Genomic DNA, 72,089 nt, shown 5'->3' with positions numbered 1-72,089 from the left:
AGGCCACCGGTGTTCAGGAGCGGTCGCCTCTAGTCCAATCAACTCACCACTCGCCTCCTCCTCTGGCAACCGCCTGTGGCCCTGATGCAGTCACCCCCAGACCAAGCGTCCCACCGCTCTCCTCCTCCAGGCAGGCCACCAGTGTTCTGGAGCAGTTGTTCTGAGTTCGAACAGTTCACCACGAAGCTCCTCCCCTGCAACCGCCCAGGGCTCTGATGCAGTCACTCCCAGACCAAGTGACCCGCCGGGCTTCTCCTCCTCTTCCGGGCAACCCCCCGGTGTTCAGAAGCGGTCGCTCTGGGTCCAAACAGCTCGCCACGCAGCCCCTCCTCAGGCAGCCGCCCGGAGCCCCAGTGGTTGCTCCGAGTCCAAGCGCTGTGCTGAGCCGCCTCCTCTACGATGATCCCAGTTGTCCGTGTTTACCGCTCCAGTGGGGGGGAGGGGCGTCTCACCGAGCAACTCCACTTCACAAATTCCCTGCGTTCCGGGGCTACTGCCCCATCCGGGACGCCTCCCCAATGGGAGAGACTCACCCAGCAGCTTTGAGTTGGTCCCAAGTCTCTCACTATCTCCTCTTTTGAATCTTTCGTCCTGGAGCAGCGTGAAATGCAGCCGCCCTCTAGTCCACCATCTTGGCCCTCAAATTCTGTTTCTTGATGGAATAAAAAAATATTTATAATCTTTCCATTCCTTCCTCCATGTGATTCAATCTCTCATATTTTCTATCCCCTTATCTTATACTGTATTTGGAGAAATTTCTCTATGTCTGTTTTCCAGTTTACTAATTCTCTCTTCAACTGCTTATCCATTTATTTTAATTCCAACTATCAGTTTCAGTTTTAAGGTGTTTTAAATATATTTCAGTGTTTTGAACTGGGGCTTTAATTCAGTGGTAGAGCACTTACCTAGCCTGTATGAGGCCAGGTTTTGATCCTCAGTGCCACAAACCAAAAAAAAAAATGTATATAATATATATATAATACATATAATGTATATTACACTTATTTTTAAACCTATAATTTTATTATAGTTTTGTAGGATTATTTCATAATCTGTTTGGTTATTTTTGATAGTCTTCTCTTCCTATTTGGTTTACTCTTTCCATTTTATATTCATTTGACAGCCATGATTCTATTTTTTCCTAGAAACTATAACGGTAAGTATAGGTTTCCGCAAAAGTGTATCATGGAGGCTGGACCTCACACAGGGTGCAGAAAAGACCTCCCTGACAAAGATATTTAATTTGAGAATGAAGGGATGCCTAGCCATTTGTAGCTGCATCTGAACTGCTGGACCCCAGGCCTCTCTGGACCCACTTATGGTTTCACAGTCTCTTCTGTCATCCTTGGAAATAGAGCGATGTCTGGTTGTTGCCTGTACCATTCTGGAATCTCTGTGTGGGGTCTCTGTGAAGCTACCTCCAGAGTTTCTCAGGCATGTCTACCCCACTGCTCACACTCTGCACTAGGACTTGGGGGTATCCTAGGATTTTTCTGTTCTCTACCACTGTATTTAGAAAATAAGAGCTATATTGTCTCTGATCTTAGAACTTTCATGAATCACCCTTATCCCCATCACCCAGAGAGGAGGACCCCTTCTCAAAAGCACTCGCAGCAAGAAACTGTCCTGATCCTTCTGTTGACTCTGATTCTTCTCTAAATCTTCTCTTTTCCTGAGGTAGGACAAAAATGGATGTTATATTTTTCCAGTATCTGTTTTTTATATAAGCAACTGATTTTGAAGCTCAAAAGTGACCAATTTGACACGGTTGTTTGTTGATTCTGCCCCTCAGGTGGAGGAGGATACTTGGTCTAGATTCTTAGGATAGACAAGGAGCTATGTGTGGGTGGACAAATAGTCTGTTGGCATACTTCATGTCAAAAACTGGACTTGTCACTCTCTGCCAAGCCATCTTCTCTGTCCCCCGCACCGAGTATTGAATACTCAGGCCAGCATGCAACCTGGCACATGGTAGGCACAAAATAAACACTTAATAAGTGGAAAAGTGAATGAATGAGTGGGGAATCAGTAATGTTATGAGATGCTATACAACATGCATATGCATACATGCAAGCATACATGCAACCAATGTACATAGGTTGGTGATGACATATGTATGTCATTATAAATAATACATACTCGGTAAAATACGAAGAAACCCTAGAAAATACAAGTAAAATGTAAAAGCGATTTAAAGTGACTTCTAATATGCTGCCAAACCAATAAATCTCAGTTACTATGTATGATTTTTGCAGTACCAGGGAGTGAACCCAGGGCCAGTCTACCACCCGGTTGCATGCACAGCTCTTTTTACTTTTTTATTTTGAGACAGGGTTACACTAAGTTGTCCGGGCTGGTCCCCAAACTTGAACTCTTCCTGTCTCAGCCTCCCAAGCCACTGGGAGGTGCCATGTTCCCGGTCTCAGTACTATTTCAACAAATGATCAAATTTATCGTAGTTCTATATTTAAATTATTTCCAGCTGTTGAACATCTTTGTGCATAAAGCTTTATTTAAAATTTCTTTTGTTGCCAACGGATCTTTTATTTTATTTATTTATTTATAGATGACGCTGAGAATCAAACCCAGGGTCTCACATGTGCCAGACAAGGGCTCTACCACTGAGCCACAACTCTAGCCCCTACATAAAGCTTTTTAAAAAAAATTTTCCTCAGAAGAGGAAATTTTTAAAAAGTGAGCATTTTAAAGCTAGTGATAGACAATCCAAAGATGTTTCACCAGTGTTCATTCTTACTACCAGTGTGTGATTTTTATTTCATTTGTTTTTACTTTATTACTAGCAAATGTACAGCTTAGAGCTTTTTGAGGCTGAAATTCTTAGGAGTCAATTATGTCTTTTCTTCTTCAAAATATGCCTTGATTCTAAATTTTGATTCATGGTTTTGATCCAGGTTGGAGATGATTTATTCAGCCCTCTGATGTGTGAATGAGAACTTGATAAAGTGAGTAAGCAAGGGAACAATTTGAAAAGGGAAGTAGATCTTCAAACACTTGATGAAGCTATAAAGAGCGACACCAAGAGAAATGGTTCTGATAATAGTCTGGAGAATTGTACATAAAGAAGCTCATCAATTTCAAAGGAATGTGCTCTGAAAATCCAGGAAGCTGTTGCTTCCTACACACAGGTAGGCATGAGGATAATTTCTTTTTATTCTGTTTTTGTGACTTCGCTGCTTTATAAGCAATGAAATAAAATGGAGCCAGGGTGCCGTGATGTTCCTCCTTGCGGATGCCGGGGTTAGTGCTTTGCAGCAGAAGGGGGTGCTCCGAGCCATTTCTGGGAGCCTGCGATGCTCACCCTCAGCCTCATGCCCCCTTACAAGAACGTTATGAGGGGCAAGTGTACATGTCACGTGGTCCACATGCACTCATGATGGTGTAGAGGGGGAACGAAAAGGTCTTGTCTGGGGCTGGGGTTGTGGCTCAGTGGTAGAGCCCTTGCCTAGCATGTGTGAGGCACTGGGTTTGATCCTCAGCACCACATAAAGATAAATCAATAAAATAAAGTATCATGTCCTTCAGCTTAAAAAGAAAAAAGAAAAGAGGTCTTGTCTGGCATCCTGGTTCCAATGACAGGTCTGCCTTTGCTAACGCTCATCCTGAGCAGGTCGCACACACTCCCGGGGGTTAGTTTTGCCATTCATTAGATAGACATGATAATAATCGCCACCAACCTCCCCTTGAATTTATGTGAGGAGCAGAGCGAGAGGTACTCTGCAGGTGATAACGTCAACTATTCTTGCAATGCTCCAAGGGTAGCAGGGTCCTCCATAGTGCTCAGGGCTTAATCACTGGGAAGACTGTCAGGCAAACATCTGAAGCACCCCTCTAAGGATGGATCCCACCTCTGTCTCTTTTCCTTTCTCCCCTCCTCTGACTTGGAATACCCCTGCCCCTTGTCCCTGAGGCATTTCTGTATCCCAGGGGCCTATTCTAAGACATTACTAAGGGAAGTTGTGGCTCCGGAATGTGGAACTTTAGACATTTTTTTTATTTGTTGTTTTTAAATATACATGACAGTACAGTGTATTTTGACATATTATATATGCATGGAGTACATCCCATTCCAATTAGAATCCCATTCTTGTGTTTGTACATGATGTGGAGTTACCCTGGTTATATATTCAAACATGAGCATAGGAAAGTTATGTCCAATTCTTTCTACCATCTTTCCTATTCCCATCCCTGTCCTTTATCTTCATTTCCCTTTGTCTAATCCAATGAACTTCTATTCTTCCCCTTCCTACCCTCCCTTGTTGTGGGTTAGCATCCATATCTCAGAGAGAACATTTAGCCTTTGGTTTTCCTGGGACTGGCTTATTCCACTTAATGTGATATTCTCCAGTTCCACCCATTTACCAGCAAATGCCATAATTTCATTCATAATGACTGAGTAATATTCCATTGTATATATATATATACCACATTTTCTTTATCTGAATTTCAGACATTTGTCACAGATAGTAGGGAAGCTTCACCACTGTGTACACCTTCAGAGCACTAGTAATAGGATATGGTGCAATATTCTCAAACCAGAGCCTATGGGCAACTTTTTAAAATGGTGTTTTTGTTTCATTATACTCTTAAAATTATATTACTGCGTATTCTGGATCATTAATGTGACTGTCTTATAGATTCCACCCTCCTGTTTGTGCACACAGACTATTTTAGTTTAGCTACTAAAAAAGAGCAGGGCTGTTTTAATAAGTACAAGATATGTGTAAGTCAATAAAAAGCAAAGTGATGGTCTACTGAGAGAAGGCTTCCTGGCAATGCATGTGACTGGGGTGCTGAGCACGTTGCTGGGGAAACCCAAACACAGTGAGCCTCAAAGCAGCCGTGTGGCAGTCGTCCATACCGCAGTGATCTAGTGTCCAGCAGAACAATACCTGCCATCTCACTGACGGGCTGATTTGAATGTTTGGGGCCGCCCCTTGTTGTGTGTTATACTTCTGTTGGCCTACAACTTGTAATTCTATTTTGGCATATACATACAAAGCTTATGCCAAGAGTTGTTGCCCATACTTAAGCATCATAATACAATTATGTACATCAACATCGGAGACCTGCAGATTTTTTTAAAGGGCTTTATATATCACTCAGAGAAACTTCACAGTAGGGCAAAGTGCATCTGCCACGCCAGGATATCTAAGTTCCAGTCATGGTTTTGACATTGACCTGTGGGAGGTAGAGCGGATCATCTCACCTCCATAGATCTCAGTTTGCTCATCTGTAGACTGAAGAGGTTTGATACCATGATTTTTAAATTTTCTTCCGGCTCTAAATACTACTGGAAAAAAATATACACCTTATTTTACTTATTTATTTTTGTGTGGTGCCGAGGATCAAACCCAGTGCCTCATATGTGCTGGGCAAGCGCTCTGCCACTGAGCTGCAACCCCAGCCCCCTACCAACCGTCCTTAAGAGATCAGAACCCTTATCTGGGAAAGCGCCAGACACTGGTTTGTTCTATTTATACTCTGAGAATAAAGCTCAAAGTCACTTTTGCCTGATGACTCTCGAGCAGCTTGGGAGCTGCTTGTAGGTGCCCTGTCCTTCCAGGGGAGAAGGAAGAGGCTTCCCTCCTGCTGCTGGAAGGGTTGGCTGCCTGGTATCTGGAGGGCTGGCCCCCTGGCAAACCTTGCTGACCGCAGACCCCTGTTGCTGGTGGGGCTGAACCCCTGTGAGGTGCAGCTTGGAAAATGGGGGGAAAGCAGTTGGGGAGGTTGTCTTTGGGAATTGCTCAGTGCACCTCTGGAAGATGCCCACAGGCAGCTAGCTGAATGGGACCAACTCCTGGGAGTTTTGGAAGACCAGCCTGGAGAATTCCAGGGGGATTCAAATACAGACCACTTGGAAGTTTCTCCTTCATGCCTTTTTCCTTCCTTTCTCCTCCCTTCCCTTTTCTTTTGCTCTCCTTCTCTCTTCTTCAATAGCTGACATCTCGGTCACTTTACCTCACACACTTTACCCTGTTTTCCACACACCCCGAGGCAGGTCCTCTGTTTTATCTAGTGTGTGTTTTCACATCAGGCTCCCAGGGTGCATAGTAAGTTGCCCACGTGAGCAGATGGAGGGGCTCCAGGGACACTCCTGGTGGCGAGTTCTGTGATCGGACGCTGAAACACGGTTTAAACTTTCTCAGCACAGACTTGAGGACCTGGCTCAACCACCCACCCTGGTGGCTCCCAAGTCCAAAGGCATGACTCAGAAGAGCCCGGCTGCTGCTGACTGCCCTTCGTGTTCTCCAGCAGGGAGCTGGACTGGGGCTGGGTGGAAGCTGCCTCCCACTGCAGGGAAAGCAGTGACCGGCTACCCAGGCAATGGGACCTGGCACTGTGCTCCTCACGTGCAGCTGGTCAGGGTCGCACTAGGCCCCAGTCACAGCTCCCATCCGGGTTGGTGGCCATTGGCTGCCACCCATGAGTGCTTTCACCTGCCACTGTCTCTGGGCGCTGAGTGACAACCTGTACATGCCCAAAGTTGAAGCTTGGGAGAGGCAAGGGATGGGAAGCCAGGAACCTCCCCAGCTCATCCTGGGTCCCAGGCCCCACCCATAGTCGTTTGTAAAAGGATCTCCCATAAAGGAACTAAAACAATAAAAATGAGAAACTGAAAATATCTTTTCCCTTCCTCCTGCCTCTGTTGAGGGTTGCCAGTTGGCTTCAACAAAATACTAGCCACATGTGGTGACATTTGCAGATGCAAATTTAAAAATGCAGTGTAAGGGTGCTCAGATTATTCTGGGTCTCTGTCTGCTAGTCTATTCCACATTAAAGAGAGTTTCTTGGAAAAAGAAAAGATGTGCTTCATTTTCTTGTTTTCTTTTCACCCATGACAAACATACACACGGCAGGCTATTAGTTCTATAGCAGAAGGCTAGAAACAGGGTCCAATGCTCAGGGGTCCTGGGAAGATCCCCAACACCTCCCCTCCCAACTGGGAGCAGGAGGGACCTTCTTTTAATGTGCTGGGTTGCTCTCTGACCTGGTGTTATCTTAGACTAACCACCAGTGAATATGAATGAGTTTCACGTGTCTATGGATGTAACTCTGCTCCTTTGCAATGGGGATGCAAGCTGATGGCACTGCATGGGGAGCTGGTACCAGCACAGTCGCTTTGGCCTGCGTTCCCAGCTCCTACTCAACTCCCTGAAGTCCTAAGATGCCTCCAGTCTTACGTTCTTCCCTCTTAAGTTCACATAGTTCAGCTCAGTTCCCTGCCTAGACAGGATCTCACTAAGTTATCCAGGTTGGCCTGAAACTTGCAATCCTCTTGCTTCAAACTTCCCAGTAGCAGGGATTACAGGCATGGATGCTGATTTTTTTAATTTTAATTTTTTATTTGTTCTTTTTAGTTATACACGACAGTAGAATGTATTTTGACATTATATATACATGGAATATAACTTCCCATTCTTTTGGTTGTATGTGATGTGGAGTACACTAGTCGTGTATTCATATATGAGCAAAGAAAAGTAATGGCTGATTCATTCTGTCTTTTCTATTCCCATTCCCATCCCTTCCCTTCATTCCCCTTTGTCTAATCCAATGAACTTCCATTCTATTCCCGCCAACCCCCTTATTATGTGGTAGCATCCACATATCAGAGAGAACATTTGGCCTTTGGTTTTTTGGGATTAGTTTATTTTATTTAGCACGATAGTCTCCAGCTCCATCTATTTACTCGCAAATGTCATAATTTTATTTTTCTTTATGGCTCAGTAATTCCACTGTGTATATATACTACATTTTAATTATCCATTTATCTGTTGAAGGATACCCAGGTTGGTTCCATAGCTTAGTTATTGTGAATTGAACTGCTATAAACATTGATGTGACTGCACCACTATAATATGCTGATTTTAAGTCTTTTGGTGTCTGCCAATAGAGTGGGATAACTGGGTCAAATGGTGGTCCCATCCCAAGTGTTCTAAGGAATCTCCATATTGCTTTCCAGATTTGCAGTCCCACCAGCAATGTATGAGTGTACCTTTTTCCCCATAATGGATGCTGATGTTTAATATCAGAATTTTAAAAATCTCTAACAATCTCTAACCTGTCTTCATGACAGATCTGTCAACAAACAGTTGCACACATTTAGTAAAATAATCGCCCAGAACACAAGTTCAGTGGCTGGAGGAAAGCCCGTGTTGCCTAACCTGCTGTACTTGGGCTGGAGCAGAAGAAAGTTCCCTTGCTGTGCTTGACTGCTCGTGCCTCCTGGCCTTGCAGATTGTGATTACTGTCTAGGCCTCAACCAGCAGGGGACTTAGTGAACAGAGGGTGTATTGTATGAGTTCCGGTGTTGCTATAAACATGTACATTTTGTTTTAGGAAATAAATTTACAAGTTAGTAGGAGAACTGGAAATAAAATTCACTTTGCCTGATTCCAATCCAATATTCATCTTTTAAAAACAACCCCTTTTCGATACACAATCTTAAAAGAATGAAGACATTGACCCACTTTCTTCCACGTGCTCTACCAATCCTCTCCTGAGGGAAAATTACTAATAAAAATTTGCTGTGAAACCTTTTAGACTTTTTTTCTGTGGGAGGGTAATATTCGAACCAAAAATGAGATTGCATTCACACGTTCAACTTCCTTTCTTAATTCCACAATATATATTGCAGCGTCTTCCGTGTCAGTACTTACAGATCTTCTCGATTCTCTTCTCCCTTTCAGTTTTATTGACATGTAATTGAAGTGCACTGTAAGTGTAATGAATTTTATCCATATTTAAAATGTACACTTTAATCAAATTTTGGAATATGTGTACCCACATCAAAACCACACTTCCGGGGCTGGGGAGATAGCTCAATTGGTAGAGTGCTTGACTTGCAAGTACAAGGTCCTGAGTTCAATCCCCAGCACAACAAAAAAAAAAAAAAAAAAATCACATTTTCATTACTTCTGCAAGTTTCCTTATGCCCCTAAGTAATTTGCAGATTAGTAGAAGCAGAATCCACATCATACTTCTTCTTCTTCTTCTTTTTTTTATGGTTCTGTGGATGCAAATCAAAGCTTTGCGCCCCTTGCATCTTCATGCCTTTTAATGATTACAAAGTATGGAATCCGTGCAGATTGAAAGTACCATAAGTCCCTTGCTGCTCCTTTCATTGAGAGGTGGAGTGGATTTTCCTCCCTTGAATCTGGGCGGCCTTTGTGAGTCATTCGACAGAGAGCACAAGTGACCTCCTGTCAATGTCAAAAGAAACCTCTGAGGTCTTTTTGAGGTCTGAGCCATTTAAGTCCAAATACCTTGAGGTCGTCACGCTGGAAGGAGCAAGTGGAGGGAGGCCCAGAGACCACTTGCGGATGTGGTGGTCACTCCTCCGTGGTCAGGCCTGCAGCCGTCTCAGTCACTCTAGATACGGCTCTGGACACTGTGAGCACAGAGACCTCTTTTTTTTTTTTTTTTTTTTTTTTTTTTGCGGTACTGGAGATCAAACTCAGGGTCTTGTGCTTGCAAGGCAAGCACTCTACCAGCTGAGCTATCTCTCCCAAGCCCGAGCACAGAGACCTCTTGATGTGCCTTTTGAAGATTCCTGACCCACCAAATCATGAAGGGTGATCATAAAATGGTGTCTGTTTTAGGACATGATTTTTGGGCTTATTTTTATTTTTATTTTTGGTGGGACTGGGGGTTGAACTCGTGGGTGCTCTACTATTGAGCAACATCCCCAATCCTCTTTCTTTCCTTTCCCTTCCTTCCTTCCTTTTCTTTCTTTCCTTTTTCTAGGCAGGTTCTTGCTAAGTTTCCCAGCCTAACCTTGAACATGAAATCCTCCTGCCTCAGCCTCTGGAATAGCTAGGATTACAAGCATGTGCTACCATGCCTGGTTTGAGACTCCTCTGACTTCATTTTGACCTTTCCTGAAGATAGTCCATGAAATCTTGACTTCTCATTCTCTCTCCCACACATAATATGCATATATGTGTACTTTGTACTTATGTACATAAGCAATAGAAGTGTTTATTGTATCAATTTGAATTTATTGAAACAATTACCAACACTTGAATAAATACATTGTAAGACTTGTAGTGGGAAATTGAAACTTTAATTGTATCTGTTATATTGTCCACTGATTCAGGGGAAAGCTCATCACCATTTACGAAAATGACATAATAAGAAGAAATTTGATTTGTAAAACTGACTTGATAAATGTTGATGGATTTCCTTCTTGAAAGGACATCTCCACATCCACATGAAATAAAATAAGATAAAACAAAACAAAATAAGACAAAAATAAGATACTTTCCCCCTCCCCTTCCCCAGTATAATAGTGAATCCATTATAGGGAATTTTTCTTTGACGGGGGGGGTGGGAAAGACTAGACAATGTTTATCCATACAGAAAAGAATCTGGAGCAGAGGTATTCAGTATGTTGTAAACCACATTTCCCACTACATTTTGGACAATATCATATTTTTTAAATGTATGTACTTCTATGCTAGTGTTTTAAAAAATAAAATTACCCCATAAATCCTGGTGTTTCTCTGTTTCATTGTCTCCCCTTCTCCTCTCCACAGAGCCAGCAGGTGACTGATGGGTCCCCCAGACCCTGCTGCCCTTCCTTGGCTTCCTCAAGTCCTCAGTTCACAAATGGACCAGGCATCATTGTGCTGCATGTCCACCTTCCTCTCCTTTCAACTGACTGCACAGCAGCTGAGTGAAACTCCACCTAGCCTCAGCCCAAGTCTTTTCCTGGGTATCATGATCTGCATTGCCCACTTCTCATGAAACACCAGTTGATAAAAATATGTTATAGACATAAAAATAATGTTTAGATGGAAATACAGTGATCATGGATTTAGGAATCTGCAATTTGAAACACATTTGTGAGTCTGGGGCACAGTGGTGCATGCCTGAAATCCCAGCAACTAGGGAGGCTGAGACAGGAGGATCACAAGTTCAAGGCCAGCCTCAGCAATTTAGAGAGACCCTTAGCAACTTAGTGAGATCCTGTCTCAAAATAAAAGATAAAAAAGGACTGGGGATGTTGCTCAGTGGCTAAGCACTCCTGGGTTCCATCCCCAGTACCAAAATAAAAACAACATAAAACAAAAATCCCCGAAACAAAAACCAAGACCATATTGGGAGAGAAAATGCTTATGTTTGGTCCTTGAAGGATAAGGTTTGGGGAATTATCTGCACAGAATTCAATGTTATTTCTGAGATTTATAGAGATCAGCCTGATTGGAAGAAAAGAGAGTGAGTTCTAGGCACTTAGACAAATAGAGCCAAGTGTCTGTAAATATCTATAAGATGACTTTCTTTAGGAAGTGGTGGTAGATTAAAGTGATAGAGATATACTGCTCTGTGTAATGTACAAAGCTGCCCCCCCCCGCCCTTTCCGTGGCAGCCATTTCAGTCTGTGAACATCCTAGCTAGCTATTGGTTCATCGAGTCAGCTTGCAAGTATCCTTCTCCGTTATTGGTCCCCTGTTAGCCCCACGGAATTCAACTGCTTTAGAATAGCTACCCTGCCATCTTTTCTCATCCTTCTCTCTCTCCTACTCACTTTCCGTATCCTCCTTGCTTTCACACTCTTTCTTGAGCGCGCCATTTCTCCTTCCCTTTCTTTTCCTCTCTTACCCTGTAGGGAGACAATTTGTTTGTTTAATAAACTCCCTTATGTGATTTCCGGTGTCCGGCATGGTTTTTGTGGGATTCCTTACACTCTGAACCTGGGTTGTATAATTTAAAAAGAAACTTGGTGGCAAGCACCTGTAGTCCCAGCTACCTGGAAGTTTGAGGCAGGAAGATTAAAATCACCCCCACAACAAATAAAACAAAACTAATTTATTGCTATAGTTTGGATCTTCAGACCCAGAAGGTTTTAAAGGCTTGTTCCCAGGAAGGTGCTCTTGGCAAGTGTTATGGTTTGGATCTGAAATGTCCCCTGCCCCAGGCCATGTGCTAATGGCTTGATCACCAGCCTGTGGTGCTATTTGAAGGTGGTCCGACCTTTAGGAGGTGGAGCCTTGTGAAAGGAAGTGAGGTCTTTGAAGCAGCTCTTTCTTGAAGAAGGTAGCTGACCTGGGCGCTTTCATCTCTCTCTTCCTGCTCCCTTTCTGCCATTAAGTGAGCAGTTTGCAATCCCAGGAACTTCTGCCGTGGTGTGCGTGCTCCCTTGCAATAGGCCCAAGGGCAACATGGCCAAGAAATCATGGACTGAAATCTCAGAACCCATGAGCCAGAATAAATCATTTCTCATTTTAAATTGTTTATCTCAGATACTTTGTCCTTGCAATGGAAATCTGACTAAGGAGTTTGTGGAAACTTCAAGAGTTTGGGCATATGGGCAGATCTTTAGGTCACTGGGAGTGTGATCTTGAAGGGGATAGTGGGGTCCTGGCCTCTTCCTCTTCCTTCTTTTGCTTCCTAGCCATGAGGTGAGTGGTTTTTCTCTGTCATGTGCTCCCTCCATGATGTGTTGCCTCACTAAAGCAACCAGGCCACGTGATCATGGACTGAAATATCTGAAACTGTGAGTTGGAATAAACCTTTTCTCTTTATAAGTTAATTACCTCTGGAATTTATTATAGTAATAGAAAGTTGATTAACATACTTACTCTCAGGTATAAAAATCAACACACGAGTGCACGCACACACACACACACACACACACACAAGAAACAAAGAAGAAAGAACCATCCATTAATGCAAAAGTATTCACTTTGGGGAGTTTTCACTTTGGTTAATAGGACCACACTATTTCACTTGTCTTAATTATATCACAGTAATTTTCTCCAAGCAGATAAACATTTTCTACAACTTGAGGTTTTTAATTCCTTGAAGAGGATTTTAGACTTTAGAGAGGTTGCAAAAGTTGTAGGCAGTTCAGGTATTCCCTTCCCATTGTGTTATCACCTTACCTAACCATGTACATAAAGACATGAAAATAACACTGGTACAATACTATTATCTAACTACAGACCTTATTTGAATTTCTGTAATTTTATTATATAGTTTCTGCCCCAGGATCCAATCCAGGATCCCACATTGCACTGAGATGTCGCCCCAGTCTCCTCCAATATGTAACAGTTCCTTAGTCTTTTGTCTTTCATTACCTTTTGAAGAATACTGATCAATGTTTTGTAGGATGTTCCTCAATCTGAATTCATCTGATGTTTTTCATGATTAACATAAATTTTTCCCATTTTTGGTAAGAATGCCACAGAAGGTATATCATGCTTTCAAACCATCATGTCAAGAAGTTTCATGATGATGTTGACTTTGATCACATGGTTAAGGTGGTGTCTGCCAGGTTTCTTCTCCGTAAAGTTACTGCTCTCCTTGGTATTCATAAGTGTCTTGGTAGGATCATTTGGGTGTTTGCAAATTTCTGTTTCTCCTCTAACTTGCTGACTCACTTTAATATCCATTCTTCCATATTGTGATGTCCAAATGATGATTTTCTATTTCTCTAATTTTTCTATTTTTATTGATTTGGAATTCTTCTCTAAGTTAGAAGGTTGTCTCTTGCCAGTTTTTATATCACTATGGACAAAAGGGTATTTATTTTATTATATAGGTTATGATACAATACTATCATTATTTATTTTGTTGCTCGAATCTCTGAGATGATTTAATGGCAGCATAATATGCCCTTTACATTTCTTTCCATTACTATAATAAATTCCTGAGATAACTAACTTATAAAGAGAAAAAGGTTATTTGGGCTCACACTTTTAGAGATTTCTCTATGATCACTTGGCCTCTTTGTGGTGAGGCACCGTATATTGGAGGAAGCAAGTGGCAGAGAAAAGACGAATTGTTGATCTAATTCTTCAATGTTGAATATTCTGATTTATTTTCCAGTTATTTGATAAAAAATGTTTCTCTGTCTCTCCTTCCCTCTCTCTCTCTCACACACACATCTCTCTCTCTCTCTCTCACACACACACACACACACACATACACGTAAAAATATATTGAATTTTTTATGTGTTTCCATAAATTGGTTTTGTAACAGGGAAATTATTGGATGTTGGAAAAGTTGCTGTTCTTGGTTTTGATCTAAGTGGCAGAAACTGTCAACATGGAACTCATACTCCGACCCAGACTACTCAGCTGTGAGATGAAAGGCACTAGATACAGGGGTTCACCAAGATTCCCGAGGGCGAGGTGACTTAGTATAGTTGTCAATAATTTGAACAACAGGTAACAATAAAGTTACTGATGTTGAGGAAGAGACTTCCGGTAGGGGAATTTCTACTTCCGTCAGGACCTTTCGCCTTCACTCCTTTCTAGATCCAAACCGGAAATATTTGTTCCCTGTTTAAAGCCACGTCTGTCCAGATTTCGGTCCCGCCCACACGCTATGGAAGCACTTCCGGAGTCAGGGCATTCCGCCCCGCCCCGCCCCGCCCCGCCCCGCCACCGCTGCGGTGCTGGAAGCCCCGGTTCTCCCGGAAGTTGTCCTGGCCTCTCTCTTGGACTCCCTCCACGCCACTGCTGCTGAGGGCCGCTGGGGCCGCGGCGATGGCGGAGGCGGCGCTGTCGCTGCTGCCGGAGTCGGCGGCTGAGAGGGACGCTCGGGAGAAGTTGGCTCTGTGGGATCGGAGACCCGACACGACGGCGCCTCTGACCGACAGGCAGACGGACTCAGTGTTGGAGTTGAAGGCGGCGGCGGAGAACCTGCCGGTGCCGGCCGAGGTGAGGTGACGGGCGGAACGGGTAGGGCGGAGGGACTCCTCGGGCGCCCCGACGCCACCTCGGCCTCGCTAGCGTCTGCCCCGGGTGTCTGTCCACTCCTCCCGGGCCACGGTGGCGGATCCGGTGGGAGGATCCTCACTTGTCCCCGGGTTGTCAGCCTCGCACTTCGGACGACCCCGACTCTGCTCCTGCGGGAGTAGGACTGCGGGAGTGTCTGGGGGCTAGTGCAGGGCAGCTTCTCACCAGCCCCCAGAGGCGTGGGACGGTTGCACCGGAGCCTTGCCCCTGGACTCTTGCTCTAGGTGTCTCTAGTGTGAGCCCACCGTCTCCCAGGAGGTGCACTCCACCCGAGGTGCTTTACTGCTGGACGTTCTCCAGTTGATGCTTGTTTTCCACGGTAATAAATAATCTAGCTTCCTTTTTCCCTGGGAAGATTTGGCTAGACCGAAACTTGATCCTGAGGGGCAGTTTCATTCATAACACCTCATCTCCATCAAGTACAGGTTATGGGAGGTCAGATTTATTTGACCCATAGCAAAGCAATAAAAATGAATTTATTTTAAAATCTAAGCCAGTACATTACTAAATATTACTCTTCAGTTTTAATGTCAAAGTTTTTAATCCAGTTACCTTTGGGATATTGTGCTTGTTACTGCTTGTGTGGTTCTCCAACTGTTTATAAGGGCAGGAAGTACATTTTACGAATTGTTCATATTCAATCAACTTTTTTTAGTTCCGAGGGCCAGGTTTAGGATTATTTTATAAGAAGTGGTGGTTACTGTAGATGTAGAAAGCATTCTTTTTATACGATTTGGAATTGTGTCCAAATGCACATTGACTTTAGTGTCCTCAACTTTTTCTGCTCTGAGACTTTAGAGTTTTGATTTGAAAGGTTCTCTTCACATTTCCATTGTATGCTCAGTCATAAAATAGGTGTTCTTTCTTATGTTTCTCTGTCCACCTCTAGGATGTTGTACAAGAAGTGGATCTGAAATAAATGAGGAAGCAGGTGGAAATTTCTTTGACTTGGCTATCATTCTTTTATGTCCTGGATAATGGAAGTTGTTTGCTCTATAAATTTACCAGTCTGTTTATAATTGACTCGACTTGTCACTGAAGCAGAATGCTTTTGCAGCATAGTGCCAGAGGAGGGCAGAGGGCATATTCTACAGGAAAATTTGTTGTCATGGGTTATGAACTATTTAATTTTTTTATTGTTATTGATCTTGGAGAGGGTTTGGAGTAAAGTAAGTGGAATCTTGTCATTTCCACCTCATTCTTCCATGTCATGCAGTGATACCTATCATTAGCTGCAATGCAATTTATGTTAAATGATTACATGCGTACTCTGAACTAGAAATTGAGGATAGGAAGATAAATAGGAAAGAAGAGGTTCCTAATCTCACAGAGCTCACATAGTTGTGGGGATCATGAGCGTGTAATAAAAGGAACAAGAAGGTGAGTTCAGACAATGATAAGAAAAATAAATAAAATATGATACTATGACCAAAAGGGATGGGGTGTGCCCTTTTAGACAATGAGGAAGGCCTTTTAGAGAAAGTGACAGTCTAAGGTGAGAACTGAGTATGGAAAACAAGAAGCCAGCTTTGGAAAGACTAAAGATATAACATTTGAGCTGTAGGAAAAAGCAGTTCCAGGTCATGGGTAGGGGATGTGCTTTACAAATTCAGAAATTCAGTGAGGTTCCCTGGTAAATGCAGCCTTGGTATTGGCTTCCTGGGAGAAGGAAGCAGCCTATTATTTACCCATCCTGTAATCTTTAAGGGGGAGATATTCTCATTGCTTCTCAGTTCTCTGCATCCCTCCTTTCTTCTACTAAAGTGTTTGTCTGATGGGAAGTCTTTGTAATTAATTTTTTATCTCTTCTTACATCCTTTTAACATTGGTGTTGAAAAAAAAATGCCTCAATTTTCATTTTGTCCAACTAGTATATCCCTAAAGAATTTCCTGTAGTGTTTCATATTTTTCACAAGATAAATTACTTCCTGAACAGTTGGAACTGGGCAGGTTAGTAGAATAGCAAGAGGCCATCTCACTCTTAGTAAATATCATAAAGCCATTAAATTCTTGAGAAGATGACTTTCTCTTTTGTGTTATGGTTCCTTTACTTTCATTCAGAAAGGAGTTTTTTTTTTTTTTTTCCCAGTAGATAAAAAATTTTGCAGTAGACTAGTTTCTTGTATCCAGGGAAAAGATTTTAGTAGTTAGGGCCTTTTTCTTTCTGCTGAACTTAGTAATTCTTGGTAAAATGCTAAAATAATTTACCCTGAAACTTACCTGTAAATTACTGTTATAGTTGTTGTTTTCTTATAGAACGTGTGACTTAGATACACAGCCTCTGTTTTCTTTATAAAATGAAAACTTAAGGAGAATTAAGTGAGTTCAATGCAGTCAGCTATGTAAAGTACACATGGAAAACTTCTTGTTAATGTATTATTCATGTGCTTACTTTCAAATGATTTTGTGACTTAGAGAATAGTTTCGAAGCCTGAGATTGAGCTGGTATGTCACCCAGACCAAAGGTAAGAAGAGGAAGGTTCTGAGATTTCATCTGTAGCTCTTCAGTTATTTGCTCCAAAGAGAGAAAATAATATCAGGCTTCATTTAAGGAATCAATTAATATGATTGATTATTAAGGTGATTTTTCTCTAACCCAGAATTCCGGAAGAAGTAAAGCTTGGGGAAGGACGGTATGTGTTTGCTTTATTTTGTTTTGTTTTCCCCCTGGATTTACTGAGCTGGTCAAGCAAAGCTTGATAGTTTTTTGTAGTTATTTAATATGTTAGTGTCTCCATTTGCCTAAGCTATATGGTAGCTCTCTAGCAATATCAAGACCTGTGCTGTCCTGTCTCTGGCAGTATCTGTTCCATCTGGAAGTCAGGGCAGTGTGAGTGAGCTAGAGGCAGTGAGTTACCTCCTCCCCAGAACCAACGAGAGGTCAGAACAGGCAAGTTTGACATTACCACCTGATACCACATACCCCTTCTTGACTAGTCACTCTATCCCAACTATTTTGAGAAAAGTAGTTAGCTTGGCAAATGTATCTTTTGGGAGCGTTTTCTCTAATGTTAGAAAACAACTTGATTTAATACTTTAAAAGAATTACTTATTTGAAGTGGTTGTGGTTTCTCTCATGCTTGGTTGGAAATGGTTTTATATTAGGGAGAATAAGGGAATAGGAAGCTGCCTTCTCTTTCTGATATTGAAAGTCCTTATGATTGAAAAGTAGCATTTGTGTTTGAAGTAATCAAATAGAATGCTTTTTGATGAATTTAAGTTATCATGTTTACTTACAACATCTAGATACAGAATATTTCTGAAATATCCTGTGACAACTTCTCAAGTATCTAGAGTTTTCATGATTTTATTTTCTAAAGTAAATTAGAAGATAAATTTTTTTTTTTTTTTTTTTTTTTTTTTTTTTTTTTTTTGATTTACGATAACACTGAGCACATGTATATGACACCCCTGGGTCCTTTAGAAATGACAGTAATAAATGTGTGGCACACCGAAACCAAAGATGCTATCAGTGAACCTGAAATTCTGGCAGATTTATGGAAGGCAGAAAACATATAGTATAATTTAAAATATCATTCCAAAAAAAAAAAATAGTATATTAAAAAAAAAATGGGCTGGGGAGATAGCTCAGCTGATAGAGTGCTTGCCTCGCAAGCACAAGGCCCTGAGTTCAATCCCCAGTACCGCAAAAAAAAAAAAAAAAAAAAAAAAAAATCAGTCCAAAGACTTAATCAAAGAATAAGGTATAATTATTATAAATTTTGACAGTAAAAAAGAGTTGGTATAAATCCCCAAAAAACAAAGACCAAATGTTTTCTCTGATAGGTGGATGCTGATACATAACGGGGTGGGGTAAGTGAAGAAAGGAAGAATGTTGGATTGTGTAGAAAGAAATGAGGGGAAGGGTGGGGGCAGGGGGAAGGAAAGATGGTGGAATGTGACAAACATCATTACCCTATGTACATATACGATTACGTGAATGGTGTGACTCTACATGTGTACATCCAGAGAAATGAAAAATTGTACCCCATTTGTGTACAGTGAATCAGAATGCCTTCTGCTATCATGTATATCTAAATAGAACAAACAATAAAAAAAGAGATGGTATAGTTGATATAATTGGAAAGTAAATATGGAAGAAAATATAGGGGTGCTAATTTTATTATCTTATATAGGAGGAGTCAATAAATAGAACCTAAATTTGATGAATTCATACATAAAGCTGTCAATTTGTTTTTTAGACTTATAGAGTATCAAAAATATTGAAAATGGTTAAAATGGAGTGGGGAGAATGTTACTTTTCATTTTAACTCTACTATTTATTTGAATTTTAAAAGATTGTGTATTTTGAATAATATTCATGAAAGAAAGATTGATAAATGTTGGATGTTATCTCTGATTTCTTCTACTTTTGAAGTTCTTTATCCTGCTCTCAAATTCCTTAGAAATGTTTCTCGAATTTATAAACATTGGTATTGCCTCAGAAGAATTGGAGTGACAGGGAAGAGAGGAAGAATGGAGATTTACTTTTAACTTAAACATTTTGTACTTTTAAAATAATGAATATTTTATAGTTTAGTAACAGAGCTATGAATTTAAAGTAAGAGTAAATTCCATCTTTCTCTTATTCTTTATTGAAGAGACAATTGAAAATGCTTCATGTTAGATGAAAAAGGCAAGATAAAAAATAAATTTTTTTTGTTCTTTTAGTTATATGTGACATATTATACATATGTGGAGTATGTATAGTCAACTGTTATTTGGATTAAAAAAAAGAGGTTTTTTTTTTTTTTTAATTAAAGGAAAGATGCATAAGAAACTAATCACATTGATAGCCTGCCTCAAACTATGGAAGGGAATAGCTGGGAAATATGTCCAAGGAAAGGAAACTTTTTACTGATTTTCCTTTAATTTTATGTTATGAGAATTTATTACCTATTCAGATAAACACATTTAAAAGGTCTGTTTTGTATAGTCCAAATTATTCTGGAACAAGAATTTTACTTCTTGTCTGGAATTTTGAACTCAGAAGAATGTGATTAGTACATTACTCTTCTTAACTGAAGAAATTGGAACAATTGTAGATTGAATATAAAGAGATCCCCTATATATGTTAGCCAGTTTCCCTTTATGATAACATTTTGCAAAACTGTAGTATGTGGTATCACAACCAGGATTTTGATTTCGACATTGATTTATATTCTCTTTAACAATAGTTTTAGAATCTTTTCTCAGAAGAAATTGAATTAAAGATGGATACGGGTCTGGATGGTGTTGGAGAACTAGTTTTCTAGGTCCTCTGTGTGCCTTCAGTGATAGTCCTTGGGTTTGCAATACACAACTTCAATTAGGCACAGTCTACCTTTAGATATTATACTAACTCTTGTGTAGTATAAGAACCTTTTAAAGCTTTCATTTCTTCCTTTCTCTTTTTTGGTGCTATTGTTGCCAGACATTTTATTTTTACATATGTTATAAACCAACAATACATTGCTGCTAGTTTTCCTTTTCACATTTCTTTCTGAATTATTAAAAAATAAATACTGGGCTGGGGTTGTGGCTCAGAGGCAGAACACTTGGCACTGGGTTTGATTCTCAACACCACATACACATATATGAATAAAATAAAGGTCCATTGCCAATTAAAAAAATTTTTTAAAAAAATAAATACTGTCATATTTATCTTCATTTGGTTTCTGTCTAGTGTTATTTTATCTGCCCGAAGAACTTCCTTAACATTTCTTGTAGTATAGGTCTTTTGATAATATATTTTCTTGGCTTTTTTTTTTTGGTGCTGGGGATCGAACCCAGGGCCTTGTGCTTACAAGGCAAGCACTCTACCGACTGAGCTATCTCCCCAGCCCCTTTTCTTGGCTTTTGTTTGTTTGACCAGTCCTTATTTTTCCTTCATTTTAAAAGATATTCTTGGGTTGTGAGTATAGCTCAGTGGTAGAGTGCTTGCGTAATATGTGTAAGGCCCTGGGTTCAATTTCTTATGCCCTAAAGAAAACAAAACAAAATGAAAAGATATTCTCAGTAGGTGTAGAATTTTGGGGTGACAGTTTTTTCTTTTGGTACTTCATTTTTTATATATTTTATTTGTTCTTTTAGTTATATTTGACATATTATACATATGTGGAGTATAATTTTCCATTCTTGTGGTTGTACATGATGTGGAGTTACACTGGTTGTGTATATGTCTTTTGGCACTTTAAAGATGGCACTCTCTTGTCTGGTAACTCGCTTAATTTCTGGTAAGTCTGCTGTTATTTATGTCTTTGTTCTTCTCTATATAATGTGTTTTCCTCTGGCTGCCTTCAAAATTTTTATTTTTATTTTTCAGGAGTTTGAATATAATATATCTAGAAAGTGTGTGTGTGTGTGTGTGTGTGTGTGTGTGTGTCCGTGTGTCCGTGTGTGTGTCCGTGTGTGTGTCCGTGTGTGCTCATGGTATGTATATATGCATGTTTTGTTCTACTTGGGAGTCTCTGAGCTTCTTAGAGCTGTGATTTTATGTCTTTCATTAGTTTTGGAAAATTCTCCATTCTTCAAATATCTCTTCTATTCTGTTGTCTCTTCTCTTTCTTGCTCTTGCTTCCTCTTTCCTTCTTTTGGAATTCCAGTTACCTACATACCTGATCATTCAGTACCACCTTGTAGTTCTTAAATGTTGTATTCTGCTTTTCCTTTATGTTTCATTGGGTGGTTTTTATTGACCTACCTTCAAGTTTACTGATTCCTTCTTTAGCAATGTAAAACAGCCTTTCCCAGGATCGAGGTCATTTACTTTTTCTTTCTCCCACTGTAGTCCCTGACAGTTGACAGAATTTGCTGCCCTGTTTCTACCTCCCCCAGTGGCCTAAAGCTTTTGTTCCTCTGGAACAAAAGGGTGCCCTGCTTGCCCACATAGCAGCAGTCCCTGCTCTCTTCCAGTCTGGTACCAAGGGTTCACATTGGCACTCAGGAACATGTAGTGGAGGTCTGTAGAGGAGACCATGTGAGTGGGTGTGCATACCCCTTTTGTCAGTGACTTCCCAGTGTTTTCTACTCACATTCCAACCCTTATCAATTTGTGAAAAATATTAGTTGAATTCTGCTTATCTGCTTGCATGGTGCTTGTCATTCATTTTTCCAGTGATCTTGCACAGGTGAGCCAAAACGTGCAGTTCAAGTCTTCCTGGAGATGCCTCTTTGCTATGTAGTTTTTCTGTAACCTCAGCCCTGATGAATTTAAGAATACATAGGATTTTCTAGATTATTTTCCTTTTTCTATTGTTGAGTTGCAAGCAACATTCTTTGCATCTTTCTTCATTCTAGCTGCCCCTCCCTGTGTTTTCCAGTATATTTTTCTTTTTTTTTTTTTTTGGCGGTGCTGGGGATTGGACCCAGGGCCTTGTGCTTACGAGGCAAGCACTCTACCAACTGAGCTATCTCCCCAGCCCTCCAGTATATTTTTCAAATCTGGGCCTCATCCATGATTCCTCTACCCCTTCTGATATTATCTAAACTGCTGATGGAATTATATGATTGGATTTTTGTTATGGTCTGCTTATATAGACCTAAAATTTACTACTAATACAATATTGTAAAGATAGTTTAGTGACTATTCTGTTCCCAAGAAGCAGTATAGATTCAGACTCACCAATTTACTTACTGTGGTATTGCTGTTAATAAATAAGAAGAGTAAAAGACACTACTAATCATAGCAGTAGATCCAATTTATTGAGTATTTACTATGTGGCAGTCTTATACTAAGTGCTGTACATGCAGAATTATCTCTTGTGGATGAGGACCCCCTTCTTAGGAGATGGCTTCTTGTTGGTAATTAGGGTGATTCCACATAGAAAGTGTGCATGTCCATTTATCTCAGCACAGTTCTCTCTGTTCTCCAGAACCCCTAGTGGCAGCACACAGTTGCTGCCCACATGTTAGACTCAAGATAGATTCTCACTGGGGTGGTGAAATTTAATTCTTGCTGGGCCACAGTCCTTTTATACTTGGGGATTATTTTACTATTCAGGAAGAGTTTACATAAACAAGTGATGCCCTAGTAAGATATATTTACCTACATCCAGAATCCTCCTGGCTCTTGAGTCAGACTCATTTGTGGGGAAAAAGTAGATCAAGGACCTTCCTGATCACTTATCTGTAGCTTCCTAGCACTCCAAGAAGCCAGTTTTTCCACGTCTGTGTGCTGTCTTCTTTGCTCTTCACAATAGTCAGATAATACAAATACTGTATCTGAATCAGCTAAGAGAAGAAATTGAGGAAAAGAAGCAAGAAGTATTTTGCTCAGTATCACACAGTTTATAAGTGAATAGGCAGACATCATACTGGGCTGCACTACAGTATACTTTACCATGTCATTAAGTATAGCACCACTTGAACCCATCTACAAAAAACTCAATGTTAAAGGATTATGTTTCTAAATTAGGTAGCATGTAGCTTATTTTCACTTGGAAGAGAAATATTGTTCAGATAAAATGTATGTGTTTAGAAAAATGAACAAAGCAGTTTTCTAAGGCCTTGGATCATACCTTAAATTTTATGAATTAGGGGCTGAAAACTAGAATCGAACTTAAACAATTGGCCCTTTTGCTTTCCCCAGCTTCTACTTCCCCTTTTTTTTAGGTCTAAAAACAACTTGTCTGTACAACTACTGGTAAATTAATACCTGGGCTATCTTTAGTATGGGAGAACTAGAAAAATACTAGGTCTAATGGTGTTAAAGTGAGGCCTTCTTGGTGAGGCTACTATGAAATGATGGGAAACTCTGAATTTCTTCCTGTTCCATTGTAATTTCAAAATTTTTCAGCAGGAGAGGTAGGTGATATGTGCCAGTGGGGAAGTGATAGGAAGAGGTAGAGTTTGTTGGCTAGTCCTTGGGTGTGATTTGTTAATTCTGTTGTTTGGTCAGTTTTACTATGTTAGGACCTGGGAAGAGCAGTCTACTTTCAGCAGCCTGTGGGTTTCCCCTTTGCCTGGTGGAACACAAGAAATTCAGATGACAAAATGTGTGTGGATTAGCATGCATTCATATCTATTGCTAGAAAGCTAATTTGAAAATCATACCTTACTAATGTTGGGACATTGATGTCATTTTTACATTTTGAAAATAAAATTTTAGCAGAGCCTAGTGAAAAGTGTTAGTATTATATGGTCATATGGTATGAGTATTATAACCTCATATGGTTTAATGGAATTTTTTTTCTCTTTGAAAACAGCTGAAACAGAAGCCCAAACTTGAGTTAAATTTGGAGAATTTTTGAGTTAAATATTTTGTGATACTCTTTTTCAAGCTCCCAATTGAAGACTTGTGCAGCATAACATCCCATTTGTTGCCTGTTGAGCTGACTTCAGTAGTGCCTGAATCTACAGAAGACATTCTCTTGAAGGGCTTCACCTCTTTAGGAATGGAAGAAGAAAGAATTGAGACTGCACAGCAGGTGAATGGCATTATTTTTTCTAAGGGTGTTTAATTTTTTTTAACTGTCTCAGAATAGGCTAATGAAAAAGATTCTGATTAAAGGGTCTGAACATTTGGTACTTGTTGACATTGAATCTTTTTAGAGCATTTGTGATTTTCTGTTAGTTGTAGCTGTTTCTTAAGTGTTTTAAATGAATTGATGGTCAGATTATACTGGCAATACAGATAAAAATAGAATATTCCAAGTTTGGATGTTGATAGATTATTATGTTTATTAGAGTTAATATTTTATGAACTGTGAACTTGACTTCCCTTATATGTATTAACCTCTCTTTTCAGCATGTGCGTATTTACACACAAACATATATACCCGTTGGCTTATTGCTAGGTAATCCTTTTTTAAAAAAACCTAAATATATACCTTTGCTGCCACTTACTGAGCATTTATTGTGACAGAGGTTTATAGATATTTTTCAGCAATATAGCATGAGTAATCTTTTCTTGGTTTTTGTGTATTGCTGATACAAACATAAATGCATAGCAATTTCTTCTGCCACTTCCCTTTCCTTCTCTTTCTGTCAAGGGTTAAAGCTGAGGCATTTTCCAGGGAAGGCATAAAGACAGATGTACTGAATTGTGTGGATAGTAAGTCCAGAAAGGCAGCGATGCACAGCAGTTGGGATCTCTGACTCTTTAGTTATTCCCATCTGCATGTGAAAGCCACTTAACCATCTTTGTGAGCTTAGGCAAATCACTTAACCTTTTTTGGTTTTAGTTTCCTATCTAATCTGTAAAACAAAGATGATCCTATATCTGTCTTATAGGATTTTTATGAGAATTAATAATTACATGCATGTAAATGCAATGTGTGGCAGGCACATGATAAATGCTCAGTAACTGACAGCCAAGGTATATGACCAGACTACATGGCCTTGACATTGAATCCCCCTTGAGCATTGTAGAAAGCAGTCTTGTACCATATCTGTGAACTTCTTTCAGCTATTTGAAAGCAGAATTTTCTGTATTAAATTTGTACCTGCATATCTGTCTAAAAAGTTGAAAAAAATTCTAATATGTTGAGTTATAATTTACATACAATAAAATGTACTCATTTTAAGTAGAGCTGGATGAATTTTGACAATTGTATATGTTGGTATAACTACCACTACTATCAAGACCTAAAGTATTCTTATCACCCCAAAAAGTTCCTTCATGCTTGTTTAAGGTCAACTCCTATCCCTATACCCGTTTTTAAATGGGTATTTTCTTCAAGATTGTTAGTAGACAAGGATTCAAACTAAGGTTTGAATGGTGCCAAAGTCTGTCTTCTTAAACCACTCTAATATTTTTGAGTTTAAATTCTTACAGTTCTGATTAGGTAACATTAAGATTGATATTTACCCAATGCCCTGTGCTAACTATTTAAATTTGGCAAATAGAAAGTAGGCGTTAGCTTCTAAGGAAGAAATACTTATTTTGTACGTATTATGTTTTTAATATTCTCCCTTACTTTACTCTGGAAATGGTCATTGTTTTTAATATTCCTTGCTTTTCCTAGCATATAGATATTGCATATGTAATAATTATTTCTCTTGGCTTAAAGCTAATTAATTATCAGTGACTGAGTCCTAAACAGTAAGAGTTAGTATCTGACCTTTTGGCTTGCTGTTTAGCATCTAGTCACTTTTCATTTTATCTATTTTACTTTGGTTCACAGTATAATACTCTTTATTTTTCTAGTTTTTTTCATGGTTTGCAAAACTGCAAACTCAGATGGATCAGGATGAAGGAACTAAATATAGGTATGTGTGGCTTTCGTATTTGTTGGATATACTGATTTTTTAGACCATAGTCATCACAAGCATTCCATATTCTGTGTCTTTAAATAAACTAAGGTGCAAAGAAAACTCTGGCAACCACATTTTCTTTAAGAATAGCCAGAGAGAATTTGGGTCATTACATCTGGCATCAGAAGTTGTATGATTTAAAAAATAACAACAATTCCGGAGAAGACTGGATTCAAGTAGGAATTATATAGGATTTTTACGAGGCGTTGGTTGCTTTTCTATAGAAGGAGAAACATCTGCAAGAAGCTTTAAGGATGGCCATCTAGATTGAATGTAACTATGTAGTTCTGTTTATATATACCAGTAATATGGGGAAAAAGGACAGTGTACAATTTTCTAACTGATTTTGGAACTGTGGGTTGAACTCTCATATTCAGTTAACAATTATTTTATTATTTTATTTTATTTTTTTGGTACAGGAAATTTAACTCAGGATGCTGCACCACTGAGCTATAACCCTTGTCCTTTTTTATTTTTATTTTGAGACAAGTTCTCACTAAGTTGCTGAGCCTGGCCTGAAACTTGCAGTCCTCCTGCATCAACCTCCCAAGTCATGCCTGGGATTACAGGCATGAGCCACAGCACCTGGCTGTCAGTTAACATTCATTGATGACTGTTTGATGTATGATTCCATTTAATTTTCACAGCAGCTATGTGAGGGAAGATAATACTATTCTCATTTTACAAATGAGCAAACCAAGACCTGGGAATATTAAGTAACTTAGTGTCATGTAGACTGAAGCAGACTGGAACTTGGACCCAGGTCTCATAATTCCAAATCCAGAATTCTTTTCCCAATATCATATCATCTTTCAAAGGTAGCAGTGATCTGAAGGATCAACCCTGTTTGCTGCTTAAGGATGGCTTGGTGTCTCAGCTTTTAAATGTTGAGTCAGTGAGTTATTGCCTTACATGTAAAAAGCCAGGTTATGGCTTCAAGGCTAATTCCTTTCATTACTTATAATATCCGGATTTGCCTTATTAAGTAATGAAATAGTTTATGACACAGCTTTTGCTACATTTTTTAATGTAATCATCTTTTGTTAGCAGGTCAGACTTTCCTCCTAAAGTTCAAACATTTTGGGAAATTGTTTATTGACTGTGCTTATTGGGGGAAAATATTATTGCCAATCCCCTTTTGGTTCTGTTTTCTAGACAGATGAGGGATTACTTGTCTGGGTTTCAGGAGCAGTGTGATGCTATATTGAATGATGTAAACAGTGCTCTTCAGCATCTGGAGTCATTGCAGAAACAGTATCTTTTTGTGTCCAATAAGACAGGAACCCTACATGAAGCCTGTGAACAGCTCCTGAAAGAACAGGTAATATGGAGTAGGAGAAAGGGTCAATAATTATAGTAAATATTTTGTTTTTAATTCTTGGAGTAGATATTGAACACTGCTCTTTATGAGACCTTTTGCTAGACCTGCAGGTTCTTATGAAGACAACCTACATTCATTCCAAATAAGCTTGTGAACAGGGGCAAAGACAAACTTTGAGTCAGAGTATATTGGGTTTACTAGTTGGCTCTGTCTACTCTTTAGTAGTGACATTTTCTTAAACAGCAGAGTGATTGTACTAATGCTGGGGTTTTTGAAAAGTTTAGTTGATCAGGTTGCACTTAAACTCATAACTTAGAATACTGAAGTTAGTATACCTCAAAAGTTTCTCTAGGAGCTGAAGAAATAGCTCCTTTTGGAGAGCGCTCGCCTAGCATGCGCAAGGGCTGCGGTTCGAATCCCCGGCGCCTCAGAAGGGACCAAAAAAAAAAAAAAAGTTTCTCTATATGTGTTTTGTGACTTTTTTTTTTTTTAATTGGATTTAACCCAGAGGCACTTTACCACTGTGCTACATCCTACCCCTTTGAGACAGGCTCTCAATAAGTTGCTTAGGGCCTTGCCGAGTTGCTGAGACTGGCCTGGAACTCTGCATACTCCTGCTTTAATCTCCTGAGCTGCTGGAATAATAGGCATGTTTCACTGTGCCCAGCTTATGTGTTTTTAAAAAACAATTATTTTTTATTTTATAAAAATAGATGAAATTTATAGTAATTATTACCCTTTCAGTTCATGAATGCAGAAATATTTGAGCATTATTCTGAAATCTTATATCTGATATACACCTAAACGTCTAATATAATCTGTTGAAAGTAACTTTAAGACTGGAGAGTTGTCATATAATAATAATAATTGATTTTTCTCTTTTATAAAATGCAAGTCGGAACTTGTCAGTCTGGCTGAAAACATTCAACAAAAGCTTTCTTATTTTAATGAATTGGAAACTATTAACACAGTAAGTCTTTTTAACTTTTTAATGAAGTTAGCAATTTTTATATTTTCCTTTTTTAGTATAATCTTCAAACTTAAATTGGCTTGAGTGGTATTTTAATGTAATAGCTTACTCTGATACTCTTTTTGTTGCAAATGGAGATACTAGTTCAGAATTTTTCAAATGCTTTTTAAGCAGTATTTCTTAAATTGTGTTGTTATTAAAATCTTGTTGATTACCTCTTATAGTATCTTATCTGTAAATTGTGAGATTATAAAAAGAAATATTCAATTGTAAATAAATAAAATAAATAAATAAAATGTTCAGTTTTAATTCTTGCTATGTTGTGTTACTATAAAATGGTAGTCAAACAATTTTTAAACTATTTTTCATGTTTGGTTTGAAGAAATGTGTAGTTCTCATAATGAATACTGTATCCCAAATAATAGGCCCAATAAAGACTGCTGTGTAAATTATATTCTATATGTTTCTTAACCATAAGTTAATAATTATGTATAAATAATGTTATTCATTTACTAAAATAATCATAATTATTATAGTTTTATAAAGACACAATTAAAACTAAGAGCCAGTTAACCATGAAATGCAGTGGGAAGCAGTTCATTGCCAAGCTGTTTGTATTCAAGATAAGACATAATTGGCTGATAATATTTTACTTTCATAATATGATTGCTGAATTTAGTGTGACTGCTAGTTAAACCTTTATAAGAAAATTGTCAGTTTTCAAAAGTAGAAAAATTATATATTTGTGAAGTGCTAGAAAGTGGGAAATATGGGTATTTGATAAGTTATTTCAGTATAACATTGTACAGTGTTTAATAAAAATATTTTCTAATTTGTGCAGAGCCCCATTAAAGCTTATTAGGAATAAACAATCAATATTCTTTTCTATTTGTTTCTTCTTTATTCTTATACATGGAAAATACTTAAGGATATTTTGATGACTTTTAAAATGTAAAGACACTATCGTATCCTAAAGGAATATAACTCTAATTCATAATTTTCAGCTTTTACTTATGTATCTTTTTTTTTGTCAGTTGATTATTTGTGTTTTTTTAATTTTTTGTTTTTTCTCCTTGAAGAAATTGAATTCCCCTACATTGTCTGTGAATAGCGAAGGATTTATACCTATGTTGGCCAAATTAGATGATTGTATAACATACATCTCATCTCATGTAAGTCATGGCATTTTTCTGTCTTTTTAAAGAAATCTTAGCATTCCTATTATCATTTCTTGTGCTGTAAAATATTATTTCTCCTGAAGGGAAAAATACAGTCATCTCTCTTGTATCCAGGGTTCTACACCTGTGGATTCAGTCAACTGAGAATTGAAAAGATTCAGAAAAAATATTGTGTCTGTATTGAATATATACAAACTTTTTCTTGTCATTAGTTCTTAATACAATGTAACAATTGTTTATATAGGATTCATATTGTATTAGGTCTTATAAGTAATATAGAAATGATTTAAAGTTTATAGGAGGTTATGTGTAGGTTATATGCAAATTCCATACCATTTTATATCAAAGACTTAAACATCTGTGGATTTTAATATTCTTGGGGGTCCTGTAACCGATCTTCCTTGGATACTGAGGGATGGTTATATGTGTTGTAATATGTTGAAGAAAAACTAGTAAATTTGTGGGTATCAGAAGTGATATATAAAAAGTAATTTCAGTTCCCAAGGTGACCCCTCAAGTGAAATGGTCCTGACTGACTCAACTTTATCCTATGTAAAAGGATGAGCTATTTTTAAGTTATTAATATCCTGATGTGTGAGATCTTAATTTGAACACAGGAAGTGTTACTTGGGGGGACAAAGCTCTTTGATTTCCCTATCTCCCAAGGACTTACTGCTGTATTCATGTCTACTAACTCCTTTTTCTAGACGGGTTTTACATATTGCTCTCAAAGTTTGGGGTGATAAAAGTATATTTTGCTCACAAGTGCAAGTATTTATTGAACCTCTTCTTTGTATCAGACATAGGGTATTTGACTGAGGCCATGTCAGTCAGAGTGTCTTCGTGACACTTGTGGTCTACATAAATCCTTTTTTTGAGCTTCATGTATAACTTTACTTAGGAGACATCTTGGTTTTCATTAAAAGTTTACTTTCTGTCAGCATTTGTTTCCTTTTTGTAAATCTTTCCCTTTCTTTACAGCCTAATTTTAAAGATTACCCTGTATATTTACTGAAGTTTAAACAGTGTCTTTCTAAAGCTTTGCACCTTATGAAGACATATACTGTGAATACGCTACAGACCCTCACAAATCAGTTGCTAAAAAGGGTGAGTTAACTGATCCCATTATCAGCTTGTTTTTTTTTTTTTTTTTTTTTTTTTGGTTAGTGATTCATTTATTTTCCATAATCTTTGAAATTAGTGCTCAAAAATTTTTTACCTTTTATTAAATAAGAATTTGTACTGCTGTTTTATTTTTAACAGAGGAAAATTGTTATATTATAAAGGTCCATTTCAGTCTTATTTTCAAATAGTATTTAGCATTTACCAGTGTGAAAAGTATCTACTACTACATGATAAATAACAAAATGAGAAAAATATTAAAAATATTAAAACATTTCTTTCTCATGAAAATATTGGAAAATATATTAAAATAATAAAAGTGATTCAGTCTGTGTGGTGAATAATTTTACTTGTAATTTTTTTTGTGTGGTGCTGAGGGTTGAACCCAGTGCCTAGTGCATGCTAGGCAAGTGGCCTACCACTGAGCTCCATCCCCAGCCCCAAATTGTTTTCTTTATTATATATTTTTTTGGTAATTTTTATGTTCTTTTATATTCAGCAAACATTTTTATTGAGTATGTTCTAATGCTTGGCAGTATTAGGAGGTGTTTAGTAGCAAAAGGAACTTATATTCAGGAGAACTAATCAGTAAAAGAAGGAAACAAATTAGTTACAGATTACAGTAGTTGCTAAGTGGGAAGTTAACAGGTGTTAGGTTAGAAAACAAGAATAGTATTAACTAGGAGCATGGTCAGTGAGCATATTTCTTTCCTAAGAAGATAAAACCATAGGGTTATGTTTTATTTTTTAAGCTTATTTTCTAAAGAACATGGAGTGTTGTCTTCAACTTTGAATTCAAAGCCAGTGATTTGGGTTGTTTTATTGTTCACATTGCTCTTAGATGAGATGGAACACCCAGACTGTACTTTTCTATTTTCAGTTAATTTTGGAAATGAATATCTTAATAAGTACTAGTACCTACTATGCTAGTGCTTTACTGATGAACTGCACAAAACCTCTGTGTATTGTGGTAATTTTATGAATGCACTGAATCAGAATGAGGTAAAGTAATTTGGCCACCGTCTTATGCTGAATTAAGATCTGTTTACTGCTAAGACTCAAGTATTAAGGCAAATTTCAACTATAATAAGGGGGAGAGGTGACAGTTGCACTTAATTATTTCTCAATTATAACGATAATAATATGTAGTCATTGAGATTTTTCTTTCTGAGCTTTTGGTTGGTCTAGAGGCCTACCAGGACTCTTGTGAAATGGCTAATGTTATATATTCTGAATAATTATTTGTTGATTTTCTTTTTCCTTATCCTCCCCCATGTTTCTTTAGGATCCTTCATCTGTACCTAATGCAGACAATGCCTTCACTCTGTTTTATGTAAAATTTCGAGCTGCTGCCCCCAAAGTCCGAGTAAGTCTATTGTCATAAGTAGCATGTATTACTATGACATTTATTCAGCTATCCTTTTGGAAGTCCTATTGTATGTTAGGTCCTTTGCTTATCCAAAGGAAATGAACATGAATGAAAGATAGGCTTTGTCTTTTCACATTTCAGTGGTGTATCTTAGAGATGTGTCCTGGGTGCTCCAAGTCCAAAGAGCAAGGAGCACCTAACTCTTCTGTGATGCTTGGGGAAGGTTTCTAGATGAAGGTGATGGTTGAGCTTAAAAAGTTGGGATATTTAGTGAACTTGAGAGGATTGATAATGTTTTTTAATATAGAGAATAGCATTATAGAGACGGTTGTTAGAGACATGAAAGATTTGTATTTTGGGAGGACTCCTTATAATTTGTTATGATTGAAACACAGGACATTAGTGGTGTGTGATGGAAAGATGACAAAGACCATCTAACAAGGGGTATTACATGTCAGGCTAATTCAGGAAAAGTAGAGAACAAGTGAGATGTCTTAATCTGGAGAGTGATTTGGTCAAATTTTGCCATTTCATAAGATTAAGGATGCAGGATAAAAATGAATTATGATGAAAGATTTGAGATAGGGAGGCAGTAATTCAGTGAGAAGTTGTTGAATTAAGGTATTGACAGTATATTCCATGAGGTTTGGAATGTGCTTCTTTAGCAGTGTGTGGTTTGTAAAGGAATCCACAGTGTATTTATCTTGATAAAGTGATTGGAAATGGATGGGGCAAAGGTATCACACACACACACACACACACACATATATATATCTTCTGTGTGTGTTTTATGACATGAGATACAGTTAATTTTACTCATTGTGAGATTATTACAAAGAATAGTTTACTTTTGCTGACTTTTCACTTTATACTCTTCCTTGTTTCTCTCTTAGAAGTCAACCAATTAAAGGGAGGTTTTTTTTTTTTAAATTTAGTTTTTTTTTTTGATAGAAGACATAAAGAGTGGTTAATTGTTAGTATGACATATAGATTTTACCTGGTTGATTACTTTTATTTATTAGCCAAATACTAATGTTAAAAATCTGATTAGGAAAGACATGATATATATAAGATGGCTTAGTGTGGTGGGTGATTACAAAATGATTATCTAGTTATGAATGCCTTTCCTATGTACTATTAGAAATCAATTAGTGTGTGTGATGGGGGTCCCATTTATTTTAGTGATAGCATAGCATATTTATCTAGCAGTAACCTTAATGAAGTTATAAAGATGAAGAAAATGATAAAACTAGACTAAAAATCATGAAAGACTGAATGAAGAGTAAGACTATTTTGTTTCTGATTGGGGAGATTCAACTTTTAAATATCAGTTCTTTCCCATGGCAACTTATTGGTTGGAGGGTACTCCTAGTAAAAATTTCTTCTGCATGTTCCCAAATATGCCAAATCAAAAAGGAATGGAGTTTTCTACATGATACTGGGAAAATTTGCTAAGTATTTGAGGGGAAAAAATGAAATAGTTGAAACTCTATTATAAAAAGACCAGAGTACTCATAGGAAATGTGAAAAATGCATGCAAGTTAAAAGTTGGGCTTTTTTTTTTGTCTGTCATAAATTGGCACATTAAGGTATAATAGTGCTTTTGAGGATTTGGTGAGACAGGACTGTTGGTAGGCATATATATGGATTCCATATGGTTTTATGTGGTGGGGAGTGGAGTCTTAGGGTGTGAATCAGCTTGCCTGGGCTCAAATAGCTGAGATGGAGCAGACACTAAAACCCCCAAAGTTTCACTCCAGGCTCTTGACCAGTAGATTGTGATTCTTTGGAAACAACTTATATGTTGACAGTGGAGTAATTATTCCTGTAGATTCAGGATGCATCTACTCAGTAGCGTGGTATAGAATATTATGTACTCATTTAATATATTGTTTATTTATAATGATGGTTCATTTATTCAGTGTTTACTCAGTATCAGGTACTATGCTAAGACTTTCTGTACATTTTCATCTAATAACAGATTTACTTGATAGGAAAATACTTTTGAAATGGTGTTAATTAAAAAACAGATTATAAAGGTGAATATATGGTGTAATTCCAGTTTTGTTTAAAGAAAAATATAGTTATGGTGGCTACAAAGAACTGAGAAAATATACTGAAATATTAAGTGTGTTTTCTTTTTTAGTGTTATCCAGGAAATTTTTATGATTTTAAGTTGTAAGTACAGTTTTTTAAATGAGTGTGATGCTGCTATAATAAGAAAGTAATTGAAAATACAATTAAAAAGACGGATTTTCAATGTATTTTTCTTTATTCTACAGACTCTTATTGAACAAATAGAACATCGATCTGAAAAAATACCTGAGTGAGTACTCAGATGTTCCGTGATTTCCAGATTATCTTCTCCTGTGGTACTGTTTTTCCTAGATCTAGTTATGTCACTGAAATATTCTGAACACTTGCCTTCAGACTTGTTCTTGTGGTAAATAACCTACTTGGGGCAGCAAATTCTTAGACCTGATTTGGAAAGTTTAAATGGTAGCAGTTTTTCCCACAGCAGAATTTCCTTCTCGTTTCGGCAGACCTGAGATCTCTCTTCTTGGAAGAGAAATCCTTCTTTAAAAGTTAAAGCTTATGGCATCACTTTATTATGGGTTTTGTTTTATATCTGTATTTCTAAGTGTTTGAGAGGCAAATGAGAGGTGACTATTATGGCTTTAGAGGCTTGACAACCTACACTGGGATTTAAGACCAGATTTAGTTTTCATATTGGAAATTAAAGATTCAAACCCTAATCTTCCTTTCCAGATACCAGCAACTGCTTAATGATATCCACCAGTGTTACCTTGATCAGCGGGAGCTCCTTCTGGGCCCTAGTATTGCCTGTACTGTGACAGAGTTAACCAGCCAAAATAACAGAGATCATTGTGCCTTGGTAAGTTTCTCTTTGTTTTGGTTTAATGTTAATCCTTCCTTTGAGTTATTTTGATAACTTGCCTTATTCACTTGAGTTAATAAGTTTTGATTCCCATATCAGAAAACTAAATTTATTTTTTTTCAGTTATTATAAATCTAGTTTAGTAGTAAGCCTTATTCAGCTTTGCAGCATATTTTCATTTTTATTTAAAGTTGAGAAAATAAAAACTAAAAAAATTTTTAATAAAAAATTTAAAATCACCTGTAATTCCATTAGGCATTAATCCATGGACGTGAACCATTTTTTGTTTTTTGACAAGTTGTTTTATAAATATATGCATAATCTTTTTGCAGTAAAAGTGTTGGCTTTATTTTACAAATGCTGGAAGTGTTATGTTTCTAACTGCAGGTGGTGTGTGTGTTTACTGCAGGTTCGAAGTGGCTGTGCCTTTATGGTCCATGTATGCCAGGATGAGCACCAACTTTACAATGAATTTTTCACAAAACCGACATCAAAATTAGAGTAGGTAGTACATGGGATCTAACTCTTATTGATAAGACTTAATTTGCTAATGACCTTGATGGAGTAGTATATTATAGGAATAGTCTATACTTAACTGCAGTACATTAACTTTTTATGTTTATGAACAGAATATTGATGGGTGGGATAGATTATTTTCTTAAAACAAATGTGTGGTTTAAAGGTCAACATTATTTGTAGTATAATTATGGAGACTTTTTGGTACAACAGGAAGAATTGTATGCAAGGAACCTGATTTTTTTTCTTTTCAAATATTTAAAATTTCTGATAATATTGGGTATATGTCCACATTACTTTGAGTTTTGTTTATCTAAACCAATGCCTTTTAAAAAGTTTTGTGGAGAAAACAGACCATTTGATTCACAGTGAAGTGGAATATAAAAGGTAATCACATTCTACTGAAATAGTTTTGTTTGTAAAAGGACATACAGAAAATTATTGCTAAAGTAAATAAAAGTTATGATAGGTTGACTTTTGGTTTTAGACAGCTAATTTGAACTAACTTCTGTGAATTGCTTATTGATTCTGAGGTTTTAAAGAAAAAGTTTCACAAAATTACTTTCTGCCTTTCATTTCTCATTCTATAATAGTCCCAGATGCTATTTTCCAGTAGATATTTATTATTTTTATTGGCTTGAAGTAATCAATGAAGCTTTTAAGGTATTAGAAAATCCTGAAAAGATTACTGCTAATAACCATATTTTATTCTTTCATTTTAGTGAGCTTTTGGAGAAACTGTGTGTGTCATTGTATGATGTCTTCAGGCCACTGATAATTCATGTTATTCACTTAGAGACTTTGTCGGAACTTTGTGGGATTCTTAAAAATGAAGTGCTTGAAGATCATGTACAGAACAATGGTAAATAAGTAGAAGGGATCATTTTAAAGTTCTTTTTAATTACGTTTGTGATTTAGTGAATTTGAAAAAAGTTAGATCTTTCTCCTCCCATAATCCCATTACTTAAAATACTTTTATGCATTTTTGAAATTTTTAAGATTTTTTAATATTTTCAAAGCTTGGGTTGATGCTTTGCCCCTTTTTGAATCAAGATGCACCTTATTTTTTGACTAAAGCTACAAATTAAATCAGGAAAGAAACCTGGGCAAAAATAGTAACAAAATAATGAATCACTTTTCTTTATTTTTGTGTTGCTGGGGATTGAACCCAGGGCTTTGCACATGCCAAGTAAGCCATCTACCATAGAGCTGTGTTGCAATCCATTAGTTACTCTTATTCTAGCATCTGGAATCTAGAGAGAACCTACTGTTAGTTTTGGGTTAGGCATTTCTAGTACAGTGTTACCAGAATATAAAGCAATTGACTGTATTACATACTTTTGATTAAAAATTGGAATTATTTTAGCGTACTTATATAGTAGTAATTCATAATTTTTGAAATAAATAAAATAATGATTCATCATTTTTGAAATTATAACTAATTTCAAATAATTACATATAAAGAAAAGCAGTTGTCTGGAATAGCTCTGCTCCATCCATTTGATCACTTTGTTGATATTTGGTTTGATTGTCACAGAAAACATGATTTTCTTAATTATATATGTAGATACCTTTAGAAAAAAATATCCATGAAGTACTGGCAGAATTTATTTTCTTCACCTTGACTTTTGTTAGTAGACTCTTTGAGTTTGTTATTCTTCTAAAGTCATTCCTATTGCATATAGTTCATTCTAATATGTACATTTCTTCCCCTATTAATACTTCTGAATGTAAGATAATTTTTTAGTTAAAATGAATGTTTTATGTTATTACATAGTGCCTCAAGCCTTCTGCCCCTTGGAAAGATATTACTGAAATACTGTTGTCTAACATTGATGGCGTCTTAGAAATGAAGAAATATTTATAAACTCATATTTCATTTTATTTTTTACTTTTTGTCTTTGTGAAAATGTTAAGTGAATTAGTATCTGTGGGACTCAATTTATTTGTAAAATGGAGACGGTAACCCAATTAATAAATTGCCCTGTCTTTCTCTTAGGATTAGTCTAAAGCTTTATAAAATAAGTTTTTTTTTTCCCTTTATTTTTTTGGTACTGGGATTTAACCCAAGGCAATTTACCGCTGATCTACATCCCATCACCCCTCCACACCCTCCACCTTGTTTTGAGACAGGGTCTCATTAAGTTGCTTAGGACCTCACTAAAGTTGCTGAGGCTGGCCTGGAACTTGAGATCCTCTTGCCTCAGCCTCCCAAATCTCTGGGATAATAGGTGTATACCACTGTGCCTGGCCAGAAGAATTTTAAAGAGTCCAAATCCCTCTTAGAATTCATATTCATTATTCATATTAATAATAAAAATAATTTGCAGAGTCCCAGGAAGAAGGTATAAGGGCCAATTTATTTACCAGTTTTAAAACTGAGGAAATTGAAAGCATTTATTAAACTTTTTTTAGGTCATTGAGTCATTCTGAAACAGAATACAACCACAGTCTCTGAAGCAAAAATAGTTCATACTGTTTCTGAACCAAAGATACTAAAAGTAGTATCTTTGCTTGATGAGAAGAAAACAGTTTCCTGGGTCTAAAGGAGTAGATGATACGTTTCTTTTCTTTTCTTTTTTCTTTTCTTTTTTTTTTTTTAATTTATTTTTATTGTAAACAAATGGGATACATGTTGTTTCTGTACATGGAGTAACAGCATACCATTTGCATAATCTTACATTTACATAGGGTAATGATGTTTGATTCATTCCATTATTTTTTTTCCTTCCCCCCCATCCCTCCCACCTCTCTTTTCCCTCTATATAGTCCCTCCTTCCTCCATTCTTGCCCCCCTCCAACCCCCCATTATGTGTCATCCACTTATCAGTAAGATCATTCGTCTTTTGGATTTTTGAGATTGGCTTATCTCACTTAACATAATATTCTCCAATTTCATCCATTTGCCTGCAAATGTCATAATTTTATTATTCTTTATAGCTGAGTAATATTCCATTGTATATATATACCACAGTTTCTTTATCCATTCATCAATCGAGGGACATCTAGGTTGGTTCCACAGTCTGGCTACTGTGAATTGAGCAGCTATGAACATTGATGTGGCTCTGTCTCTGTAGTATGCTGATTTTAAGTCCTTTAGGTATAGGCCAAAGAGTGGGATACCTGGGTCAAATGGTGGGTCCATTCCAAGTTTTCTAAGGAATCTCCACACTGCTTTCCAGAGTGGCTGCACTAATTTGCAGCCCCACCAGCAATGTATGAGTGTACCTTTTTCCCCACATCCTCTCCAACACCTATTGTTGCTTGTATTCTTGATAATTGCCATTCTAATCAGGGTGAGATGGAATCTTAGTGTAGTTTTGATTTGCATTTCTCTTATTACTAAAGATGGTGAACATTTTTTTATATGTTTGTTGATTGCTTGTAGATCTTCTGTGAAGTGTCTGTTCATTTCCTTCGCCCATTTGTTGATTGGGTTATTTGTATTCTTCGTGTAGAGTTTTTTGAGTTCTTTATATATTCTGGAAATTAGTGTGCTATCTGAAGTATGAGTGGCAAAGATATTCTCCTACTCTGTAGGCTCTCTCTTTGCATTGCTGATAGTTTCTTTTGCTGAAAGAAAGCTATTTAGTTTGAATCTATCCCAGTTATTGATTTTTGCATTTATTTCTTGTGCTATGGGAGTCCTGTTAAGGAAGTCTGATCCTAAGCCAACAAGTTGAAGATTTGGACCTACTTTTTCTTCTATAAGATGCAGGGTCTCTGGTCTGATTTCAAGGTCCTTGATCCATTGTGAGTTGACTTTTGTGCAGGGTGAGAGATAGGTGTTTATTTTCATTCTGTTGCATATGGATTTCTAGTTTTCCCAGCACCATTTGTTGAAGAGGCTATCTTTTCTCCATTGCATATTTTGGCCCCTTTGTCTAGTATGAGAAAATTGTATTTATTTGGGTTTGTGTCCGTGTCCTCTATTCTGTACCATTGATCTACCTGTCTATTTTGGTACTAGTACCATGCCGTTTTTGTTATTATTGCTTTGTAGTATAGTTGAAGTTCTGGTATTGTGATACCCCCTGTTTCATTCTTCCTGCTAAGGATTGCTTTAGCTATTCTGGGTTTCTTATTCTTCCAGATGAATTTCATGATTGCTTGCTCTATTTTTGTAAGGTACGTCATTGGGATTTTAATTGGAATTGCATTGAATCTGTATAGCACTTTTGGTAGTATGGCCATTTTGACAACATAAATTCTGCCTATCCAAGAACATGGGAGATCTTTCCATCTTCTAAGGTCTTCCTCCATTTCTTTCTTCAATGTTTTGTAGTTTTCATTTTAGAGATCTTTTACGTCTTTGGTTAGATTGATTCCCAAGTATTTTATTTTTTTTGAGGCTATTGCAAATGGGGTTGCTTTCCTCATTTCCCTTTCAGCTGTTTTGTTGCTTGCGTATAAAAATGCTGTAGATTTATGTGTGTTGATTTTATAGCCTGCTATTTTGCTGAATTCATTGATGAGGTCTAGAAGTTTTCTGGAGGAGGTTTTTTGGATCCTCTAAATATAGAATCATGTCATCAGCAAATAGTGACAGCTTAAGTTCCTCTTTTCCTATTCGTATCCCTTTAATTTCTTTGGTCTGCCTAATTGCTCTGGCTAGAGTTTCGAGGACAATGTTGAATAGAAGTGGTGAAAGAGGACATCCCTGTCTTGTTCCTGTTTTTAAAGGGAATGGTTTCAGTTTTTCTCCATTAAGAATGATGTTGGCCATGGGCTTAGCATAAGTAGCCTTTACAATGTTCAGGTATGTTCCTACTATCCCTATATTTTCTAGTGTTTTGAGCATGAAGCGGTGTTGTATTTTGTCGAACGCTTTTTCTGTGTCAATTGAAATAACCATATGATTCTTATCCTTCAGTCTATTGACATGATGGATTACGTTTATTGATTTCCGAATGTTGAACCATCCTTGCATTCCAGGGATGAACCCCACTTGATCGTGGTGCACAATTTTCTTAATGTGTTTTTGGTCTTTTCTTTTTTTTTTTTTTATTTAAATTAGCTGAACAACTGGGGGCATTTGCAGCTGGAGTAAAGCAGATGTTGGAAGATGTACAAGAGAGACTTGTGTACCGAACTCACATCTACATTCAGACAGACATCACGGGCTACAAACCAGCTCCTGGAGACCTGGCGTATCCTGATAAATTAGTCATGATGGAGGTAGGGGTTCCCTACTTCAGCTCCTTCCTGCCCCTACATAGCTTTTGAATGTTTTATACTAGTTAAAGTAGGATTTTTCTTTTTAATTCTCACTTAAAATGTAAAATCAAAGTAAATTTGACATAAAAATCACAGGAATTACAACTATTAAAACCTTGAAGAGCTAAAAACTAAGTTCTGTTTTTTTAAACATTCTATTTAGTTTTTTCTCCTTCACCAGAACATATAAGCATTCTTAATTTTTAAATTGAATTAGTGCTTTCTGTGATTTTCCTATTTCCTTTATAAGTGACATAGTTGAGGGTTCATAATAGGAGCCCCTGTAGTTGGTGATGATGGTGTGGAACTGTGTCATGCTCTCATAAACTGTGGAGTCCCTCTCAGAATTAGAAAATATCTATGTCTTATTTATGGTTTGAAGGCCTAGGTTTATCTTGCTTGTCTTTCAGTTCCATATTGTACCTTCATTTTCTTTTAATTTTGGACAGAGTTTAAGGAATGCCTAGTGTATTATTTTTAGAATTAGAACCTAGAACATTTTCGTTTGTTATTTCTGCAATCTAATAGTGCTGGGGACTCGAACCCGGGTCTCCAGCATGCGAGGCAGGCACTCTACGTGATGGGCTATATTGCCAGCACAGAACCTAGAACATTTTTAATGGAAGTTTTCAAATACAAACAAAAGTATAGACAATAGTGTTATGAATTTTTACATATCATTACCCTACCCTCAACATGGCCAATCTCGTTTATTTACTTATACCTCCTTACTCCCCCTTGCTCCCTATTAATTATTTTAGAACTAGTTTTAAACATCATTTCAATATGTAAATTCTTCAGTAGATTACTGTAAAAGGAACTTTGATTTCTAACACAACCATAATACCATTTTCACATCTAAAATGTGTTTACATTTAGTTCCTTAATATTATCAAATATTCATTTGAATCTGTAATTTTTTTAAGATTCACTAGTTGTTAACATTTGTTACATTTACTTCATCTCTTTGTGTGTATACTTTGTTGCTGAATCATTTGAAAGTAAGTTGAAGACATCTTGGTAATTCATTCCTAAGTACTTTACTTTTTCTAAGAATAGAAACATTCACATATCCACAGTGCCATTTTTCACACTTAAAGAAATTTAACATTAATTCAACTGTATTATTTACATATAGTCCGTATTAAAATTTCCTCAGTTGTCCTTCAAATGTCTTTTATAACTGTGCCAAAAGCTTTTAGAAATGGAATCCATCAAGTGTATTGTGTTGCATTTGATTTTTATGTCTCCTTGATCTCTTTTAAACAAATTAAGACTCCTTTCCTTCTTCACCTCCTTTGTTTTTTTCGTTTTATAGAATGACTTTCTTAAAGAGTTCAGACTAACTTTGTTGTAGAATATGCCACATTATATAGATTTATCTGATTGTTTCCTCTTGCTTAGATTCAGGTTAATTTTTTTTATTTGTTTTGATAAGAATGCCAAATAGCTGATGTGTACTTTTTACTTCCTTACATCAAAGGCACATAATGACAGGTTGTACCATGAATGGTTAGGTGATGGTTATAAAAGTTTATTTCCCCCTTTATAATTAAGAAGTAGTTATAGGATGATGTTTTGATTTTATGTGAGTTCCCCAACCTCTTTTCAGCTAGTTCATGTTGCCAGATACTTCAGAAAACTATACTATAATGTTCCTTCTGATCTCTCCATACAGCAAATTGCTCAGAGTTTAAAAGATGAACAGAAGAAGTTACCTTCAGAATCTTCATTTTCAGATGTTCAGCTAGAAGAAGCAGAGTCTAACAGTCTCACAAAATCTGGTATGATATCATATCTTAACTTCCTTCATTTATTCATTCCAAAACCTTTATTGAGTACTTATTGTGTCCCAGGCATGAAATAACTTGTATCTTTGAGGAACCTACACTTTATGGGGAGAGATTGATAATTGACATAATTCAGTGCTGAGTGAGATGCTCACAGGATGCATGGGGATCTTTTGGTCATAGATAATCTTTGGGGCAAGGGAATTACAAAGGGAATGCACTGTGAGTATAAGCGGGGTGGAGTCAGTGTGAGGTTTGGCGTCTGAAAACTGTTTTTATGAAGAATGTGATAGTCAGGTGACTTCAGGTTGTCTAAGATAGGGGGAGCAGCATGTGGGGAGGCAAGCTAGAATGGAAGAATGGGGCTGCTCTGGAGAAGTCCAGTGGCTCATCGTGTTTGGGCACAGGTTGTATGTGGGGAAGAAGCAGGTAAGGCAGGCCAGATAGTGATAAGTGTTGTGGGATAGTCCCATGGCTTTTGTACTTACAGCTGTTAGTATAGTGTATCAGGGTTATTGTACTATCAGATTGGCATTTTGTAAAAGTATTAAGTGACTGGGATTGGAGTGAAATGTTTGTGATAGCTTGGAGGAGAGTATATGTAATCCAAGGAGAAAAATTGTTGAAGGAGTAACCTAGATAACAAGCTACATGGGAAGTAAGACACTCCCTCCCCAACTGTAAAGGTGACGCTCAAACTGAGCTTACCATGGGACTGGTTAGGAGAGGAGGAACTGTAACTCCATGGGCTTTAAAGAGCCCCAATCTCCCCAAGATCCCTAGTTTTAGGACATTATCAGGTATTTCAAGTTTGCTCTATAGATAGTTGGTACCCCAAATCCATATTGCCAGGCATCCTGGGCATTCCCCATCTGACAAAGACATTTTATCACACTTAACTTATAGAAGGGGAGACTCACTGTGGGGGAAATTTCCTCCTTTGAGCAGAACTCATGCCATATTGTAGTGTACCTTTGGGTCCAATATTCCTTGGTTCTAGTAAACCTCTGTAAGAGTTACTGGAGAAAATAGTACATCCCTGTCTTGCCAACCCTGGCTTTGTATGTTTTCTCTTCCCAGTAAAGCCTGTTCTTTAAAGCATGCCTGGCATTACAGTGAAGATATGTTGACAGAACTGTGAAGTCGGTTAGGAGACTGTTTTGCCATTTGAAAGACACAGTTGATTTGAATCAGGGTGTTGATGAGCCGATGAAGATAAGTGTAGGATAGAGGGATATGGTTACAAGTTTGAGTCCAAAGAATTTCATAACACCCTAGAAGTGAGGACTAAGAGAAGAGTTGAGGAGGTTTGTGTGGAACTACTGAGAATCTGTTTTATATGGATCTAGAGCTATGCTGGCCAATACAGTAACCACATGCCATTGAGTTTGTAGATATGGCTAGTTCTTTAAAATGTGCTGTAAGTGTAAAATTAGACCAGATTTCAAATAAAAAATAGAAAATGTCTTTTTAGTAATTTTTGTATAGTTTGCATGTTAAAATGGTATTTTCGATATATTGGATTAAAGAAAATATATCAGAATCATTTTCACTTTTTTTTCCCTTTTTCTTTTCTTTTCCTTTTCTTTTCTTTTCTTTTCTTTTCTTTTCTTTTCTTTTCTTTCTTTCTTTCTTTCTTTCTTTCTTTTTTTTTTAATTGTCATGCTGGAAACTGAACCTAGGGCCTTACTCATGCTCTACCATTGAGCTACATCCCCAACCCCCATATCCTTTTTTTAATGTGGCATTTTACTGTGTCACATTCATGACTCATGTTTTATTTCTATTGGATAGCACTGCTCTAGAGTTATAAATAGGACCAGTGTAGAAATAAAGATGGAGAAGCAGCTGATATTTTGGGCTTTTATATGATCATCCCAGTACAGAGAGTTGAGCGATTGATTGTAGCAGAAGTCTAGGGAGACAGCCAGTGCCAATGTTAAGGAGAAAATTGGGGCAGAGGAGTGAACTAAGCTGACTGAGAAAGAAAAGCCAGTGAGGTCAGAAAGCTGGCAAGTGTGAGGGTGTGATTCAAACTAGGGGAGGCAGGGTTGGCAGTGCCATTTGAGGAAACAGTTGAGACAGTTGAAATCATAAGGACATTTTGGATAGAGAGGGTTCCTCATAATATGAGTTAGAATAATTTGGAGTAAGAAGAGAGTATTGAGAATGTAATTATGAAAGTAAGTAATAAGAAAACTTGTCTCTGGGTAGGGGGTGCGATGGAAGTAAAAATCTTTGCAGTTAAGACAGTCAAGTCACGTGACCATGTGTTCATCCATATGCTCATTGGTGTTACCAGAATGGTGATAGAATTTGAGGTGGCAGGCAGAGCCCAAACCAAAAGCAACCTCCAAAAGACATAGCTACTTTTTCTGGTTTCCAGGTATGTCAGAAGTGAGAGAATGACATAATGAGGGCTTCTTCAGAATGAGGGTTTTCAGTGATATAGTTCATGTGGTAGAACAAGGTGTCATAGCACATTGATGGAGGAACCATTTTGGAAAGAGACTAATTATCAGTCTCTTCAAAAAGTGTGGCTTCTTAGAAAAATGAAGGGAGGTGAGGACCCAGAGGGTGATGGAGGAGGACCTGCAGAGAGTGGGGGTGATGGAGGAGGACCTGCGGGGGTGGGGATGGGCATAGGAAAAGCCCTGCTGCTGTGCTCTTCAGAAGAGGAAACCAGGAGACACTTGCCTTTTGATGGCTTGCTGTGGACGTAAACCAGCCCCCACTGCTTGTCAGCAGTTAAACAGGACAGTGAAAGAAATGAACATAAAAGTTGACTTCCAGCTTCAAAGTACTCAAACACTTTTATTTTACTAAACTTCTATTTGGGGTTACTTTTTGGCTCTTTATTTTGAAGGAGAGGTCCTATGGATAGCAAAATCCTTAGCAAAACTAATATTATTTTATATAATCTGTTTTAGTTTTATTTTTCGTGAAGAAATTTTATTTAAAGGTGATCTTTTTAAATTGAGGCCTTATGGAAGAGATTTAAAGTTATACAATATTGCTTACTTAGTTTTAAAAAAATCTTAAAACCATGAAGTAGGAAGTTGAAAGCACTAAACATCAGCACTGGTCATTTCATGCAGATCTGGATCTACATCTTTTTTTAATATAAGAATTTTGTTTACCCTATAAGTCATTACCAGTAATCACATACTTTTATTTTTTCTTATTGAAAATATTTCAAATACCTGGAAAAGTAAAAAGATAGATAAAATGAACAGTAAGCACTCATGCCCATCATGTGGAGTCAAGACCCCATATTTTAAGTATTCATATATATGCATACACAATCATTTTAAAGTAAATTATGATGTCATTGACACTTCACACTTGAACAATTTAGCCTCCCTCCAAAATTTTAATAAGGACATCTCATATAAAACCAGAAACCATTTTGCACTAAAAATTTAATGAAGTTTCTTAATATCCTCTAGTACCCAAATCATATTTCTTCCTTTCCTGTCCTTCTTTTTTTTAGACCGGGTTGAGATATGTTGCCCAAGCTGGGCCCATGCTCCTGAGCTCAAGTGACCCTCCTACTTTAGCCTCTCCCAAGTAGCTGGGACATAGGCACACCACTGCACTGGGCCTCAGTACATATTTCAGTATCATTTCTTTTTCCAAAGATTTATACCAGTATCCCTTTTGTGGCACATTTGAAATTTGGCCCTCCATGCTGTGCTTCCCCTACAAACTGTCTCTGTGCAGACACTCTCTGCATTTGCTTCTCTTCACCCTTTCCAGAGGCTGCCTTTTCTGGCCAGTCTAGTAGTGAAGGAATTGAATGTACTGGTGGCTCGGGAATTGAACACACAACTAGGTCTGTGATACATGGATGTGAGCCTGGATGCAAGCCAGCTTTGATTCATCTTCCTGTTTAAAATTGCTTTGTTTTCTTGCTGCTTTCCTACCTCCATTGACTCCCACTTGCTTCTGTGAGACCACATGTAGATCTGCCTCCTTTTTAATGACCATGTTCTGTAGTGTTTAAGTATGCCATTCAATTATTTCATAAAGATTATTGATCAGTTTGGGAAAAGCAGTTTGGGATGGGTATATATATGTGATACTGCAATATATGTATGTACTCCTGTATTCTCACTGACTGTGTTAAATCTCACCTGTCACTAGTTTAGATTTCTTAGGACATTCTTGATTAAAGGCTAGAAAAAATTGACACCTTCTAGTTATTGATAATTAACAAGAATAAATAGTTTATAGTTACCACATAAGTTATTGTAAGACAGACATCCACATGTGTGAAATGTGTTTTCTTTTTCCATTTGGGTTTTAGGTTCGACAGAATCCCTCAATCCTAGACCACATACCACGATTTCTCCAGCAGATCTTCATGGAATGTGGTATCCTACAGTTCGAAGAACTCTTGTCTGTCTCTCCAAATTATACCGATGCATAGATGTATGTGTGTAAATTATTGTATCTTTACTGTGAATTTACTTACTCTTTCACTTAGAATATTTTTAAATTCTTATTTTAAGATCTTGATGTAGTCTTTTATAGTCTTAGAATAAAATTCTTAGATATGGAGATTACTTTAAGGTCAATTGAGTGTTCTGTAGACCCTTAGGATCCACTAAAGGACTTTGGAAAGCCTATGAATACCTTGTAGTTGTGGTTAAATTTTGTATATATGTATTTGTGACTTTTTAAGGAGAAAAACTTTGGCTTCCATTGATTCTTAAAAGTGTCTGGGATTCCCAGTAAGTTTAAAACCACTGTTCATTTTGTCCACCTTAGTTTGTAGATGAAGAAAAAGATATGCAGAAAGGTTAAGTGATATATTCAATATTACATCATTATAGTCTGCATTTAGTATTAAATGCAATTGTTGGAATTGAGTTCTGTGCTCAGTTTGATGGTATCCTTAACAAATAATTATGATTGCATGTGCTTTTGCCATGGACTAAGTTTAGTTATTTGCTGAAGTTAGCAGTAATTTTTTTTTTAAGCACCAGTTTAGAGTGTGCATTGATTTCCCAGAACAGAGTTATTTTAAGCACTCTGATTTAATGATACAGTTGTCATTCCCTGCAACAGCAGATTTGTCTGTATTTGCTATCAGTGTTTGTTTCTAAGCCAAAATAGTTTACAGAATTCGACCATTTGAATTTGCTTTTTTATCTCTTAATTTAATTGCTGTAAGCCCAACTGCATAAAAAGAGAGAAGTGACTACATATAGCAGTCATGTAGTGAATTGCCCAGACACCAGTATTTCTTTAGGATGTGGTTCAGAAGTGGAGAATACATATGCCCTCATGTACCAAAGGTATCCTGTACTGCAGTGTACTAGGACCGAACAAGGTCATGCAGTGTTACATGGGGGCATTCTAATCCATACTACTCTATTTAAACTGTGTAGTTTGTGAGATCTCTTTCAAAGGGAGGTTTGGGCATTTGGTATCTCTCTTCTCTTTTCCCCATCAGGTATTTTGACTAATGGCATTAGACTGGAATTCAGAAATTTCCTACAGTTGGAGCCAAGATCCCAAGAGAAATGTGCAGGAGGCTGTTCCACACAGAATCTTTTGTTATCCCAGACCCTAATGAATGAAGCCTCTGAGCTGCTTAGTAGGGACTATAGCCAAATAAGAAGTAGGCCTAAAGAGGTTACCCTCCTGATTTTGTTTATGCCTTAGGCTTATCTACTTATGTTTTCACTCAGCTCACATCCAAGTCTTAAACTTTCAGTCTTACTGAAAGTGAGGAAAGGCACATCCAATGCAAACCACATTAAGCCTGAGCAGGGGAAGGAGAGGATGTTGTTCTAAGCTTTAGGTTTCTGGGCGGGTCAGTGACTCAGTAGGAGGCAGCCCTAATTCCTCCTTCCTACAGTAATAGCCTCTGCACAGGGAGAAGCAATACAGAAAGAGAATAACATCAAGTAGGGGACCAGGGCCAGGACTGTGGTCATAATAAATGTCTTGTATAAAACATTCATATCAGGTCTCTGGTAGAATGGAGGCAGGGAGGGCAGCAAGGAGACTGATGGGAATCCCTGTCTGACCAATATGCCACACATCTGTGAAGGTACAGAAATGTCAGAATTAAATTTGGATTCATACTTCATATACCAATTTGTAACCCATTTCCCCCCACTTAATTATATTTTATAAGAATTTTACCACTTCCTTCAGCATTTATGCATAGTAGTTTATAACTTAGTTTACTGGTGTTTTATTTGTCAATCTCCCATCATTGAACATTTCCATTATGTCTAGTTACTTGCTGTTTTAAATAATACCATTTAAAGAGCTGTTTGTATGAATCTTAAAATGCAGTGCTGCCTAATTGCCTGGGATTGGTTTTAGAAGTAGACATATTGGAAGGTTTGTTTTACAGTTAGTTTTACAGCTTTAAAAAACAGACCACTGGTGATACACGCCCTTAATCCCAGCTATTCTGGAGGCTGAGGCAGGAGGATTGTAAGTTCATGATCACCCTTGGCAATTTAGTGAGACCCTGTCTCAAAATAAAAAGGACTGGGGATGTAGCGCAGTAGTAGAGTGCCCCTGATTTCCATCTCCAGTGCAGCCAAAACAAACAAAACCACACAAATAAATAATAATAATAATTAAAAACAACAATAACATGAGATTATATTGGAATGAGGGCCCCCATGAGGTCAGAAGCCTGCCTGCCTCTTGATCCCTATACTTCCCAGCATCTAGCACAGCATTCAAGAGGTGGTAGCACACATTTATTAAAGATCACGTGAGTACTTGCTGATGTGAGTGCACATTTCAAAACTATGTGTTGGTCTAGAAAGGTTGCATGGGAATAGAAAACTCCAAGAGGAATGGTATCACTAATAAACAGTAGTGAAGGCAAGCATGCATTGTTTTCTGCACTCAGGGCTTAGGGTTTTTCCTTTTTGTCTCTTTTGTGAAGTGCCACAGGCTGATGTTCTCTTTTATTCCACCAGAGGGCGGTGTTCCAGGGATTATCACAGGAAGCATTGTCTGCCTGCATTCAGTCTTTACTGGGAGCATCAGAGTCTATCAGCAAAAACAAGGTTTGATGAAGTGTTAGGTGAAATTTTATTACCTATAATATGGTGCAATATAGCATTTTATTTATAGGCACAGAAATTTAAAGCCGTTTTGACAATAAGATTTGTTTAATATGATTGAATTTTGAGGCCCTTTGAGAGAAGCTAGTATTTCATTATAGTGCTCAATAAAGACTGCACTAAGAGAGTCCAGCTTTGCTGGACCAAAAATGGTACTTAGTTTATCAGTTCTATAGGTAAAGGTTTCTTGCTGATTCCCTGAAATACCAAGAATATGCTTTCAAGGATGTCAACATTTTAACCATCTCTGCAATGGTGATTTAAATAGTTGAATAGTATCCCCAGGAGGAAATTAGCTTGTCAATTTTTTTTTTTTAGTTGTAGGTGAACACAGTAACTTTATTTATTTGTATGTGGTGCTGAAGCTTGCTAGGCAAGTGCTCTACCACTGAGCCACAACCCCAGCCCTAGCCTGTCAATTTTGAGGAAAGGCAATTGTGGCCCTTGGGGTTATAATCAGGATGGGATCTTGTGTTGAAAACTGCTGGCTGTGCTTCTCCCAAGGCACTGAGTTGTTTTTTTGTTTTTTGTTTTGTTTTTGTTTTTGTTTTTTTTTTCCCCAAGAAGTAGAGCATGGTTGACAGTGTTGCTCAGCTTCACTCTTCACTTAAAATACTTGTCACATACAGGGAAGGAGCTGTAGGGACTGTTTCCAGCCAAAATTTAATTACTGCTTGGACTGTTTGAATCCTATGACTTCCAGATTTGCAAACTTGATTTCTTACTTTCAAGACTTTTGACTGAAAAAAAAAAAAAAAGTCTCCTTATGAAAGAATTTGAGATCTTGATGTTAGAAAAGCTTTACCTTTGTGACCACTATGTTCTATTCATGAAATGGAGAGTTGAAATGAAATTTTTACGGAGGGACTAAAAGAGTACGGAGAATAAAATTGCAAATAGGAAGATTTAAATTTTACATATTACTTGCAAGTCTGACCTCTCACTTTTTTTTTAATAGTGGAAACTAGAGAATGTGTCTAACATTAGAGAAATAGTTGAGTAAATTTGGGCATATTCTATATGTGGAATTTTACACAGCCATTAAATTTTTAAAAAATGAAACAAGATTTAACTGAAGTATGTTCAGGCAAAAAGAAAGGACACAAATCAGATGTATAATCTAACTATGTAATGAAAAATGTATTAAATATGTGCTAGTGAAAACTTTTTTGTGACTTATGGGTGCTTTTTGCCCCTATATCCTACACATTTTCTTGAGGAGCATATTTTTCTTAGATCACTAGGAGGAAAAGAATGACCTAATTAAGAAAAGTTTATGTGCTTATATCCCCTTTTACCATTGTCTTCTCTTTTAAGCTTTTGATCATTCAGCCTTCTGTCCTCATTATCTGTAAGCCATGCTCTTTTATTCGTTTCCTACATATTATAAGGGGTTTAAGTATATGTGAAGAAGCCCTCAGTTTGGTAAGCATTAGCTTATTTGTTTTCATTGCTAAGTTTATGTACTTATTGCCTTTTAGTTTTTTTTTAAAAACCGGTGAAGTGGTACACATCTGTATTCCCAGCAGCTCAGGAGGCTGAGGCAGAAGGATCTCTAGTTCAAAGGTAGTCTCTGCAAAAGCGAGGCACTAAACAACTCAGTGAGACCCTGTCTCTAAATAAAATACAAAATAGGACTGGGGATGTAGCTCAGTGGCCAGGTGCCTCTGAGTTCAATCCCCTGTGCCCAGAAAAACAAAACAAAACCCAGTGAAATGGCTTGATGTGCTAGAGAGTTTTTCTAGTTTTTAAGGCAGGAAATTATTATTACATTCTTAAGTTGAGCACCTAGTTTATTAGTAAATTCACAAGGTGCTATTTGCTGGGTTACAAAGCAGAGGACGTTTATATGATAGTATTTTTGCTCTCAGAGTCTTAGTTCTTTTAAAAATAGAGTAAGTATCTTACAAATGTGTAGCATTTATACTTATTTGGTGCTCTGTTGACAATGCAAAGAGAGTTTTCATTGCATAAGTCAAATGTACCTATTTTATTAGAAGTGGAGAGGGAAAGATTAGAGAGGTGTCACTTTGTTTAGTAATCCCTTTAGATCTATAATGTTTTACTGAAGAATAACTTCATCTTTTTCTAATGTAAAACCTTTCATTTGAAGTCTTTTTGAAATAAGATTCTACCATGAGTAGTAACAAGAAAACCCACATTCAGTCTTGCTTTTATTGATACACAGACTCTTGAAATGAAAGCTATGGTTACTTATTGTTTTGGAATTGTGTCAGAACTTTGAGAACTTAGTTACGATACAAGTTTCTTAGAGATAGGTCCTGACAGGGTGAAAGGGCATGCAGGATGCTCAGGGGTGTAGATAGTCAGTGCTCTTTTGGTTGCAGGATAATCCAAAAGGGTGACCCCAAACCATCTTACATTCAGAAGGTTCTTTTGTACTTTTGTAAAAAAGAATGGAGTATGTCTGATGTTCTGGATATGGAAATTACTTTGATCAGGTAATGAAAACTATCTTCCTGAAGAGAACTAGAAGGCCACGGAGGGCAGAATCATGCTCATGCCTGGAGCTCCTGCTCCATGCTCATGTTGGATGGCAGCATCTTTTCTACCTCTGCACCATGTGAAAATAGATTTGACTTCTCTTTCCACATTTGGTGTTTATTGCCTTTAGTCTGATTCACTCTTTTGGATTTCCTAAGAGCAAATGATATTAAGAGTTTGAAGCAAGATTTTCTGTATACTTCTAACATGGTTAAATGGGAAGAGTTCATTGCACAGCAAAGGCATACTGGTGCCATAAGGCTATAAAATTAGGTAGATTAGTGTTGATTAATAACATCTCTTATATGTGCCTATTTTGATTTAATCTGTGATAATATTTTTCTCTTTTTTGATTTAGACTCAGATTGATGGACAGCTTTTCTTAATTAAGCACCTTTTGATTCTTCGTGAACAAATTGCTCCATTTCACACTGAATTCACCATTAAGGAAATTTCCCTGGACCTCAAGAAAACTAGAGGTACTTTGTTGTCCTGGCTGGCACAATTGGGTGTGTTTGACTTGGTCCCAATGTGTCAGCACAGGTTATAGGTTTATTTTATGTTCATCTGCAATTTGTTTTGCATGCTTTGCTTGCTAAGTATGTTTCTTGTTCTCATTGAGCTATCAATATCCTAATTACTTCTAACTTGCTGTATTTTCTTTGAGAATTCTATGAGCATTTCAATTTATAATATACTATTACCATGTTAGACTCTGCCACATATTACTTACAACCAGTTAGAAAATGAAAAATCATATATAGCTACTTAATAAATAGTACCTGATAACTAATTGGTATGATTTTAAACATGGAGTTGAGTTTGTCAGTTTATGAAAATTCAGGAAGTCAGAGTAAAAATGGGAGGATTACTTGTTTAAGAGTCTCAGAGTTGATTTTCTTTTTTTGTTCATCATTTCCTAGCTCTTGTGTGATCTTGGATGGGTGTTTTGTCTTCCCTGCCCGACCTTCCTCCTAGGTAAAACGAGCATAATGAACTCGTTATAATACTCTAACTGGGTTATCAAGATCATTAAGAATGAAAATATGCTAAGGTGTTTTCTAAGTTTCAGGTACTGAAGTGAGCTTATGTAGTATTGTTAAATCAACTGGTTGGTAAGTAATCATGTAGATGGGGTCTTGGAATTGGTAATAAATATTGTCTCATCGTGGAAAAGATGATTCATCCATTCTGATGATTATCTCTGAATTAATGAGAGATGACATTTAAAAGATCAGAGTAGCTACTTTCCAAGCTGTTGTTCTTAAAAAATTAAGGATATAACACAAACATCAATCATTTCCCTTAATTACTTACAAATTTTTGTGAACTTAATCTTTTCAGAGATTTATGCTCTTATGCCTTAAGCAATCTGCGTATGTAGTGAATTAACTTTCTCAAGTATGGTGGCAATTGAGAAAATAGTCACTAAAAGTATTTTCTGTGTTCTGTGATTCAGAGCAACCCCAAATACAGAAATTTCAAATATAGCAGGATTTTAGTTCCTTAATTACTTTGCTTATCTGATTTAATTCAGCTGAGATCCACTGCGGCTCCTGATGAGTATTATTAAAACAGTTTGCCTCTTTTCCCCTGATCTCTCACCTGCCCACCACAGAGAATACTTTTTGGTTTATAAAGTGTGTATGTGTGTGTCTTTTTTTTTTTTTTTTTTTTTTTTAAGTAGAAACCAGATTTCCTGACTTTTGCCTTTACAGAATGCACAAGTTTTAAAAGCATATTTAGAAGCTTCTTATCTCCCAGTTCTCTGGTTGATTGCCGCCTTTTCTATCAGTGTGAGGTTCTGGGGATGGTGCTTTTTTCTTGAAGAATTCCTGGCTGCTGATGTCTGTTTTAAGTAATGGGATAGAGTAGGGTTGATTTATTTTAATTTTTTTCTAATTCATAATTTTTTTTTTTTTTTGCCTTTTGTTGCTAGTGTGGATTCACTGAGATGTGAGAAGATGAAATATCCTAAGATTTTGACAAAATTTGGTTTAAAGCATGTTTTCTCCCATGTATTTTGAATCTTATATAACCCAACCAGATGGTGATTTGATTCTATTTATTGCAAACAGAATCTTTCAGGTATCTTACAAAAAGACAGCAGAAACAGTCATTTACTAAAGCTTTTCTCTGAATACTGAATTTGATAGAGAGAAGTTCTTTTTCATTAAGACCCGGATCAAGGCAGTATTATTATAGCATGTGCTTGCAAAACCAGTGATGGAAGCATTTCATGCTTTGCTTTCTGCAGTTGGGCAAAGTGAAACAAAGCAAAGAAATGGCCCTTTTGTTTTTTTTCTATCACTTAATAATAATTGCTATCTTCACTTTTAAGCCTCTAACCTCTCACGACTAATGTTTTATCTTATTGCATTTGAACATCAATGAGACCTCAGTACTTATAGATTCTAGTTAGTCTGGAGGTTGAGGGGTAAATATGTCCTCTTGGTGTTTTCTTCCTGGCTGACACATTATTTTATTCACACTCCTTCAAGTGAATAAATTTCTGTGCCAGTCAGGACATTAACAAATCTGGGTAAGTATGTGAACATTTTTTTAAAAACCTATTTAACATCCTAAAAATAAAGCAGTGAAATTTTATGATGTCAAGTACCATTTATCAATTTTCTTTTTTCTGTAAATGGCAAATTGAAATTAATAGTCATTTTGTAATTCAACTCATAGAAAATAACTGTGTGGATACTGTAGCCTTTATTGGTATTCATCTTACCCTCAGCTATTCATGGAGGTGAGCTGGTGAAGATGAAGGCCTTGTGGCTTTGTGGTAGTAAAGAACTAACGTTTGTCACACAGGGCTTCTCTGTTGAAACTGTACATGTTTACTGGATGAGAAATTTTGTTTCACAGATGCAGCATTTAAAATCCTGAACCCTATGACTGTTCCAAGATTTTTTAGGCTGAATAGCAACAATGCCTTGATAGAGTTCTTGTTGGAGGTGAGAAGAGTCTTTCATTGGTGGTGGGAGATAAATGATATTCTTTACGCGTCTGGTAATTTCTAGGCACATAAAAACAGGAGGAAATTGTCATCTTCTTTTTAAGGGTACTCCTGAGATAAGAGAACATTATCTTGATTCTAAAAAAGATGTAGACCGGCATCTGAAATCGGCCTGTGAGCAGTTTATTCAGCAGCAGACCAAGCTGTTTGTAGAGCAGCTGGAGGAGTTCATGACAAAGGTATAGACGGGGTGCCTGCTTGGTAAAGTCATTTCACATTCTTCCCTGGCTTTGCTTTTAAATTACCCTCTTGTGAAAACTCTGAAGGAGCTGGTCGTCCAAGTGTTAGTGATTAGGAAATCATCCTGTTTCCTATTACAGAAACTTTTGGTTCATGGACTTTTAGATATGCTTGAGAGTTTTTGTTTTGAAGAGGAGGTGAGCAAATGCTGCAGAGCTATTGTTGTGTTGAGTGACCTGCATGCGGGCCGCTGCTCGCAGTCTCCTGGATGCTCACTTCCTCTGACACCTGCATGGCAACAACTGCAGATATTCTGTTACTTGAAATGGAGGGTTTATTTTTATTCTTCCTTTTGTGTGCTATTTGCCCCTTTCATTTTTGCGAGCTTAATTGAGAATTGAAGATTTTTTTGTCACTGCATCGTTGACTGCCATATATGTGAATTTACCATATGTGGATATAATAGGCTGACTCTGTCTCCTAAGGTAAAATCCATTGATTGGCGCAGAGCAGAGCGGATCATGGTCATTCTAACATTCTTGTTTCAACCTACTTATTTTTTAAAATGTGTCATTGCTGAGGCCTTAAAAATGTTTTAAAAAAATTCTAAAATTAACTTTCATTTATTAAATCTCTAGCGTCTACCCCAGATTTGAGTTAGAGAACTTCATAAAAAGAATGAAAATATGGTGGTCCTTTCTTCAAGTTGAAGTAGTCTTAACTGGTTAGGCAAGATGTTTTTATAAAATAACCAATAAATAGCTATGCAGATTGTTATTTAGTAACTTAGTGGGTTATCAACACTAACATGCTTAAGGCCTATGATAGACAAAAGATATAAATTAAGCCTGGCGTGGTTATGTGTGCCTATAATCCCAGTGACTTGGGAGGCTAAGGCAGGAGGATTTCAAGTCCAAAGCCGGCCTTAGCAACTTAGTGAGGCCCTAAGCACCTGTCCTGCCACTGCTGTGGCTCAGGCCAAGGAAGCAAAGTTAGGGGGCTCCTGCAGTTGAAAAAACATGAGAGGCATGGTTGGGACAGTAGACTTCCTTTACTTGGAAGTGGCAATAGCCCCCAGCCAGCCCCACTTAACCCTCAAGCAGTTCATTTAGCACCTGAGTCATTTCTGTAAGCCTTCTTTATATGCAGACCAGACAAAAAAGGCACATTACTATTAAGTTATGTAAGTGGGTGCATGCTCCCAAGTAAATGTTCATGACCTTGAGTACATAGGTTGAATCAGGGTATTCATGATCTTGGTTACATACTAAAATCATAGCCCCAACTCCACCCCCAAGCCTCACCAAGAGAGCCTAACTACAGCCATTTTGGGCCTGCCCTACAGCAACTTAGTGAGACCTTGTCTCAAAATAAAAAATAAAAAGGGTTGGAGGAATGGCTTAGTAGTTAAGTGCCCCTGGCTTCAATCCTCAGAACCAAAAAAAAAAAAAAAAAAAAAAACCAAAACAACCACTTTAAAAAAAATTCATTGGTATGTATTGATTTAATGTATTAATGGATTTTAGTCCATTAATATTAAGTATTTAGAATGTTTTGTATATGTGTATTTTTCCCCCACCACAAAACATTTAAAAGAAGGGTGGTAAAAATATTCTGTACCAGATTTTGATTTAAAAAAAAAAGCAGGGTGGTGGTGGTTTACAAGTGTTGATAGTTTGTAGTTTTCAGAAAAGTTACCATTTTTACTGAAATTATTCTCAAGGAAAACTGGCTTGTAAACTATAATGTGTATTTCTGAGAGTACATTGACATTAGTACTGGTAGGAAATATTATAGACAAACACTGTGCAATAATAGCAGCTGAATGAATTTTCTGAAATCTGCGAGTTGATTATAATAAACTCTGGGATTAAAGGCTTGTTCTAGACCAGTTTTTCTAGAAATCAGGAGAGTCAAAATTTATTGATAAAGTTGTTCATGTTGACTTCAGAACTCAAATTTGATAAATCTGGTATAACAGGACAGTTGCATATTTTGGAAGACTCTGGACTAAGAACATTTAAAAAGGAAATGGATATTTTCATAAGAAAAAATCTTCCAAGTCTGAATTATGTAATAGTTCACCATGGACATGCTGCACATACATAATGGGGATTCCCCGGACAAGTGTTCATGGACCTCTTCACCAACCTCCTTTCTTTTTGCAGTGTTGGGGTGCTCTACTACTGAATTACATCCCCAGCCCTTTCAATTTTTCATTTTGAGAATGTGGTTTCACCACATTTCCTGGCCTCAAACTTGATATCTTTCTGCCGCAGCCTCTTGAGTCACTGGGATTAGAGGTGTGTGCCACTAAACATGGCTTAGGGACCTCTTTTTATATCCCCTTCACTATGGAGTAAGAAGGGAAGGGCCTGTGTCTTACCATCATGAAGAGCCCAGTCTCAGTTCACGTGATCAGTCTACAGTGCTCTTGCTCAGATCACACACAGTTTCCTCTGTCCCTCACTGCTGTTTGGTGAGTTTCTAGTCCTAGTATTTAGTGGATACCACAGTCTAGAGGACCGAGCATCCCTTTTGTGTTATCTTATTCCAAATTCAGGTTCCTTCCAGTCCTGCTGGCATAGAGTGAGTCAGAGACAGAGAGTCAGACGGGCAGGCAGACACACACACACATAAACACTAGAGTTCACACCGACATATGTGATCATTTAAGACATTGTGTCTTAGAATTTGTTGACCCAACATTTTTACTTTATTTGGTGACTGTTACTAGCATTCTGAGTAGCAGAAGAGAAAAAAGATTTTAGAACTTCAAAATGCTTTTCTCTAAAGGTTATACCTCAGCGTTATCACCTGCAAGTTCAGAACCTCAGGCTTTTCTATTTAGTTAGTATTTATAAGGGCAACTGTGCTTGTACCTTGATAAATGATTACAATATCCATAGGTACAGAAAGGAGACAGGATTTCATTTTTCACTTAAATGTACATTTGTAGGTCTCAGTATTACCATTTAGATGTAAGCCTTATCATCAAAGGTTCTCAGCTTATTTATAAATTGACTGATTAGGGCTGGGGAGATAGCTCAGCTGGTAGAGTGCTTGCCTCACAAGTACAAGACCCTGAGTTTGATCCCCAGTACTGCAAAGAAACAAAAACAAAACAAATAAATTGACTGGTTAAAAAAAAAAAAAAAAATATATATATATATATATATATATATACACATATATGGGTTGATACAATGAAACAAACTTGTGTCTAGAGAACATTCTTGGCATGTCAGAAGACTTTCAAACCTAAACACTCAAGATATGATTCCAGCGCCCTTTTATCTGCTGCAAGTTGGCTTTTTTGTTTATGTGGCTTCTTTCTAGGCTCTCCTGTTGAGATGCTTCATTTTCTTTAATTCTAGCCACATCCCTGGTACCTGGAGTCAAGGGAAACCTCTAAGTATTTGAAAGACCTGAAAAAAATATAATATTGTTTTGAGTGTTAGGGATAGAGGTACCTTTGAAAACATTTGAAACAGATTATTTTCTTTGAAATTTTAAAAACTGTTGATGCATTTTTACTGTTTAGAATTCTATGGTACTGGATATTGCTTGAAACTCTTAAGCAGGACTTGGGTTGGTGGTAGGTATAACAAAAAGAGGTAAAAACTTGGAGTTAGGAATGTGTGGTCCCAGACCCTCTTCTCCACCTGCTGACTGAAACTGTTGGCAGATCTATTCCTCTGATCAGTTCTCTAACCTCTACAGTCAGGTTGGCTGTAGCATCCATCCTCCTGTCTATGGTTACTGGGAGTACCAAATAATATTAAGTGTGTAAAAACACTTTGTAATTGTAAAGTACTACAGAAGTGTTATTTTAAAGTAAAATAGAAAAAATTTGAGGTAAAGATTTTACTTTAGCAAAAAGTCTAAATTAAGGCATTTTAAAGGAAGTATGATTTTGGATTTATAGCTAAGCTATAAGTATTTCTGGTGAGACCAGTTTATGCTAAAAATGCAGGCATATATGTAAAATATACCACTTTTTTTCAAGCAGTTTAATAATGTATTGCAAGTTTATTCTTAATAATCCCTTTGAAGTGTTAATTTCCTCTGTAACCCTATAAATTTTTCTTAATGTAGTGCATGTAATAGAATTTGACCTATACATTTAATTCCTGTTCTCAAGGAGTTATAACCTTGTGGCAAATCAAGAAAGGAAGATATGAACATTAAAATGGGTATGGCAGTTCAGTTGGAGATGTGGGTCTTTGTTCATCTCTGGGTTTTTTAAAAAGATGAGAATTATTGGGGAGAATATTTTTTATTCCCCTGAATACCAGACATTTCTTCTTCCTACTGTGCCTTCTCTGGGTTTCTTTCAAAGGAAAGATGATCTCAACACACCCAGGAAAACTTTCAAAGGAAATACTCCTTGAGTTTGATTTACAGATAAGTAAATTATCTGGCTAGTAAATGAATATACAAATTTGTATATGTTTTTAAAACAAACTTCCTAAATATATATCATCAGGAAACTGGTTAAATTGTGGGATCATCAATAGAATAGCAAGCAGCCATTATGATTAAAACTGTCAGACCCAGAAAAATGTCCAGAATATAGATTTAAGTGGGAAATGTTCCCATTTTTACAAATGTATACACATGCATGTATATTTTTATATTGGAAAATATTTGGGATAATATACACTGAAGTGTGGATGTGTTTTTCTTTTAGCATTGTCTAAGTAAACTATAATCCTATGTGTGATTTGTTTTTAAAAGACACATTTGACAATGAAAAATAAAGACATGGAGAAACACTGTGAGAGGAGGAAAGAGGCAAGTTTATACACATGGGCAGCAAAGACAGGCAAAGGCCTAGGGTGGTCCAAGAGTAGAAATAGGAACTAGAAATGAAGAAAACTGGAGAAATCAGATTTAACCTTATGCCTGTCTCTTCCCATCCTCTGTCTGAATATTTGCTCCTTTTCAAGAGAAAGCTAGAATCTGTGCTCAGGTTTTTCTGATGAGTTTTTCCAGTGGGACCAAGGCTATGACCTGAACCTTTGGGAGTATATGACTGTCCATTAAAAAGAAATGTTTTATGCAATTGCAGTCTCTCATTCAGTTTAGCCACCCCATCACAGTGTATGACGACACTTAACACAGCAGTCTTGTCCAAGCAGCTAAATGCACTTTGTTTGCATTCACTTCTCTATATTGCTGCTACAGAATGGAAAGAGATGAATAGAAGATCGGCTCCCAAGTCTGTATTTTTAGCTCCTGTAGTCAAGCGTGCCTTTTGATGGTATCAAAAATCCTTTTTTTTTTTTAAAAGACATTCTCTCTGCCTATCATGTAGACTGGAGTGACATTTTTCTAATAAAATACAGTAATAATTTAATATTAACAGTCCATTTTAGAGAGATCTGTTTTGTGTTTACATTTCTTTAGGTTTTCATTTTTGTCTTCCTTCCCTGAAGTATCTCAGGCAGAATGCCATATAAGATTTTGGTATGGGTTTTTTTTGCAAGCTAACATATGCCTTGAAATAACAAAAGAAAGCATTTTTTGAAAAATTGTATTAGCTATAAAGGAATATAAGATATGGTGCAATTTTGTTAGTGTTGCACATTTGATTATCAGTATGCTTTAATAGGCTTAAATGGTGTTTTGTATCCTTTGAGAGTGGTACCATTTTCATTTGTCACCTGTGAAATGAAGCTTTTCTTCTTGTCTCCTTTACTAGGTTTCAGCATTAAAAACAATGGCCAGTCAGGGAGGCCCCAAGTATACCCTCTCACAGCAGCCTTGGGCGCAGCCAGGTAATCAGATTTTACTATTTTGGATTTCTTTTTTAAGATATTATTGATTTGCATTTTTATAGTCCTTGCAGGGACAGCTTTAAGTTGTTTCCTATTCACTTTGGGGCTCTACATCTGACTTACTGCAGATTCAGTTTGGAGTTAACAGGTCTTAATTGGCCAGCTCTGCTAGCATCTCAACAAGCATTCCAAGGAAGGAAGAATTAAAAATAAACTCACCTAGTTAAAAGTAAAATCAGGCATGGATGGAAACATTTTGGGTCTACTGATTTCTGTACACCTGCCATTCCTTGGTTTGTAGCTTTGTGAACAAAACTGTATTTGAGACAAATGCGGAGAGAGAACACCTATTTTCAAGTGTATGAAGAAATATTGGGCCACTATTTTGTTACTTATTTTCTCTGAGTTCTATTCTCTGTTGATGTTTTGGAGTGTTTGAAAAAAAAAATCATAAAAATTGAAGTATCAGTTGTGAGTTGGCAGGTAGTATCATTTTCTGATTCATAGATATATTTGAGATGTTTCCAATTTTACGCTTCCCTGAATGCAAATTTTTGTGTATATGTATGCTACCTGTTTCGTTTTGGGGAAGGTTTTTTTTTTTTTTCACTATAATTACCTTCTATTAATTGTATAAATCAATGAGTTTCACTCATTGACATTTCTATACATGCATATATTATGCTTTGATCATATCTACCCTCCTTGCTCCCCTCCCTCATGTCTTCCTGTCCCATCCCTTTCCCTTTGATTTTTTTTTTTGTGGTGCTGGGGTTTGAACCCAGGGCCTTGTGTACACTAGACAAGCACTCTACCATTGAGCTGTAACCCCAGTCTGATGGGAGGGTTCTTTAGTTTTAGATGTTAGACATTTAAAATTGAACCTAACTTTGTGGATTGTTTTTTGGTACATTTTGTGACATTTTAAGTTGCTATTAAATCAGAATAAATAATTTTGTTAAACATATCTCTGGCTACCCTGACCCATATTTTGAAAATGAAAAGAATGAAATGGTGAAAGAACAGTGTTTTAATAATGTGTAAGCAGTGCCCAAGTTGGAGAGTAGTTCTTTATTCCTAGTGAGAGTTCGAAAGAGTGGTTCTGGCTTTGCATCCACAAAAGTTAGCTGTCTGCAGGCACCTAATCTGGAATCAACTTTTTGAAATGATTGCTTTTCCATATTGAAAGGCTGTTATATCTGTCAGGTATTCATTTCCTTTGGGAAAAAGGATTAAAACTCTTGTAAGCCTCCAAGTTTCTCAGTTGTTATGAATGCCTCAGGTTAATTTGAAGTTGGGCCAAGAAATTGAGTAGCTATGATTTCTTAGGAAGATGTGTTAATGTTACCTTTGAAAGGAAGACAGAATTGTATTTCAAATGTTCCTAATGTGCACTTTAAGGATGTCAATTCAGGTTTGCACTGATTTGTTTTATTGCAAATGACTTTTTGTATATTGTAATGGAGAGTGTGAATATTCTGTCTTTATTATTTTAAACATTTGGATTGTGCATGAGAATGAAATCTGAAACCTCTTTAAAAAACAGAGCACACTTGATGGAGTAGTACATTTTGTCAAAAGAAAAACAAGATTTTTTTTACCGACAGTATTGGGAATTCTGATCATAGGTTGCCTTTTTGTCCACCACCTATTCTCATTCTTCATAGTCAAGAAGCAGACTTCCTAGTTCCCAACTCAGGGTGACTCTTGGAGTCATTTCATGATCTCAGGATGAATTGGAGCCTTTGGCTTAAGGTTTCAGTCACTCATAAGGCTTATTTAGAAATAGGAGCTGATTTGTATTTTAAATGTTTATGTAAATGAAACCTCTTGGATGCAATAAATCTTTCTTAAAATAGATAAAAACAGCAAATAGGCATAGGCATATTTAGTACAGCTAAGCCCTGAGATTTGGTGTATAATTAACATATTACTTTTTCCCTTTTGGAAAAATCCTTTCTTTCAAAATAGGGGCTGTCATTTTCTCAAGCAGAATTCTGATAGAATTCAGTGTTAGATGTATTGGACTCTTAAGCATAACTAGAATTATCAGTAAGGCAGCAGTAGATAAAAGGAAACTGACAAAAGGACAGATTGAAATGGGCTTGCTGTTTTGTCTCATAACACATTTGGTTTCTTTCTAAGTGAGGAAACCTTAGTGTATATAGAGATGACAGTTCAGTTTGTCTTGTGTATCTTCTGCCCATTTAGCTACAGTGAAGGGCGGAGTTGGGTTTTCATGATGGGTGGTAGTACATGACATCCACACTTCAGTGTCAAAGAGATTTATGTGTCTATTGGGGTGGGAGCATCAACAGTTCAGGTGCTATCTTGAAGCCCCTCTGCCCAAGAAACCCAGGGTTATCAGTTTATGCAGACTGTCGACTGTCATGTTCTTGGCGATCATGTCATGGTGAACGAACTCTTAGGAGAGGATGCTGTTTTGTTAATTCATCCTAGGGAATGAGTGGATACTATATTCACTAGCCTGCACAGTCACTTTGTAGTTATCAGGGGCTCTGAAAACCCATTTAGTGATCCCTGAAGTATGTTAGTGATAGAGCCAGAGCCCACGGAGGAAGTGTCTTGAAGGAGCTTTCATTTGTTTAATGAAAAATAAGCAATTCTGAACTGTTTCTTCTTGAGAGGCAATATACTTTGTTACCTTATTGTACCACAACCCTCCTCAATTTAAAAACGTTTTTTCACATGCTATAAAATTTTTCAAGGTGTAAAAATATAATTCTCTTCTCCACCTGCATACTAGTCCTGCTCTTAAAGGCAGTTTCTTTCCCAGCACATATGGACTTAGAAAAAGTTACCCAAATGAGATTGTACTATACCTCTTGCCTTCTCACTTACTGTGTGTCTTATAGCCTTTCCTGTACCAGCATGTCCTTTTCTGTCCACTATTTTTAATGGATACACAGAATGCATCATTGTAGCATGATGGCTTTAGTAATTCTATTAGTGGATATTTAAATTATTTTGTTTTTTCTGTATTACTATTTGATAAATATCCCTGTACACACATATCTTTTTAATATGTGATTGTGTAAATAGGACATATTTTTTGCAGTGAAAATAAGTGAAAGAGCATGTGTATTTTCAGTTTTGCTGGAAATTAACCTGATATTCCTCCAGAGAGGTTGAACACTCATCAGCAACTGATGAAGATATAGTTGTCCTTCAGTATTGATTGGGGATTGGTTCCAGGACTCCCCTGCCTAAGATGTCAAAATCCCGATGTTTAAGTCTGCCATATAAAATGGGTTATTTGCAAAAACCCTGTGACCATCCTCCTATATACTTTAAGTCATCTCTAGATTACTTATAATACCTAATACAACATGAATGCTATGTAAATTGTTGTTATATTGTATAGAGAATAATGAAAAAAGCCTGAACATAATTCAGTTTTTTCCTGAATATTTTTGATCTGTAGTTGGTTGAATCCATGAATGTAGAACTTGCAGATATGGAAGGCAGACTCCCTCTTCCCACACTTGTCAAACATGCATATCCAGTCTTTCAGCCTCCCAATTTTTGTCCATTTGTAAATATCTCACTGCTTTCATTTGCATTTCTTTAATTTTGAGTGATGTTGAACATGTGTGGAATCATCTTTCCTTCTGTAGCTATCTAGGTAGTTTCTTCACGATGACTACTCTTCTCTCCATGTAGCTCTTTCAGGTACTACACCTGAGTTAAATAGTTGTTTTAGTTAAAAACTTTTAGAATTCTATTTGCTGTCTGATAAAGCAGTATAAGAACACAACAAGTGGATATTTAGTTTCCATTAGATATGTGTAGATATCTTCTCAGTTACGTAAATGAGCCAGATAGCACTTCTTACTGAGTCGGTTGGGCCGATAGAGAAGCTCACTTACTATGAATTCTCACAAGTATCTAAAAATGATGATTTTGAAAAGAGAAAAAACAAAAAAACCCTTATCTCATCTTCAGATTCCATAGGCATATATTACAGCCCCTAAGGATGTCCTAAAGCCTGCTGGGGGAGTTCTTTGCTGCCTTAGTTGTTGAGATTAGTTTTGTATATAGTAGATACTTAATAAATGTTTGTAGAGCTAATGGTTAAACTTGATAAATAAACAAGGAAAGTGAGAGATGTTCTTTGTGGAAATAAGAGTCTTTTGCTATTTTTCTCTTTATTCTCTTCTGAATTTGTGACCCTAACTGGGTTAATTTCTTTGCAGCAAAGGTCAATGACCTTGTGGTGACTGCCTATAAGACAATAAAAGCAAAGCTGCCTTTGACATTGAGAAGCATGTCATTATACCTATCCAATAAAGACACTGAGTTCATCTTGTTTAAACCTGTTAGGGTGAGTAGCACAATAATTTATCTGTAAGTTGGCCAGTGACTCCTAGTGTTCTTTTCTCATCTTCCTGTAGATGTTTAAAAATGTTGATATATTATTTTAGTGAAGTCGATTATGTCTTTTCCCCCCAAATTTACTTTGTCTTCTGTTTTTAATGTTAACTTTGTATACTTTATTTGTTTTTTTGTTTGTTTGTAGTACCAGGGATTGAACCCACTGGTACTTAGCCACTGAGCCACATCCCCAACCCATTTTATTTTTTTATTTTGAGACGGTCTCCCTAAGTTGCCTAGGGTCTTGCTAAGTTGCAGGGACTGACTTTTAATGTTAATTTTGAGAATAGAAACTAGTAAATAGGCAAAAAAGTCAGACCCTCACATTTTGCAAGTGGCCCAGCACTTGAGAAGGCAGTATTCTAGGAACCCTGTTTTTTTAATGAGTGATGGAAATAAATGGTGTGTGGCAGCCTGCGAGGCATAAGTATCATAGCAAAATTTAGACTCATAACTTCTAGTTCTTTGTTGAGCTTACATCTTTATCCAAGGCATGGGTTGGTTTTTAAAGTACATTTTGTGTTTCTTGGAACTTCATCTTTTATATAAGAATTGCTAACTACTCTTATTCTCTGGGGGTACAGGGCTTGCTAGAGTTTAGTTTTTCTAGGAAATGTTATCTGATAAGTCTTCATCAGGTGGTGCTGGCATGTGAAATATTAAGTGCAAATTATATGTCTTGGCAATCTCATGAAAGATTCATTTCTTCCACTCATTTTGGCAAACAGCATGATGATTTAGTTTTCTTAGTGCTTCAAATGCAAGATGTGTACATGTTTTCTCATTTATCTGATATCACCTTCTCTCTTAAGAATAACATTCAGCAAGTCTTCCAGAAGTTTCATGCTCTGTTAAAGGAAGAGTTCAGCCCTGAAGACATCCAGATCATTGCTTGTCCTTCCATGGAACAGGTAATGCACAGACTGAAGATTCTTGGTGGTTTTATGCCCTCTTGGTTTTTTAACTTGAGTAGGTAATATGTTTGAATAAACATGTTTTTAGTTTTAGTTTTAAAAACTGCACACTATTTTATTCTGGTGAGCAAGAATTCAAACTTTGACTTGCTTTAACTTTTGGGGATGGTTTTAGAGTTTTCAGTTGCATTTTAGTCCTTTCTGATGGTGAAAATCGCTTTGTTTAAGACAAATGACCTGTTTGTGGAAGAGTCAAATACTGGCATTTAGTGTACTGAATCATTTTTTTCAAAATATGCATAATAATGTGAAAATTTTAGATAAAAATGAAAGTTATTTGAGAGATTAGAATAGATGCTAGAAGTGTTTCTGTTTTTTCTTCTCTTCCTAAATTATAAAAACTAAATATAGAGTCCAGTTTGTGTTAATTATCATTCATGTATTCAATTCAGCCAGCAAATTTTTACTGAGTACCTACTTTGTATTAGGAGTAGCCTAGTGCTTTGGAGAATATTTTATTTCTGGTCTTAAGTTTAGTGTAGTTTGGAAATGTAGTATATGGTAAGAACTAGAGAATTTTGGATAGAGAGGTAAAGCTAAGAGAGCTGGTGGAAGTGAGCAGAGCCTGGGGAGAGGGGCCTTTTAAGGAGTTGAATAGGAGGAGAAAGCTGGAGGGCCCAGGACATGGTGCCACTGGTGATGCAGATCCATTCCTGTCATTTGTCATTGTTCATGTACTGTTTTGCCATCATCATCCCTGAAGTTTAAGTGACTTGAGGGCGCCTGGATTTCATGATGATGATAGTTCCCCACAGTGCCTCCAGATGCTCAGGACCAAGTGACTGTAAAAATCTTGGCCTTTTCCCCTCATTTGGTTTTTGAGCTCTAGAGCACTTCCCTCAAGGGTGTTCCCACAAGAGAACTAACAGCCCCCCACCTTGCTTTTCAGCTGAACCTTCTGCTCTCAGTTTCTAAATAGCAGGCTGGTGGGGCCGTGTGTCAGCGGTCTGTCTGGTGGGAACGGGAGGAGAAGTCTTGCAGCCTGCCAGGACACTGAGGAATCCTACATGGAATGTCCCCAAGAACCTCAATTGCGTGCTGCTCAGTGCTGACTCTAGAAGGAAACATTAAATGTTCAAAGATTGGTGTTTTCCTTTTAAAAACATCAAAATGCCAAAGATTAATTGGTGAGCAGTGATAACTGCCTTATTTGTGGTGATAAGAAATATTAAGTTTTTAAAACAGCCATAGGGGCTCACAGTGAAATGTTTCTTCACAAAAGTTGTGCAATAAAAATAGGTTACAATAAGTAGTGCAAAGAACTTTACAGAAATCCAGCTACTAAGAAAGCTGCTAAGGGTAAGGTTTGTTAATATGTGAAACATTGCAACACTTTTAACCACCGAGCATTCCACAATGACTATTTTTTTACTTCCAGAAATCTTATTTCTATACTCTATTTAATGTAATGTTTCTCCTGTCATTTTGAAGTTTAGTTGGGAGTAGATTGGTTGCTTCTGAGAATGCATCTTGCTTTCCTGGGAATTCAGGGCGTTATTGTTCTCCTTTTGATGTGAGGTGGTTGAAAGATCCAGGACCTTGGGTAAGGCCCAGCATCTCTACTCTTTGAACTGCTTAGATGCAGAGTATTCCAAAGTGGGGAACTGCAGCCTTCTGGCATAGACAGGTGTGGTATCTTTAGTGTGAGTCTTCATGGAGCCATAGTTAGTGAGTGGGAATTAACGATGAGGTGTCTTAAATTGCACATAAAAACATGAAGGGAGCCTGATGTGTAGGATGAGCAGCATGCCTTATGAATGAAGCTTAGGGTCACCAGCCTTCTGCACGCCACCTTCAACTTCAGCCATTCTTTGAAATGCGAACACTTGTCGTTTGTGTTTTCAGCCACCTGTGCCGAGCACCAGTCTTGTGGATCTCTAGCCCTGCTACAGTGGGACATGTTTTATCCACACACACAAGTATACAAACACTGCCCACACTTTAAAACCACCATACCATATCAGGGATCACCACTTGTGCACATCTGTAACTGTTTCTATAAATTTCTTTTTGAACTTGGAGTTGGATTGGTTCTATCTGCTGTTAAAGTAAATGTAGCCTGTTGCTTGGTTCAAAAAGAATTCTGAGTTATCCAAACCCTGGAGGTGGGACACCTCCAAAGGTTCCGTAATAGGGCCAACAGCCCTGTGGTGCAGGTGGCGTGACTGTAGCAGTGCTCCTCATGTGCTTAACGCAGGCTCTTGCACAATGTGCAGGTGGGTCACCTGCCCTGATGTCTGTCATTTGTAACAGGTCATCCGTTTTCAACCATGTCAGTAGTAGATATTGCTTGATAGAGCTTGTTACTCTTTATGTTTTGGGAAGGTAGAAGGAAAGAGGGTCCATATTCTTTCTTTTCCATGAAATGAATGAATTAAGAAGATTGCATTTACTTCCACTTACTCTTTTAAATACATGTTTAATGAAACTGTAAAATATCCAGTTTGTGTATTATATGTACATTTGGTTTTTAAATAGCCTTTCCAAAGAAATGAGGGCATGATTATTGTACAATACTGTGATGTAGTTTGATGTACAGAGCAGATTTGTTCAAGATAAGAATATTTAATAGCACTTTTTCTTGTGTTTTGATCTTTTGTTTCTGAAACACTCAAACACCTTACAAAGTGCTAAGTAGGTGATAGTGATCCAACTTGTTTGCTAAATGAATATTTGTTTAAATCTGTACAGTTTCAAGTGTTTACTTATATAAAGAGTGTACATACTTTCAAATAATTTAAAATGCTTTATATTATTTGGCTAGAAATTGCTGTTTTTAATAAATGAATTTTTTAAAAAATAAAGATTTTTGCTTCCTACTTTTGTCCTTGTGTTTGCTATGTGTGTGGGCCTTTTAAAAGTTTTGAGATAATTTATAGATTCATAAGCAGTTGTAAGAAGTAGAAATCTGTGCACCTTTTATCCAGTTCCTCCCAACATTTTGCAGACCGTTAGCACAGTGTTACAGCCAGGATATTGACATCAATACACTTTACCTATCTTACTCAGACTTCCCCAGTTTTACTTGTACTATATGAATTTCTTTGATAAGATAATCATTTTGAAAAGACATTGGGGTGGGGTGACCACTGAGCCCCATCCCCAGCCCTGTTTTGCATTTTATTTAGAGACAGGGTCTCACTGAGTTGCTTAGCGCCTCGATTTTGCAGAGGCTGACTTGGAACTCATGATGGTCCTGCCTCAGCCTCCTGAGCCACTGGGATTATAGGTGTGCGCCATGGCACCCAGCAACTTTTTGTTGTTTTTAAAGAACCATTCTTTTCATTTTCTTTAAGAGACCAGTTACTTTATACAGTGAACCATACCTGGATATACCAAGTTTCCCCTTTAGTAAATTCCAAATACCTTAAAAATTACAGGATAAACATTGTTTTCAACTGTGTGGAACCTTAGCCAAGGTAGACATGTGCTGGACCATAAAAAAGGAGGAAAAAAAGAAAAAGCGCCCTAAATCATCTATAGTAGTTGCTCAGCACCAGGGGACACGTGGCAGTGTCTGAAGACATTCATTTTGTCTTGCTGGGGGTGGTTATTTCTGACTCCTAGTGGGTAGAGACCAGAGCTACTAAACATCCCACGATGCCAGGACAGTGCCCACCACGAAGATTATCCAGCTCACAGTGTCAACAGTGCAGGGTTGCAACACCTGCTCCCTGTGATGGCAAACCTGGAACCCACAGTGCCTACTGCTCCCCGCACCTGGCCTGGTTGCCCACATACCTGTCATGTGACCCAATTGCTTGACCTTTTTTTGTGTTTTTGTCTTTGTGTTTTTGCTGCTCCTTCCTCCACCAACTCAGCTTGGAAGCTCCATGGAGAAGGAACTGGTTTTTTCCTTTGCTGCTATATACCCAGCACCTAGAACAGTGCCTGTGATAGGTGCATGATAAGCCTTGTGCCCAAGTCACTCAGTCTTCCCCACCCCAGCCCATTACTGCCAAGTCCTGCCCATTCTCCATCCCCCAAAACTTCACTCCTTCCCTCCTTCATAGTTTCAGGGCAGTTGCCCCAGGCTGGCTCTCATGTCAGTATTTCTGACTCGGAATATTGAAATATTCTTACTGCAAGAGCTCAGTCCCCCGTCGAGAGATGGCTACCTCCCATCCCCCTCGCTCTTGGAATAGAAATCCTTGAACTCCACCTGGTGTACAGGCTCAGCCCGCCTTGTCTGCTTGCTCATCCTTCATCAGGGTCCCTGAGTGCAAGCCACAGAAGACATCACTAACTTGAGCAGGAAAGGGCTTTATTGGAAGAATGGAAAAGGGCGTCCCTTGTGGGGCAGACCAGAGGCTCAGAGCTTTGTTTTCTTCATGTAAAAGAGTTGGACTTTTTTTTTTAATTCCCACTGCTGTGACAGGGCCTGGACTGGGCTTTGCCGCCTCTGCTTTTGTGTTGGCCAAGTTAACTCCCTGTGGTGTGTGTCTATCTTTCTGTCAGTCTGGTTTTCTATGCCTCTCCTGAGTGCAGAAGCAGGAGAGGAGAATCTTCTCTGTGCCAGAGAAGCAGAAGACAAAAGAAGGGAAAGGGGAGCTGCTCTTTTATTTCTTAGACATTCTCTTTTAATCCTTTATTATTAACATGGTTATGATGTACATTACATTTCCCTGTTCTGATTACTGGTGTGGTTTCCATCTGGACCCTGACTAACCTTTTTTGCTTTCCAGAGCTGGAGGCAGGTGATTATTGCCTGTTAATTCTCGCGAGGGGGATTCCCACCCATAAAGAGGGGAACAGGGTCAGGACAGCAAAGAACAAAACAACCTTGTCCAACATACCTCCAATGCCATACCCTTGCCTGTCTGGCCCTCGGTATCTCTGCTCGTCATTGCCTCTCTCTGGAACTCCCGGCATGCCTGCAGACCCCACCCCCACATGCCTTCAGTTCCTTGGCAGATATCTTGGGATCCCTGGTGAGGGGGCAGAGGAGGGTGAGGTGGTGATGAGGTTGCCTTGGGGCTGAGTCTGAGAGATGTTAGGGGGCTTGAAACAATTTACATGGCCTGCTCAGGACCTTTTTGTCTTTGATGTGTGATAAATGTCACAATCAGCTTTCCATGACTGTGACAACATAATCAGCTTATGAGAACAAATTTATTTTGGCTCGTGGTTTCAGAGGTTTAGTTTATGGTCACCTTGGGCCTGCTCTTTGGACCAGTGGCAAGGTAGAACATCATGGCGGACATCATGGCAGGGAGCATGTGGTAGAACTAAGCTGCTTACCTCATGGTGGTTGAGAACTAGAGAAAGGAGAGACCAAAGTCCCAATATCCCATTCAAGGGTATGCTTCCAATGACCCAACTTGCTTACACTAGGAAATCTAAAGGTTTACCACCTCCCAATAGCTCTGTAGGCTGGTAGCCAAGCCTTCAGCACATGGTCTCTGGGGGACATTTAAGATAGCAGTATGGAAAAAGGGTTCTGTGCACATGGAGCATTGGTGTAGAACCAACCAGGCACTAAAACTTTGGAGCTGACATGTAAAGGAATGCAACTACAGTAGTCATGTATGCCATTTATGGTTCATTACCTTGCAACAAAGTGTTGTTTTAGCCAATGGTGCCATTCACCAACAAGGTGGGACTCTTCTGCCAGCCTTCTTGTACTAGTCCCACCTCAGCTGCTCAATTGATGACTTGGGGTGCAGTATATTTGGTGAAGGTCAGTCAGTGACAGGCAATGGGAATTGTCAGGTTTAGATATGAGGTGCCCCTCAAAA

The 72,089-nt window shown here is 37.5% G+C and overlaps 1 protein-coding gene across 3 annotated transcripts; it reads left to right on the top strand.

Moving 5' to 3' along the window:
• The first annotated feature begins 14,401 nt into the window (after window positions 1–14,401).
• Window positions 14,402–69,168, top strand: Cog3 (component of oligomeric golgi complex 3). 3 transcript variants are annotated; one of them, XM_047552875.1, is made up of 23 exons: window positions 14,402–14,688; window positions 24,027–24,173; window positions 25,895–25,956; window positions 27,157–27,322; window positions 28,218–28,292; window positions 29,372–29,464; window positions 30,452–30,577; window positions 31,878–31,958; window positions 34,244–34,287; window positions 34,731–34,857; window positions 35,270–35,361; window positions 36,099–36,238; window positions 40,394–40,554; window positions 42,272–42,377; window positions 46,693–46,817; window positions 49,343–49,432; window positions 52,353–52,473; window positions 54,869–54,957; window positions 55,064–55,198; window positions 60,907–60,982; window positions 65,200–65,327; window positions 66,190–66,288; window positions 67,241–69,168. In XM_047552875.1, the coding sequence occupies exons 1-23, from the start codon at window positions 14,515–14,517 to the stop codon at window positions 67,268–67,270; spliced, it is 2,487 nt and encodes an 828-aa protein (XP_047408831.1). In that variant the 5' UTR covers window positions 14,402–14,514; the 3' UTR covers window positions 67,271–69,168. The 3 variants fall into 3 exon arrangements, with proteins under 3 accessions (XP_047408831.1, XP_047408832.1, XP_047408833.1); XM_047552876.1 differs by lacking the exon at window positions 25,895–25,956 and having other exon boundaries at window positions 27,188–27,322; XM_047552877.1 differs by lacking the exons at window positions 14,402–14,688; window positions 25,895–25,956 and having other exon boundaries at window positions 24,055–24,173.
• Window positions 69,169–72,089: the final 2,921 nt, after the last annotated feature.

This window comes from Sciurus carolinensis, chromosome 5 (assembly GCF_902686445.1).
Source record: "Sciurus carolinensis chromosome 5, mSciCar1.2, whole genome shotgun sequence".
Lineage (NCBI taxonomy): Eukaryota > Metazoa > Chordata > Mammalia > Rodentia > Sciuridae > Sciurus > Sciurus carolinensis.
Note: the sequence above shows the minus strand (reverse complement) of the source record. Positions and strands in the feature narration are given on the sequence as shown.

What these genes read in the sequence shown, in the direction of transcription:
- Cog3 (XM_047552875.1), top strand. Translation starts at nt 14,515, where the DNA reads ATGGCGGAGGCGGCGCTGTCGCTGCTGCCGGAGTCGGCGGCTGAGAGG. An exon ending in CAAATCAGTTGCTAAAAAGG is followed by an intron (nt 30,578 to 31,877) that starts GTGAGTTAACTG and finishes ATGTTTCTTTAG; the next exon opens with GATCCTTCATCTGTACCTAA. An exon ending in TCTTGTTTAAACCTGTTAGG is followed by an intron (nt 65,328 to 66,189) that starts GTGAGTAGCACA and finishes TTCTCTCTTAAG; the next exon opens with AATAACATTCAGCAAGTCTT.